Here is a 72,089-nt window from a genome sequence, read left to right as displayed (position 1 = left end):
TCCTTGCAATGGTGACTGTCAGAGAGCATTTTCTAGAATTTATTGACATTAATGATACTACAGGAGCTGGTATGACAAATGTGCTTCTGAAAAAGCTGGAAGATACGGGAATTGCGATAGCTGACACGAGAGGTCAGGGCTACGATAATGGTGCCAACATGAGAGGAAAGAACAGAGGAATGCAGACACAGATCCGAGAGTTAAACCCTCGAGCTTTTTTTGTCCCATGCAGTTCTCTTTCATTGAACTTCAGTGATGCAGCATCAGCTTCTAGTGAGGCTGCTGAATTTTTTAATGTAATTCAAAGCATATATGTATTTTTCTCTGCATCAACTCATTGATGGCAAATTTTGAAGCAACTTCTGGAAACATCCTCTCTGACACTGAAACCACTGAATGCCACATGATGGGAAAGTTGAGTGGAGGCGATGAAGCCTAGCAAACACCAAATTGGGAAGATAGATGACGCCATAGTTGCCATTATGGAGGATAATGCTATGGCAGGGACTGTTCGTGGGAGAACAGTGACAGAGGGAAATGGAATCACCAGAAACATACATAACTTCAAATTTCTGTATGGCTTAGTGTTGTGGCATGACATACTGTTTGAAATAAGCAAGAGACTCTAAGGTGTTGACCTTGATATATCTGGAGCAATGGAACAACTGGACAAAGCAAAGTCATACCTACAGTCTTACCGGTCAGATGAGGGATTTCAAAATGTTCTGAAGAGTGCACAGAAGTTGGCAGAGGAACTTCACACTGAAGCTATTTTCCCAGCCATTCAAGAATACAAGAATCATTGAAGAAGAAGACATTTTGATTACAAGGCACGAGATAATCCCATAAGAGACTCCAAACAACAATTCAAAGTTGAATTCTTTAACCAGGTGCTAGATTGTGCAATACAGTCAGTTGAAGAATGTTTCATGCAGCTCAAGGAACACAGCAATACATTTGGGATGTTGTATGATATTCCAAAACTCCTCACTATACCTGAAGAAGACCTGGACCAGCAATGCAGGGCACTAGAGAAGTGTTGACACATGATGACATGCGTGATATTGATGAGAGTGATTTAGGTGATGAACTGGAAGCCTTTTCAAGATACATTTCAGCAGGATCATCTCCAAAGGCTGTTCTGGAATATATGTGCACAAATAAGATGACCATCCTCTTTCCAAATGCTTTTGTTGCTCTGCACATACTTCTAACACTTCCTGTAATAGTTGCCAGTGGAGAACACAGCTTCTCCAAGCTGAAGTTAGTAAAAACACATCTACGCACCACAATGACACAGGAGAGGCTGGTCGGCCTTGCAACCATCTCAATAGAGCATGAGCTGGCCCAGACTGCGTACCTTCAGCAGGAAACAGTTCAAATCTTTGCAACCAAGAAGGCACAGAAAGCACCACTTTGATTATTCAAACAGATAAAAATGCCAGTGTTTACCATGCAGACAAGAAAAGTTACATTTGCTGTTCAGGCATTTGAAAGTTAAGTGTTACTTAAAATTTTTGAACAAGGCATTTTAAGTTGTTGGTTCTCCTTTATTGGAGTAGGTAGCAGAGCAGAACCATGAGAGGAGTAGAACAGGAAGAAGGCAGAATTGAGACTTTTCAAAGTTTTGGCCCAAGCGAGGGGGCATGAGGGCATCATTTGAGCTCCCTGCCTCAGGTACCAAAATGTTGTGGGCTGGCCCTGACCATGAGAGTTGCTTTGGCTGATGTGAAACTTTCTAGACAATTTTCAAACATCTTTTGTTTCATCCACTAGACAAATGATTACATTTCCCTACAGATGAGGCAACAAAGTTCCTGTCTTGAGACAATGCATACAGTCGCAAGGTAATCATTACTGACAAAATCTAAGAGCAAGGTCTCCACCCAGATTTCTAGGAAGTGGAACATTTTTATGACATTTAAAGAGTTTGATATAATGAAAGTTTGGGTTTATAACAGTGTTACTGGGGTCACCTGATAGTTGTAATACGTTTCTGTGAGTGAAAGAGAGTTAAGAGATAATTATGGAAGAAAGGAATTTGGATGTGTTTTTGTTCAGTTTCGGATCATCACAGCTGCTGTCAGAGGTTTATCTACAAAGAGTCTGACAGTCAGTCATATGCCTTCTCAAAATTAAAGTTTCCCCTCAGGGATGGCTTCCCTTATACTGTAGTTGGAGATCTTGATAGCAGTGGTTTCTGAAGAACCCTGTGGCATATTGCAAGAAGATAATGAGGGAGGGGTGTTTTCCTTTGTAAGCTAGAAAGTTATGGAACAAAAAGAGTCAAATTCATCCTACAGAGACTGAGTTTCCTGATTGTTTTTCATTGATTCATTGCTAATGTTAAGCAGCAAAGAGGGATCCAATATACTCCCTTTTATACCTCTCACTCCCCGTCTCTCCCTCAACTATCAAGTTTTGCTTCTTGAAGAAAATATGCCCTCTAGTCATAATGCTTTGACATTAGACTCATGGTATTGCAGATTCCCTTTGTACACAGTGCTGGAGAACAGCAGGAAAGGAAGCTATTGAGGTTTCAGAGCCCTAGCTGATTTGTTTTTGTGAAGTCACAAATCCTGCCTACTAGTTCTACACTTTTTATTTTTTAATAAAAACAGCAGCTCCCTGACTGTGCACTTCTTTGACTTCAGCTCCCAACTATGTTTTAATGGCAACTCCTCTCAAAATTATTTCCAGTACTGTGAGATCAAAACAGCATTTGGGAACCATTGATCTCACTTGGCCCAGCGAAACGGTCAGTGTGGCAGAGGCAGAGCTGGCCCAGGCTGATGGATGGTGGTGAAAGGTCAGCTGGAGAGAGCAGGCCAAAAGCCTGTGGCAGGAACTGAAGTAGGTTGCGGGCCTGCAGAGGGAACAGGAGCAGGCAAAAAACTCAGGCAATCTGTAACACCATAAGGCAGAGGAATAATTCCCAGTCTAGTGACAATGCACAGACTAGCTTGTTGCTCTTCTTGTGGGATTAAATAGCTCTCCATGGAGGTCATCAGTCCTTTTCGTGGATTGGCTGCTGCAGCACACCTGCAGGATGAGTCATCACAGGCTCTGGGTGAGGGTTTGTCTCACAATAACTGCCCAATTAAAATGAAGAAGACAAACCACACACTGTGCACACTTGACTAAAGAACATTGTGCCAGATTCTCCGGTCATCCTGAGTTCTGGTAAGTGTAGGGATAGTAAGGATGGCAAAAGTAACTTTAACCCTCCTTTGCACCTTCTCATATTCTGGGGCAATCTGGAATCCTACCTGACTACATCTAATTTAAAGCAGTCTCATGGTTGTCAAGAGGCTGCTTCACAGCCAAGAATAGCCAGAACACAGCATGCTGCAGTCTCAATCCTTCCTTCCTACAGCATGGAGGCTGAAAGTAGATACAGAGCCTCTCTCTTATCCTACCAAACCAAATAAAAGAGTGATTCAGATTCTGTCTGTAGGGGACAGTACAGCAGTAAAAACAAGCTAGCAAATCTCTCATGCATTTGTTACCTACAGTCATATCACCTTGTATTATGTTCCCTTCAGATCATACAAGCTAACCAGTGTCAGGTCTTTTTCATGCTTGGTTGGGAGAATGAAGTTAAGTATCACAGGAAATAGTATGGATGACTTAGGGGATACTCTTCCATCTGCATCAGGACTGAATCATTGAATAAGCTGTGTAAAGATGGCTGTGTTTCACATCAGTGGTGGATGCATTACTATGGTAGCTATAGTAATCACTGCACTTAGTATGTAAAGGAAGCTTTGAGATGAGAATTATTTCATATCTATGTCTTATCTGAATATTAATAACAATTCATATTTTAAAAATACATAAGAGGCAGATTCTATCCTGCACTATTGCTCTGCTTGGGGTAGGATTGAGGTGGAAGGCATCAAAGAGCCAACACTGACAATGCTTAGATCTGCTGTTGGACAATTGTAAATGTTGCTACTGGAAGAGATTTCTTAATCCCCTAAAAGATGTAGCAGAATGTAGTCCTGCAATGGCACATCCCTGTTCCTGACACATCTCCTCATGGCGGCTACCCCAGAAGGCATAGCCATAGGCTCTTGATCTGACACAGATGTGCCAGACAGGAATTCACCTCTGACAGGGGAATTCTCTGCTTGCAGTTTGCAGGTAGAATCCCCTCTTTTTGCCACATGAATGGTGCAAAAGGGCCAGTTCTCAGAAGAGAATCTGGCCCAATATACAGTACTTGGAACTGACTTAGTGGATTAGGGTCCTGAGTAGGAAAGAGGATCTTTTTTTGACAGAGATTAAGCTAATGTCACTGCATATTTAGGGAAGGATGGATACTGAGGAAAAAACACATACACAAAATTAAAAATACTAAAGACAAAGGAGTCTAATTTTCAGAAGTGCCTAACACTTGCATGTTCCAATGATTTTAGTTGAAGTTGTGGGTTTTTAGTACCTCTGAAAAATCTGGCCCCTAGTTATTTCCATCTTCATATTTTTTGGCTTAACGAGCTTTCTGAGTGTATCTGAGCTAAATGGCATGTACCCCTGGTGCACAGTAAATAACAGACCATTCAACTGTAAATTCCTCCTTTGAGGTAGAGTATATTTCATTTTGTATATCAGTCATAACTTGTTGCAGTGTTTCCACAAAGTCAGAACATATTTCAACGGGGGGGGGGGGGAGAAGTATGCTTGAAAAATTAGACATAAAGTATCATTATGTACAAATGTTCTTTCATTGTATATTGAACCTATTTCACTTAATTATAAGATTATAAATTCCTCCAACTATAAGGTCACTTCTTTATTCCTGAACATAATGCAAATAAAGCTGACACTCAATGAGAAATGGAATGAGAATTAGAATAGTAGGTGACATTTCTCAACTTTGCACAGATGGAAATGAATCCACCTCTGCCTTGCACTTGGTGTATCAGGCCCTGGGTTTCCTTGGAGTTAAGTCAGGAGAACACTGGTCAAACTATCTGCACTTTTTCCAATATAATCCTAAAAGAGACCAAACCAAACTTCAATTAAATCATAATTCAGGGTAACACGACTTCAGTGAACCATAGTTTATACTATGTACTTGCACGAGAGAAATATTTTGATTACATTAGAAAACTTGCACTAGTGTAACTAATGTCAATCTAGTTGCACCAGTGCAAATCCTTTATAGAGACACAATTAAGCAGGTTAAAATTGTACTTTCACTGATCTACCTTCATGCAGTAATTTACTAGTTTAAAGTTTAAATGCATTTCTATTGCACCAATGTAACTAGCTTTTTTTTACTTATGCCCGTGTACACTTTCTAATATAGACATGGCCAAGGAGACAGAAATGTGATGGATTTGTTATTTAGCAAGTGTAGCAGGTAACATGACAAGTGTATGATCAACCAGAGGAATTCCTTGTCATTGACTCAAATACTTATCTGGATTTTTTTAAAAGGTGGAAAATGTTATGAACATTAGTAAAATTGTAGTTATGCAAACAAAGATAAATGATAATTAAATTTCATGTTTCAAAGCATAAATTGCTCACCTGTAGCGGTTATCAAGAAAATTTTTCCACTCCTCACATACACTGTATAGAACAATTTGTTAGTTTAGTTGCCTAACAAATTGTTTGTTTTTCTAAAACCTGAAACATCAAGCACTCGGTTACTGTAAAAGGCAGGACCCGATAGCTCTTAATGATCTGAATTGGTATGATAAACATATCTTTTTAGGCTCCTTCTCAAAGAAGTCTAAGTGAATTAGGTGCCCAAATGCAATTCAATGGGATTTAGGTATATAACGTCACTAAGCTCCTTTGAAAATCTCAGCCTTCAGGGCAGAAGCTTGTGGACTTCTAAGGTTAAATTTCTTTTGATCTGAAAAAAGTTGCCTAACTCCTTTGCATGACCTACATTTGCTAAATATTAGAAATAGATCTCAAGTAAAACCCTGAACCCAAATACTCCCAAACTTCAACAAAGTTCAGAATTCAAACCTAGCCCAGATCTGATTTCTTTTAGCTTGCTCTAGTTCTATGAATGTGGTGAACCAAAACTTGGATCCTAACATTTTTGAACTTTTGGGGGTTCAAAAATCAGTTCCAAAATTTGTACTTCAAAATTACCCCTCTATATTAAATATATTACTCATGGATTCTATCTGAATGTCAATGCAATATAGTGTACAGTGTACTGGCTGCATAATCTCATGCAGTGCCAATATCTGAAAATTATGGCAGGTCTTGTAAGGACTTGAAAAATCACACATCATATTCGGGTTTGTTCATCTTAAGAAATGATTCCTTGCATCCATTTTCAAAGTTTTATTTTTCATTTTAAAGTCATATTTAAATTTAGGTAATGTTATAATAATGAAAATAACTAAGGGTCCAGCCTTGTGAATTGCTGAGCATACTAAGACGGCTCTCCGCCTCGCACTATCAGTCCCTAGAACTTTATTTCCCTAGAAAGAAACAAAACAACCTGAAAATAAGTTCTCTTGACAGCTCTGAGATGGCTAAGATGGTTCACAAACAGTAATGTATTGTTGCTTTACAGATACAGAATCAGTAACACAAGGGAACACAGACATAAAAACAAAATAGAAGATTAATCATAAGCCCAGCAGACAGGTCAGAATGAAGAAATATACATATATCTACCAAAATGTGATCCTATCAATGACTAAAAGGATCAGAAGCTATAAAAGTAAAACAACAACAACATCATCAACATTTTTATAGTGTTTTGACAGCTGAAAACACAAAATACAAACTGTGAAAACACAAATACAACTGAAAGACAGATGAAAGTTTTGGATCTGAAGTATTAAATACCCAGATGAGAACATAACATTCTGAAGGAAGATGGCATATATAAAAGATGAATAATCCAGTGCAGATAAAAGCCCATTCTATATTGGACATATAATTAAATATTTTTAAAGCAATGTTCTATAAGTGAACATACAGACAATTTGCTTCAGATATCTCTGGTCAATTTCATTGCTGGTGTAACTCTTGATTTCAGTGGACTTCATTATACTGTATACTTAGGTGATGAGCTTGTGATAGAAAAATAGATTGCCAAAGGTATCATGCCAGGTATTATTTTGGCCCCTGTGTTCAAAATGAATTTTTTAAAGTTTCAAAAAGCAGTTATAGCAATATACTGCCCAAAGAAATGACTTCAGAATGGTAGCTGTGTGTACTGTGAGGAGCTTCCCCATGTCCCATTTGGCCTGTCCCAGTGCCCATCAGACCTGAAGAAGGGTTCTGTGTGAGTTCAAAAGCTTGTCTCTCTCACCAATAGAAGTTGGTCCAATAAATAGTATTATCTCACTCACCTTGTCTCTCCATCAAAGTAAATAGCTAACAGTGTATTGTTAAAATAAGGGCCTGGTTCTCTTATAATTACTCCCATTCCTTGAGTACTCCCTTTAAAGTTGAATAACTTACAACTGAATGGCAGAAAGAATAGGAGAATCAAATCTAATGAAGGAATAAATAATCTGCTTTGGATGTTGGTGACAGCACATTCTTTTATTATGTATGGGACACGAAAGAAAATCAAGTTCAATCTTCTCTTCTTACCTATGCCAGCAAGGGCCTGGAGCATTAAGGCAGTGTGATTTATCTCTGGGTGAGAACACATCTTTTCACTGACCTCTGGCTTGAGCTAGTGTTCAGAGCAGCATTTGTGGGCACTGGGTGGAGTTAAGAGCAATGCAGGCAAAGGTACAATGTAGGCCCTGAAGTGGCAGGGAAAGGACAAAAGGAGAAAATCTGCGAGCACCGCCCTCGAAGAAAGGAAGAAATGTTTTGCCAGATGTTTTAAATTCCATGTTCTACCATGGAATAGTAAGTGTGGGGACATATTTCATTTTACTTTATCACTAGAGACTTCAATTACTTTGTCAGTTCCATTTTTCACACGTTTTAATTGTCTTTGTCCTGCAACTTGTCTAGTCTCCTTTCTCCAGTCCCTTGATACAAACCATTGGTCTGCATGTCAGACCTGTCTTAGAAACATTAAAGATAATGAAAAGGAAAATTGCAAAAGAAGAACTAAGGAGACAGCAACTCATATGGAGCCTATTCTCACAGTCTTTGTAGGTTCCTCTGGGTTTTCATCTGAAACACAATTAGAAAGGGCCAATTTTCCAGCACTTCAAATTCATTGATGCTATGGCCAGTATGCAGCAAAATGAACAAAGCACAATGCCAGTGCTGTAATGTGAGAAGAATAGTCACCATTAAATGAATTGGTAAAATATCAGAATTACTGTTGTCCTGCTGACAATGGCTGAGAAACATTGGGCAGGTACTGTGTGTGAAATCAACAGTCCTAATAGCTGGAATTATATTGGCATGATGGTAGTGGTATTGCTCTATTTCCCATTCTTCCTATCATCTTTTTCCTAGTTTATTTAAGAAACATCAATCTTTTCCCTTTCCATTACTTTCTGCATCGCTTTTCGTTACATTTCTTCGTGTTTTTTGTTGTTGACTCCTTTATGTTATGGGCTCTAACAAAAAAAAGATGCGTCTAATAGTGTCTTGACGGTTCCTAACATCTAATCCATATGTTTTAAAGATTCCAGATTGGTGGTGTTTCTTGTGTAATGGTAGGTATTTTGGTGGTTCATCTATACATCCAGGACCAGAATTTTTATACCTAGGTGTCAAAGATTGGCCTCCTCATTCCATATTTTGGCACCTAAATGTCAGTGGCTTGATTTTTAGAGGTGCTGACTATCCCCAGTTCCCACTGAAGTCAACAGAAATGGCAGATGCTTATCATCTCTGAAAAATCAAGCTAAGTATGGGCTTGGCAGCCACTAGGTGCCCAGGTTTGAAAATTCTGGCCTAGATATTTATGGTCTAAAAGTGTGCCATAGTTAATGTTGCCAGAATTCTCTTGTAAACTATCAGTCTATGGGGGTGTCATGAGGGGTATGTGCTAGCTTTGTGGCTGATACATTTCTTTTTTTGTTGTTTGGATTTGATTTGAAAAGAGATTATTATTATTGTGGACTGGGATTTTCAGAAGGGACCAAAAGAGAAAGGCACTCAACTTTCATCAAAAATCAAAGGGATTCAGATGCTGAAAACTCTTAAGGTCTTTTGAAAATCCCAGTCAATAATCATCATCACCACCATCTTCATCTGTGATGTGTTTTCTTTTAGTGACATATAAATACACCCAATCGACAATGAGAGAGAGAGATTAATTTTTATTTTACTTTCTTGGGACCCCCTGAGGATCCATGTTCTAATCTCTACACTGATATTGTTGTAAGAAGCAATATGACAATTATCAAAGGTCAATTGGTCTAGAAAAGGGGTCTGTGAACCTCCCATCTGGATGTTATCGCCATAGCAAAATGGAAAGCAATTTGATAAGTCTATTTTTGTGATCATAATCATTTATACACAGACTCTTTGTTCTGCTTCTTGGAGGAAAACTCCCTGCTGAGTATCAGTGAAAAGCATATGTTCAATAAAAGATGTTGTTACAGTGAATATGTATTTATTGTTCCTTAGAAGTTTTTCCTAGGGGGAAAAATATCTTCCTATTTTCAATTAAAGATGCCTTTTAAGGGTACTTCATGAATATGTATAAACATGAGGTGCTCTTTTTAGGACAGTCTTCAATGTTAAGTATGTTTATCATATATATGTATACACCCAGACACACACACACAAAAACTGTTTGAAAGTTTCTTACATTATTTATTGTTACTTATTCCATAGTTTACTATCTTTTCTCTAATTAAGTGGGCTAGATGGGGACTTGAACTGTGCACCCACACAAGGGCATAAGGGGAAGTAAGAACCTCTCCTTCCCCCTTAAATCTTTGTGCAGGCTGTACTGGACCCTGGGCTTGGGTACACATAAGTGGGCAGGGAACTGGTGAATTAAGATGGTTAGGGAAACGGTGGAATTGGGACTCCACTCCCCCTCCCAAAGTCCTAGCCAGTTCAGTTATGCCAGTGTAGAGGGTGACGTAATCTGCTGTTGGTATAGGCCAATGGAAAATTACTATCTCCTCCCTCCCCACCCCACACACAAAGGAGGAATCAGGTAGGAAACTGAATTTCAGAGGAGTGACCCTGAGGCACAGTTCCGACAAGAGGTACTTCTGGGGTGGTGTTGCCACCCATTGCCCAGGGCTTTCATAAAGACTGTCTAGCTTGATGAATGTAAGGTGATGTAACAGAATATTACCCTTTGTTATTTATAGCTGAATAATTACAGGAGCTTCAAGTAAACAGATCTAGATAACATGTTGAAGGATGATTCTGTCCCAAAGCATTCAGTTTTCTTCTCATTTCAACCTGCATAAACAAGGAGTAGCCCTCTTGAAGTAACAAGTTTACATTGGTGTAAAACCGGTGTGAGACTAGAATCAAGACCCATGGGTAATGCAGAATATGTTAGACTTGGAAAACACCTCTGTTACCAACCAGTCCAATGTTCTCCTTCCAGTAGGAGCTTAGCCTAAACTTAATTCCATTTATATTTTATGTAATTCATTTCTGAATACCTCAAATGAGATCTTCAAAGGAGTAACTAGTAGTTTATTCCCACAGGTAACATTTTATCTATTAACTTTTTTATCTATTATTTCATATGTTAGTTTTTCAATTTTAAGAATCAGCCCCACTACTATGCATTTCACAGTGGCCTCTGCAAATGGCTCTATTGATCTATTGAAATTTAGCACTCTGAATCTTTCCTGAGATATATATCACCTGCTTCTTTAAAATAAATATTTTCCCATATCAGGGATAGTACAATGATTATTATATGATGAATAACAGGTAATAAATACAGGACATAAATCAAATGGACTAAAATAATTAAACACGAGGATCTATGAAGGAAAACTGTTCTACTTTTCAGGCACAAAATCCTTTTCTTTTATCCCCATCCTACCTCCCCATCCTTTAAAGAGATATTAACACTGAGCAGGATAAGAAAAATATATTCTGGTTCCTGATAATCCCATCTGAACTGTTAGTTTGTCTAATTTCTTTGGGTGGTCTGTCTGTGTAAAATCTGGTTAGGCTTAGAGTTTGAAGATAAATACCTGTAGGCCATACATCAGAAATCTTGTGTTGTTCCATTAAGAGTATGCCTCTTTTAGTCAAGTCAAGCTTTACCCTTTTAGAGGGTAGGCAAGGGATGGATTCAGAAACGGGTTCTTTTTTTCTCCCCAACAGAGTTAGTATGTAAAATATTTTCACTAATTGGATGGCTAATATATTGCTTATATCTATCCTCTGCCTGAAAGTATTGAGTTAAGGTTAGTCTTGTGGTCCATTTTCTTATTCATAACATTTTTTAATTGAGGTGCAAAAGATTTTGCAGCTGGTGCATTTTCAAAGGCGGTGAGCAGCACATGCTTTGTTGGCTACACATTTAATATCATTACATACACTTGGATGCCTGACTGAACATTCATAAACTTTGGCTATGTTTTTGGTTTTTAATTTATCTCAGGCAGTATGACATACAATCCTCTGGAAGTTTTTCTTTTTTTTTAAGGTCATGCTGACTGTCCCATCCCTGGTTGGCTCAGGAGGGATCTCCAAGTTAAAAGAATGATTGAATATTATAAGGAGCATAGTGAGAGCTTATGTTTTAAACACTTATAGAAATTGATTCCTGGTCCAAATCACCTTAGAGCCTGGCCATTGTAGAGAGTATCAGTCACCTGTGTGACCTCTTTATCTATGACCTGTTCACTTTTCAGCCTCCCCTGCTATCATTACACATTTGTTCATTAACTGAATCACAAGCAATCTAAAAAAAAATCAGCATCTCTTCATGAATAATTCTATTCCTAGTGAGAGGTTAGAAGTTGCTTGCTGTCTCTGCAAGTTAAGGAAGAAGGAAAGCTTTTCACCTTTAAAGCATAAGGTTTGGGTTTTCATTTCTGCTTTGAAAACAGATTTACAGTCCTTGAAGTTTTGCAGACCAACTGGCTTTAGACTTTTTGAGCAGGGCCCTGAAACTGTTTTTCATCCCTCTCACCAAGCATGACCATCTTCTTATAGAGGTTATGGTGAGTATCCTATGAGCTTTGGGAAAAATCAGTGTCAGACTTTCAACCCTAGTAATCAGGTTTACATTCGTTTGCATTTTCAAGGCTATCTTCCCAAGGGAAAAAAAGCTAAAAATGTACTTAGAAGCAGATTTTTTTCTACATATTAATTCAAAAATCTTTAAGCCCCCTAAATCACAGATGGATTGACTGGGATATCTCTTCTTACTTGCAAGTCACGGTTTTTAAACTGTTTTTTTTTAAGTTGATTTTTGATGATTTTTAGCTAGATGATAGTAGGATCAAGCCTTTGGCTAGAGGCTAGTGTCCACCGGTCCCATGTGCATCTGAAATCACAAAGCCATTTATGTCTTATGGGTTTTTGGAAGTGTTCCACTAGGTACATGTGCTGAAGAGCCCAGAGTGCCTATACATTTCAACCGAGCTGCTGTAATGGGCCTAGCTTGAAGGCTTTTGGATCCTGCCATTGTAGCCAGTTCATGGTTGTCTGATTTCCACATTGACAATATACTCTGTAGCTAGGATTTGTTAGGGTACCACTGAGTTTTCTCCTCTGGCCTTTAAGGAGGATTATTTGTTTTTCCTTCACTTTTAAAATATGACCAGTAAGATGGAGGAGAAATTAAACTTCCCAAAAGTGACATTAAAATAATGTTGTGTGCCTGATTTAAGTTTACAAAGGCAACCCAACTCAAAGTGAAGGCTGAATTTACGGAACTGTCCTGAAGTACTGCAGCCCTTAAGGTACTGCTTGCAACATCACAGATAATTCTAATGTTCCTTTCAGAGTAGATCGTAGACACATGGGAGTTAGTTAGAATAGCTAGTAACATGGGAGTTAGTTAATGATAACATTCCAACCATAAATCACAATTTCCTTTCTCAAGCCCTTTCTTTGAGCAGTGTGTGTCTGTGTATGATTTTGGACTGTGTTTGTGTTATTTCTACGTGTATGAGTGACAGGTTAGTTAGTGAGTCGTTTCTGAAACCGAACAAGCTAATACTTCTTTATTCACTACAGCGAGTACAGTGAATACATTCTTCTCCTCTTTGTTGTATTGATTTCTTCTAAAGGTGCTGACAAGGGCACCATTTTCCTGAGGACAAGCATCACAAAGAAGGAAAACTAATCAAAATCACAAAAAGTTCAAAGAATAGCTGAGCAGAACAGCAGCTATAACCAAAGTACCATAAAAAGCCTTTAGTGAAAAGCATTTTGGAGGTTTGAGATAAAAATCCATAAATAAATATCCCTCTGAGGCTTCTGCAGCTAATCATTCATGTTTTCCTGTAATACCTGTAATACAGTCAAAAAGTTCCACATAGAGAAACTGGGCCTGATTCTCATTTATATTAAGACCTCTTTACACTGTTCTTGCAAGTGGCCTTCATGTGGGTTTAAATTACACTGAGTTTTTCAGCACAGTTTATAGAGAAGATTATTGCTCTGATTCTACACGGCTTGTATGGTATATATATATTGTGACAGACCAGACCAGTGGGGTACAGGAGTCTGGTAGAGGGCAAATATACTGGTCACTGGATGAGTAGTTTTCTGTTCCCTGAGTGACCAGAGCAGGGGCTGTACTAGAGTAATCAGGAACCTGCTAGAACCAGTTAAGGCAGGCAGGCTAATTAGAACACCTGGAGCCAATTAAGAAGAAGCTTCTAGAATCAATTAAGGCAGGCTAATCAGGGCACCTGTAGGGTTACCATACGTCCGGATTTTCCCGGACATGTCCGGCTTTTGGGGGCTCAAATCCCCGTCCGGGGGGAAATCCCCAAAAGCCGGGCATGTCCGGGAAAATCGGGAGGGCTCGGTGGTGCTCGGCCGGGGCCGGCGGTGCGGGGCCGGGGCCGGTGCGGGGCCGGGGGCATGGTGCCGGGCCGGGAACCAGGGGCGCAGTGCCGGGCCAGGGTCACAGTGCTGGGCCGGGCGCGGGGCCAGACGGGGAGCCGGGGGCGCGGTGCCGGGCCGGGGTCCGGGCCGGGAGCTGGGCCCGCGGGGAGCCGAGCCCGCGGGGAGCCGGTCAGCTGGGGAGCCAAGCCCGCGGGGAGCCGATCAGCTGGGCCCGCGGGGCGGGGAGCCGGGGAGCCGGGCCCGCGGGGCGGGGAGCCGGGAGCCGGACCCGCGGGGTGGGGAGCCGAGCCCGTGGGGCGGGGAGCCGGGGAGCCGAGCCGGTGGGGCGGGGAGCCGAGCCCGCGGGGCGCCGGGCAGGGAGCCGGGGAGCCGANATCACTGACTAGCCGGACCGGGAGCCGGGCCCGCGGGGCCGGGAGCGGGGGGTGCGCCGGGCCGCGGGGGGCCGGCAGTGCTGGGCGGGCCGGGGGTGGTCGGCCGGGGCCGGCTGGCACCCCAGGGCCCGAGCCGACCCAGGCTGGAAACGCCGGGGGGCCAGCCTGGGCCGCGCCTCCTCCCCCCACACCTCCCCTTACCTGCTTCAGGCTTCCCGCGAATCAAATATTCGCGGGAAGCAGGGGAGGGGGCGGAGACTTTGGGGAGGGGCGGGTTTGTGGCGGGGCTGGGGGCGGGGCCGGGGGCCGTGGAGTGTCCTCCATTTGGAGGCACAAAATATGGTAACCCTAGGCACCTGGGTTTTAAAAAGGAGCTCACACCAGTTTGTGGTGTGAGTGTGAGGAGCTGGGAGCAAGAGGTGCAAGGAGCTGAGGGTGTGCTGCTGGAGGACTGAGGAGCACAAGTGTTATCAGACACCAGGAGGAAGGTCCTGTGGTGAGACTAAGGAAGGTGTTTGGAGGAGGCCATGGGGAAGTAGCCCAGGGAGTTGTAGCTGTCATGCAGCTGTTACAGGAGGCACTATAGACAGCTGCAGTCCACAGGGCCCTGGGCTGGAACCCGGAGTAGAGGGGGCCTGGGCTGGGCCTGGGTTCCCCCCAAACCTCCCAATTGACCTGGACTGTGGGTTCTTCCAGAGGGGAAGGTCTCTGGGGTGTTCCCCAACCCACATGGTGAATCTCTGAGGCAAGAAAATCCGCCAATAAGTGCAGGACCCACCAAGATAGAGGAGGAACTTTATCACTATATATATATATATATTTACAACTGTGTAAAGTGAGCACAAAGTGGGCTAAAATACTACTGAGTCTGAATCCTCCACTTGCATTGTTGGAAACATTGAGCAGCCAGTTGCAGATGTAAATGACCATAAATCTTGTGAGGCAGTGGAGAATCAGAGCCTTGGAGTTGAATTTGAAGAACAGTTGGGGAATTTCAGCTAAAATAGCTTTTGAAAGAAATGCCCCAAAGTAAATAAGGCATTTTATGCTATCTAATAGTTTGTTAAAATGCAGTTAAGAAAAATTGTATAACATTAAAACAGAAATATGAGCATTCTTGATTTGAGTAATAGACTGGACTTTACAAATTATCAATGTGCAAGATCACCTTTTACATTAATTTCAAATCAAACCAGATTAGCCTCCCTCCTGCTAAAATCTTGTGTTCTGTTTTGAATCTCTCATTTGATGTTGGACTTCTGCTGTCATTCACACATAGGCAACCTGATTGTACTCAATATGGTTACATAGTGTAAGGGCAGAATTTGGCCCAGAATTTCAGCTGATACTAAGCAGAGCTTAAATGTCTGAGGTAAAATTTGTTTCCCCAGCAAGTTATTAACATGTAAAAATGGGTTTATAATTAAAGTACTGACATAGTTTAAGAATAGCTTTCACTATCACAAATCCATAATTAGTTTCAGTGGATCAGAATCAATTTATATAACCTGCTTTTACTTATAGGCCTGGGCAAGACCCACTCATTCTCCTGCCATCATTGCAGGTTCAGAGAGAAGGAAGAAAATTTAGGTGATTTACACTACAGACTTTTGTCAGCATAGCTATGTTGGGTCAGGAGTGTGGGGGAAAAAAACCCACACACCCTAGTCAACATAGCTATGCTGACAAAAACCCTAGAGAGTAGATGCAGCTATGCTGACAAAAGAGGGCTTCTGTCAGCATGGCCGATCTTCTAGTAAGTGGTTTTACTATACCAGCAGAACGCCTTATGTTGGCATTCGCTGTCAGACTATGGGGCTCTGCCTGTATAGCTATAGCAGTGCAGCTGTATCTACAGAGCTTGTGCAGTGTAGACAAGATCTTACTCTGTTACTGTCATTTTCATTCCCAGAGTTCAGAGCTGGCAAAACACTTATCTGATTTCTCAGATATGCAGATTTACTTTAATAGTTTGGGTCCAGATTCTTCTACCCTTGCTCACCCTGGGAGTGGCTTACTCTACGTGTAGTAAGTAGTAATCTCAGAGTAAGATGCTACTTAGTTCAAGTAAGGATGGCAGAATCTGGCCCAATGTAAAACTGATTTTTGTTACTAAAGTGCCATCATTCTTCTACTGCAGACTACTTTATTGCTCTGTTCTGAAACAGCACACTTGACGGAGGTGTTAGAGAGGAAATTATATGATTTAATTAAAATGGTAAGTGCCTGAGTTTGTTTATTATTGTGTTAATCTATCCGGAAAACAGTCTCCCCCAACCTCAGATTCCCAGAGTGCCTCATAAACTAAGAAAAAGTAGTATTGAAGGAAGATACTGGGAGTCTTAGTATGTTTCGTGATCGTAGCTAAAGCTCTAGTAGTCTTTTGCTTATTTTTCCCTAGACATCCCTGGACTACCTTGAGCCAAGAAACAGTTCTCTGAAGCAAGGTAGGCAAAGAAGTATTGTTCTGCTGTTTGTAGACTCCAAACATTATCCAATAGTAATTTCCATAATCTCTTTTTAATGTATTGGATTTGATAGTCAGCACTTAGCTCCCTTATTGTATATCAGTTCTTTCCCCACAGTGTTTAAATTATCTTCAAATCAGTGTATCTCTTTGAAGTAATTTTGCTCGTTAGTCATGTTGTGGGGTGGGATAGGAGGTGGATCAGTAGTGCTCTCCCATCACTCTCTCTTTGTAAGAAAACCAAACTGGATTTGAGTTTGAAAACAAGAGAAGAAAGGATGGATGTGCTACTCATTTAGAAGTTTGCCTGAGTATAGTTTGGTATTCTCCCCAGTCCAACACTGAATTCACACACTGTGCAATCATAATTTTTCAATTTTGAATTTGACAAGACATTGGTGCATTTGCAAAGCCAGAAAAATACTGTCTTTCATTATCCTCACACTCACCAAGGAGCATTAATGTATTGCATTATTAATAATTAGATTTCCTAGCTAATTCTACGGCTATTCAGTGGACAGTCTCTCTAACGGTAAATGCCATACTACTGTTTCTTCCTCTCATCCAAAAAAATTATTAGTCCTAGAACATAAGACATTATGATAAGATATTATCATGATTTCAATTTCACAGAAATACAGTGCTTAAGAACAAACGTGAACCAGGGCAGAGATGTAGGAGATACATATGAATATTTTTTAAAAGTTGTGAACTAAATTTAATTCTCGTTAATTCCTGAATAAAGAGAGAGCCTCTGCTACTATTCCTATTGCCCATGTTGTACTATCCATATGTACAAGTTACCTACTTGTATTTATTGGTATTTTGTGCTCAGCAGTAGCTGTGCAAGCTGTACAATCACTCACTAATATACTTCAGTGTTGACCTGGAGGGACTTGTCCAGGAATCATTTGCCTCAGTGAAACCACCACCGAGGCCTTACATGTTTATGAGAATCTTCTTTTTTATGACATGGACACCTGAACTTGCAGAATTTTTTTTTTTAAATGCCACGTGGAGCAGTTCTCTTAGTGATTAATAGGATCTGCATGTTCCACTTACTTCATGTCTGTCCCAAAACAGAAGTAAGTAGTAACATGTGAAGTAGGGTCTCAGGAATACTTTTCCCTCATCTGCTGTAGCTGTAATTATATCAGAGTATGAAGTTCATAGTGCCTGTGACGGTGTACCAGCCCTGCACTGGGCTGCTGGGGGCAGACCAATCATTGTGGGTGCAGGCGGCCACGCCCCCTTTCCCTTGCTGCGCATGCTCCAGGTGGAGAAGCCAGATAAAAGGAGGCAGCCCATCTCTGTCAGGGCGGACGACAGAGGAGGAAGGATGTACACTGCTGGTTCCTACAGAGGTGCCTGCGACGCTCCTGGCAGTACAGCTCAAAGACCCGGTGACTCTCCAGGTGACTTGTCGACTGTGGAGACTGCCAGGGAAGCCAACCCGCCACCCGCTGAGAAGGCTGCTGCCTATAGACTGTTTGCTTGCTTTGCCCCTCCCAGGGATTGCAGCCTGTTTGCTGCTTTACCCTGCCCAGGGACTAATTCTCCAAGTGCCACTACCACCCAGACTGGTTGGTTGTTTTGCCTGCCCAAAGACCACAAACTATTCGTTTAATGACCCCATCACGGGGCTGGGACCCACTTGGCCAAAATCACCCACTTAAAAGGGAATCCCAGTGACTGGGTGACGGGGTGTACCAACCCAGCACTAGGCCGACAGTGGTGCCCCAGCTCGACCCATAAGGGACCCGTCACACTGCCCTTGAAGCATATTGCATTTACACTATACATGAAACTCCCATTGGTTAGTAAATTATAAAGATTTTGTGAAACCTTTGGTAATGTTTCAAAATGTATAAATACATTTTAAATGCTCACTTTATTAATTCCTGATTATACATTACAGTCTAAGCAAGTGTAAGGGCCAACTTCCCCCCCTTCAATGCATACAGGGAATTTGCCACAAAGTATTGAATAAAAGAGTTGAGATATTCGGCGTTCAAATAAAATTGTACAGCAAATTGTCTATATGTGTACAAAGGAAACCAGAAATTAAAGCAAGAGCTTGGATTATTATTAATATGCTTAAGAATGGCCTACATTTGTAAAACAAGGAAAAGGTCAAAAGGATTGTTCTTCATTATGGTTAGCAGAGAGCTCTAAAATACAATTTTTATTATGTTAAGTAATTAACTCGTTTTATACTGTAGTTCTCTTCCCATTTCTAGAAACATCAACATTTAGGACCTGATCCTACTCTCTGACCTGGGGCACTGCACCTGTGCAGAGCATTTCATGTGAAGAGCTCAGAATCCATAAATATTAAATAGTTAAGCCTTGTAAAACCCTGACAGGCAGGCAAATCAGACACTTTTTACCATTGAATAAACTGAGACCTTAACTGGTTAAGTTATTTGTCTAAGAAAGAAGACATTGTAATATAGGAAAGACATGGAAGTCTGATTGCATTCTGTGTCCACATATTGATATTATTAGTAGAGCATAATGTGTTTAGATAGCTTTCTCTCGAGTGTTTTCAGCTACCAGAAGTCAGGGGAAGTAAAGAGCATGCCAGTAAGTACGTCTTAGAAGATGCTCAGCAGCATACATGATTAGAAACATGATTAGTCTCATGTGGTTTATCTACAAGTTACTAGATACATTTTTCTTTCTGCCCTTTCACCATTTCTGGTTTGTTTTTTCTCTGCTTTTAACTGGCTGGAGACAGAAGTGGAAATGCCCAAACATTTGAAAGCAGATGTGTTTTTACAGAATTTTGGATCAAGTCAGAACAGTCAGAAATATCATGACAGAGCATGTCCTTGAGAGATTTCCTGTCCAGTTACACAGACACTGAGACATGCAGATGGTATGGATGAAATCTGAATATGTATTCAAATTACTGGGTGATTATAGAAACCAAAGTGAAATTTTCACAATATTATGGTTAGCTTAAATATTTTGTACCTTCTATTGTTACAAGTAACCCCTAAAATGACTAGAACAACAAGAGATTAGAGATTTTTTTTCTATTTTCTCAATTCATGTATGCATTAGATAGCAGTTAACACTTTGTGTATAATTGTTTTCACCATTTTGTTGCATTATTCTCAAACTTTTCTGGGGACTCTGACACCCCTGGATCTGCAAAAGGGTGTTACTATTTAATGTGTGATTTATCAGGGGATTTTTTTAGAAATAGTACTGTTTCTTTAAATAGACTGTAGCTCAGACTAAAAATGAATGGTGCATGAACCTCTAATGGTTGTTTTGAGATGGGAAAGCACTATGTGAAGTCATTTTGACCCCACCGAATATTCTCTTAAATTCCTTTAGGAAGAGACTGAGGCGTTTGAAAACATCGACAAAGAAGTGGGAGTTTGCAGCATCACACCCTATGTTGTACACTACTGTAGGGGTAATAAGCTGTTACTTTAAGAAACTAAATTATAGGATAGGATCAGGAATGGTTACATGATTTAACTTTTCCCCCTACATAGGTTACTTTGTGTGTTGAAATTTTGAGAAATAAACCAGTTCAGTGTATCTTCATAAGTTTATTAAAAGATTAAGATAGCAGTTATAAGACAAATACAAGTTTAAGCAAATATGTCACTAGCTAAGCTAATTTGTTGGTTTCCAAACCTAATTTACAATGGTCAAATGCAATACAATGCAGTGGTCAAATTCAGGTTATAGTTGAAATATAATCAGTAAATCAAAAGTTCGATTAATCTAGCTCATCCATTACTACAATTAGTCATTAAATCAATTGATAATGAGCAAGTTACAGAAAATAATTCTTTTAAGGCTTTACGGGAAGGTTAAGGAGAGAATCTGTTCCCTTTAATTTGATCTATTTAGCTAAGAGCTTGCTGAAGGTAGAAGCTATGACTTGCCTTGGTTTTAAGGAAACACAGCTCTTAAAATAATTTCCTGCAAACTTCCTTTTTGTCTGCTTTTTCTCAATCAAACTTTTATTTACCCGATATTTATTTTCCTTCCCTCCTTAACACAATGCCTGCATCTTTCTGGGAACCTGGCACAGACACAATGATTTCTATAATCTCACACTTATAAGCAGCTTTAGAATGATGTTGGTTTAACCCAGAGATCTCTTACTGTTTAAATAACAGATTTAGGGCTTATCTTTGTGACTCTTTCATTTGCAGCAAGTTGGGGTGTGAATCTACCCCCATGCTGGCAATCTACCCTGTTTCAAAGCAGGGTAAATCAAAGTGAACTAATGAACAGTTAGTGTGTGTCAGCAAGGTCCATATGGACTGTTAGCTCATGGCAGGCTAGTGTGGGGTAGATTCACACCCCCTGCTTGCTGTGAACTAAAAGGTCATGTAGACAAGCCTTTAAGGGTTTAGTGTCCTTTGGGGAACAATTACTAACCCACTCACCCAGGCAATGGAGTGATTCAAGTGTCCTTGAATTGCTTTACAGAAGAATTTTTACATTCTCTTCTTCTCAAAGTCCTTAGCTCATATGACTGGTCTGAGCTTAGAACTAAATTGATATTTACTGGTATCTTTATTGAGAATGTGTAATTTGAGCTCTTTTGCAAGCAGGAGGTAGTCACTCTTTTCTCGCTCTCTAGTTGCAGCTTAGCTAATGGTCAGAGGTGGGGTTTTTTGTTTTTTGTTTTTTTCCTATTTCTCCTTCTCTGGATGGCCTGTCCAGGGAAGAGAACAGAATACTCTTCAGGTGTTGTTGTTGGGCTGAGAATATCCCCTCTCTCGCTGCATGGCTGGCTTCTGTAGGGATCAGTGACTCCTCTGCTCCACCTCAGGGGAAAACTCTTTTTCAATTAGGGATTTCAGCTTGCTGCCTATAGCTCAGTGGCCAGTGGCCTGGCACCTTGAACTTGGAGTCATATCAAAGACTCCTGTCTAATGTATGCATGTCATAAACCAGTTCATTGCTAACTGCAAACAGGAAGTGCCACATGATAAGAAACGTGTAGGCCAACTTCTGCTGAGGCCCCAGACACAAGTGTCTTAATTGTTTAAATATAACTAATGGATAGTCACCATTACACATGAGCTCACTCCCACACATTCTCAAGATAGTGAGTTAATTATGACACTGGGAAAGTACTCCCAGGCTACATCTTCAGTGGCACACCTACTTGAGTACTGGGCCATTTATATGCTCACACATGGATCCCATACTGCATTGAATGTTCACATGCTGTTCTGTACACTGGTGTATGCTCTGGACCTGGGTATATATGCATCCAGGTTGCCTTTTTGGGGGTATGTTTAATTAGCACTAGCATTTCATAGGCAGTATCCCAGGATTCTTTGCATCACAGAAGACACTTTAGGATCCACCTTACTCTATGTTGGTGGTCATCTTGAAAGGAGGAGAAAACAGCTGAACTTTGGAGAACCGTTAGTCTTGTACAAATGCCCTGTCCCCAAACTGCACCTTTCCAAGCCCTTTCTCACTGTCATCCCATTGGCCAACAAGCACACAGACTCAGGGGCAATAGTTTACTGATAATTTTTTCTATAGCTTCTGTCAAAAGCTTCATAGTGGTTCACGGTAATTCAATACAATGTTGTATTTACAGCTTTGTCTTGGTTGGGGACCACGGGGGAGAAGGGAAGATGGTGGATTTCAAGTCCTGCAAGTAGCCCTGGAGAGAAAGGGAGGGGATATTGGCAGGGAAGGTGGAGATTTACCTTAACAGCCGCGGGTTCTGGTTCCTGCTGTGGCTTGCAGAGCCAGCTTTTCTGGGTAGAGCTGTAAGATAAAATGCTCCTCTTTCTCTGGGTCTTCTGTGCCTCATCCTTCTCTGCAGTCCCCACTGCCTGTCTGCCCCAGCCTTCATTTGCATCCAATTAGACAATGAGGCCACTGGGGTTGAGGTGGTGGTCATGAGTCACCTCAGGCTCTATACTAGGAACCCTGGAAAGTGCCTAGCTGAGCTCCTTAAAGATTGGACATGTTGGAGGACCCCTCCTGGTGTGACTGCAGGAGTCTTTTGCCCACAAGTACCAGATCTTCAGGTGCTTTATCTGTTCCTGCACTGGGCTGGATGATACTTCCCAGTATGGGTGTAAGTTCCTGGTGCTCCAGGAGCAGTTGTGAAGGATAGTGAACTCCCACCACCCATTTATAAGGACCTGGGTGTGCTCAGCTGACCTGGCAGCTGCTCTTAGAGGATAGTCTATGGTCACCTGTGCTGGTCAAAAAAGTACAGAGGAAAGCTGTTCTGAATTGATCAATGCAGCTCACTACTCCTGGTGACAACAGGTGGACAGGACCTTTACAGATTTGGGTGGGGGTCAGGCAGGAAAGAGTTCACTGCATTGTAGGAACATGGGCTGGAGGACTATTGAACTTGGGACTGGGTACAGTCACCTTGCCCCCATTCACATCACACACTGGTACGGGAATGGGGCCATGTCACTGCCTGAATCATGTTCACACCCACACTCCTCAAGTGGGCTAGCTTGCCCTGTATACACCTTTAAATCTGTGCCTCTGGGGTTTACACATGGAAGGTGCAGGATGGGTTGGCACAACCATGCGCATGGATCCATGTCCAATCACCAGTGTAGATGTAGCCTAAGAGATGGGAGCAGCATCTAGGAGCAGTGAATAACCTTCTCCTAATAACCTTTTGCCTACAACCAGAAAGCTACTTCAAACATTTCCTAGTCGTGGCAGCTTTTATTAAATATTTAGCTAACTAAAGTCACTCAGGCCTAAATCCTGAGCCTTTGGCCTATGTTTTATATATCAGCTTTCTGAAAATAAACAAAGGACTTCAAGTCCTAGGACTTTTAATTCAGCACATTTAACAAAGAACCAAATTTGCTTTAAAGATAAGTTTTGGGGCGGGCGGGGGAAGAATATATATTTAGAATCATCAGTGGCAGAATTTTGCCAAGCTTGACTGATGCTAGTTTTGTATAATATTTTGATTTAAGGCTTCTAGGGTATACATTAAATTAGAATTTGGATTTGGGTGGGTGTTTCTGACTTCAGTGGTTTATGAGATGCTGGCAAGTGGGGCAGGAGTACTGTCTATCCAATCAACTGCCAACTGGTGGGTGTCACCTTGGATGTCATCCCAAAGCAGTACTTTTAGTAAACAGCATCACAGCACTACAAAATGCAAATAACCACATACTGTGTCATCATTACAGCAAGTACCGAGGTGGTAATTTTGGGAAGTATATAAAATAAACATGGTTGCTTTGTGTATATAAACATGGTTGCTTTGTGTATCCAAATGCCTGCTGATAGGTGGCATGCCTGCTGATACTTTTCTTTTAACATCATTTTATTGTGTTCTGTCTCTCTTTACAAAAGTATGCACACATTGCTGTCTGCTGCATTGGGGGGAGGGGGGCGGAAGGACGTTAACAATTAAAGTGTTAGTTGCCAATGCCATACAAGTGCTTAGATAGAATTCTGTAGTGCTAATGACTCATTCATTCATACAGTAACCTCCGCACCCTGAGACTATAACAGGAATGAATTTGGTAGAAGCTGGGCACCCTTATTACATAAAAAGGCCCAGATCCTGCAATTAACACCACACAGATCAACTTCTGCACTTTCACAGAGCCCCTTGACTTCATTGTGTCCCGACATTATCAATGGTGGGATCAGCGTCTTGGAGATTGTTGTTAGTTTCCCTTTTGCAGCAGATCTTTAAGATGGAAGACATTAAATCAAAATCAGACTAAGATCAACTCAGTGCACACTAACAACAAGGAGTCTGGTGGTACCTTAAAGACTAACAGATTTATTTGGGCATAAGCTTTCGTGAGTAAAAACCTCACTTGCATCCGAAGAAGTGAGGTTTTTACTCACGAAAGCTTATGCCCAAATAAATCTGTTAGTCTTTAAGGTACCACCAGACTCCTTGTTGTTTTTGTAGATACAGACTAACACGGCTACCCCCTGATACTTGACTCAGTGCACACTTACATTGCTAATCAAATAATAGTTACAGCTGAACAAATAGTTCATTTAATGAAGGTAGTTACCTTCTCTGCTTGTGGGGTATCCAGAAGCACATATAAATTTCTCCTCAAATGTGTTCATTACTGGAATTTATTTGATGGCTGTCTTTGCAAGTGCTAACTCTATCGACTGACTGCAAATACTCTGAATTTCAGCTGTGCTGCAGAGTTGTGACTGATCAGAGAAGTCACATATTGGTCTTGTTCCCTGATTGGATCAGTCTACAAGCATTTGTGGTGTAAAGTTTGAAATCAGCTGCTGACTGGACGTCTTGCTAGTTCATGCAAAGCTAACAGAAAAGGGATGCTATGAAAATGTGCTACCTCCTTAGGAGCAGAAAAATGAAAACCAGGGAGAAACATAAACGGAGTTAAAAATGCATGCTAGCTGGGTAAGAGAAAGTTAAAAGTAGCAGCCATTATGAAATCTTCACTTTAGGGCTGCAGTTGCCATTCCCTACCAAATGTAAAGAGCCAGTCCCCAGAAAGGTATGCTTAGAAAAGTTCTTATAAATGGTCAACATTAGAGTCGGGGAAGAGATAGAACAGTGACCAAGTAAGTTGTCCCTGTGGAAGGAAGTGATTTTGTATCTTACATTCCTACCCCCTAGCAACCAAGTAAACATATCTGGATCAAATTGATTTAAAATTTGGTTGAATGTTAGCAGACAATATTTCAGTCAGCTCTAGTAAAAATCAAGAGGAACAAATGAGAAAGGCTGGAATCTCACCAGAAAGAAAAGAGGCAAACAGTAAGAATAGGTGCAATGTCCAGTGGAACGTAGGTAATGAACATCAAGAACTTGGAGGATCTTAACCCTGCCCTCAGATCTTGACAAATTTTCATCTTCTAGAAAGTCTGCTGCATTTAACAGCATGGTAACTTCCTGCACAGTGGGGGACAACTCAATGAAATCTGAAGCTGATGCACCATTCCTGCTGAGTTTTTACATCTCCAGGAGTGAGGCAGCAGGCAGGCCCAGCAGAGTGTCTTTATATGTGTACTTGCTTCATGCCAAAATAGGGAATAAACTGTTGAAGTAGAGCAGAAATCAAGAGGAAGCTTGAGGTCTACTGAAGGAAGTTCACCAGCTGCACACATAAAAGTGTTCTGCTGGGAAAAAACAGCTAACATTCCAAGGACATTCATGGGGAAATACTAACAATGCATTGAGCAAGGAACAGTCAGCTAGTAGATAATGAGCTGGTACAACCAGAGCCATTATAGGAGATTCCAGACACTGGACAAAATGGGGAGAAGATGAGTAAGGGCATGCCAGTAGGGAGAAACTGGAGGCTTAATGGGCTATAAGATGTAAAGAAAGTGACTAGTCAAAGTGTATATTGAGCAATTAGAGAGAGAAAGGAAAGGAAAGTAAGAGGAAAAGGAAAAGAAGAAGGCAGCATAAACTAGTAAGGGGTCAACCATTTGAGATAAAATTAAAATGGACTCAATCTTTTACCTAATATTTGAACCAAGACTTTTGAGTTTTGAAAATATTTGAATAATTTTCTTTTTTCTTCAGTTTCATGAACTTCTGCACTTCCTGATTCTAATTGTGACTGGAAGCCTAGTAATTTCCAGCTCAATTACAAACTCTCTTCAAGTCAGTTCAACTTTAAACTGCATTCTCTCTTTGTGATGCATCGATTTATGGGAGAGGTAGTTCGGAGCCTGATGCACCCATTCTCTCCTATGTAGTCTTCCAGGGAGCCTGGCCTACAGGAGGCAATGGGGGCCCAAATTGCAACACCCATAAGGGAAACACTGTTTAAATGTTTTGTTGAACTAATTGAAAACAAAATATTTTGGGTCAGTTTAATGGTGAAATAGTCCAGATAACCCAAAACTACATATTTAATTTCAATTCTCCTAATGAAAAAGTTGAATTATTTTAGCAAAATCAAAATTTTCCCAAAGAAAATTTCAATTTTATAGAAAATGAATTTTCCATTAAAAAAAAATCTTTCCAATGGCAATTTCCCAACCAGCTCACATATATAAATGTCTGTTGACTCACTTCTTATGGCCATTTCTGAAGAAGTGAGTCTGAAGGAAGGATTTCTATAAAGCTAGTGGCATGGGAGCTCACAGTGACGAGCACATTTCATGTTTCAGGAGATTCATGGAAAATGCATTCAAATGATTGAGAGAGGTGGGCAAGCAAGGCATCAAGGCGGGTGTCACTGGTGGAATTGAGAAGGTGACACAGTAAGAGATTAGGGCAGATCAGAAGCCAGGATGGAATTATATAGGTCTCCAAGGGGACAAAACTTTTAAATATAATCTGGCTGAGAAAATGAAACCAGTGAAGGAATTCAAAAAAGGGGTATGACTTGGCCAGATCAACATATGAGGAGTACAGTTTTCATAGCCACATACTGAATAAACAGGAGGGGCATGATGTGGGTACCATGGAGTGCCAACAGGAGGAGGATGCAGTAGTTAAGAAGAGAGATTATCAGAACATGAACAGTGGATGAAAAAATAAATTGAAGGGCCAAAGTCCATTTGCCGTGGATATAAAATCTTAACCACAGATTCTGTTCAGAACTTTTCATATAGGCCCAGAGTCCACAGCTTGGCCTGGGGCTTGAGGGCTAACTAACAAATAACAATACATGGCTAAGAGAAAGCTGGGGTAGACAGACAGCTTGTGTGTTTCAAGTCAATGAGCGGAGTCAGCATGACTCCAGATGGTGAGTTGTAATTGGGTGTCCTTATCCTGAGTTATAGACACATGAAGCGCTGAGAAGGGCCTCAAAGTTAACTCTCTGCTACAGATGTTCCACAGAGTTCAGGGAGTGGCATAACATGATTGACGTGAGTAATGACACCTTCCCCTCACAGATTTATGCCCATTCTAGTCCATAGAAATGCAAGGGTAAAACTATAAACAATTATTATTGTTGAATACTAATTACTGCTTCTTTGCTCTAAATCTTCAGGAATGTATTTGTTGGTCAACCGGAAGAGCTGCTACCTCATTCCCCTGGACCCAAAATTAGGATTTAACCTATATACTTTAATAGGAATAGTTTGATGGTAATTATCTGAGTGTTAGCAATATGTTAATCTAAGACATGGGTGGAGCCATTATGTAATCTTTTAGACCATTGGCTTATTGTGCTTATCTTGTTTTGCTTCTAGAACCTATCCAGGGGCTTGGGAAATCCCATCCCTGTCGCGTCTCTCCACCCAATGAGCGCCCTATATAATCTATTGTAATCAATTGTTTTGCAGTGCCTCTGAGCCTAATAAGCAAAGTGACACTCCGCTAGCGCTGTGCATAATAAACTCCTGTGCTTGACTCTACAAGGTGTCCATTTCTGTTCCTTCATAAATAATAACCTTTATAGTTTGAAGTCATAAGGGAGTCTGATGTTGACCAGCTAGAGGCATTGTAACATTCATATTTTAGCCGATTTCTTCCATTTTTCATACTACTTTTCCTAGTTTATAATGGCTTCACAAATCAAAATAAATAATTTTAGTTCCTTTGAACTTCTTACAAATTTTTAATTGTATGGAAAATGAAATATCTTGTTAACATTTTAATTATTTTAATGAGCTGCAAAGATAAATATATCTTATGTAATAAATATAAGTGGTGCAAATTTGGATATACTGCACTTCATTTTTATTTTATTGTTATTAACAATAGATTTCATAATTCCTAATTTTCTTCTTTGTTTAGAAAAAAAGAAATTGCTTCTCACTTATCATTTGCCTTGTGAAACACCAAATATTACCATATCTGATATGTCTCGAGTTTTAGACAGTACAGTCATAAATATATTTCAAGATATTACTTGCTTGAGTTGTATCCCTTCTCAAATCCTTGAGTAGCTTTTTAAATCTTGGAATTATACAAACTGAAACATTGATAGTGGAATGCAGAAATCAATAGTAAACTGGCCCAAATTAAAACAAAGTTCATTTTGAATTTACAACATTTGCAAACCTGGAAGAAATAGTCAATGAATCTTAACAGAGTACCCAACTTAACATGAATTTGCCCTACATGAGACTTTTGCTATGAAAGCTTTTCAGAACTCCAATTACAGAGTTTACACATTATAAATCATACTTATATTAGAAATACTGCCCCATACAGCCCAAGTGGAACTATGCTAATATCACAGTTTGTCAAACTCTATTATCTCATTATGGCCATGATTCATGAAAGTATCCCTATTCAGGACAACACTTAAGCACATGTTTAAAGTTAAGCTCATCCTTACATCAAATTGAAGTCAGTGGAGGCTTAAACTAGTGCATATGTATTTTCATCAATTGGGGGCTATATATGTATAGCCCCCAATTGATGAAAATATATATATATATATATATATACACACACCTCTACCTCAGTATAATGCGACCCAATATAACATGAATGCAGATATAACATGGTAAAGCAGTGCTCCGGGTGGGCAGGGCTGTGCACTCTGGCGGATCAAAGCAAGTTCAATATAACGCAGTTTCACCTATAACGCGGTAAGATTTTTTGGTTCCCGAGGACAGCGTTATATCGAGGTAGAGGTGTATATTAATCGGGACCCATCACCACAGTACCTGAGTGCTTCACAATCTTTAATAGATTTTTACCCCCTCACCATATTCCTTTTTGACAGAGAAGTATTATAGGATCATAAAATTGGAAGGGACCTTGAGAGGTCATCTAGTCCAGTCCCCTGCACTCAAGACAGAACTAAGTATTATCTAGACCATCCCTGCCAGGTGTTTGTCCAACCTGCTCTTAAAAATCCCCAGTGATGGAGATTCCACAACCTCCCTAGCAGGGCTGGCTCTGGTTTTTTGGTTGCCCCAAGCAAAAACAAACAAACAAACAAACAAAAATGGGGTGGCCAGAACAGCAAAGCCAAAGCACAGGTGCAGGGGGACCGGCTGGGGAGGCGGGAGGGGGAGGGAGCGGGCAGGAGAGAGAGAGAAGGGGGCAGCCAGAGCTACAGCAGGGGCGCTGCCACGCGGCCCCTCCTGCTGCACCACCTCCTGCCGCAAGGGATCCGCTACGGTCGGCGGGGAGGGAAGGAAGAGGACTGCCCTGCAGGGCGCTCTGGTTCTCCATGCTGCCGCCCCCTACAGGCGGCCGGAGCAGAACAACAAAAAAAAAAGCGTCTGTGCCGCCCTAGGATTGGGCAGAATGCCGCCTCGAACAATCTGCCGCCCCAAGCACCAGCTTGCTCAGCTGGTGCCTGGAGCCGGCCCTGCTCCCTAGGCAATTTATTCCAGTGCTTAACTGCTCTGACAGTTAAGAAGTTTTTCCTAATGTCCAACCTAAACTGCCCTTGCGCGTTACTTAGGTCCTGAGAGGTTAAGAAGAACAATTTTTCTCCCTCCTCCTTGTAATAACCTTGTATGTACTTGAAAACTGTTATCATGTCCTCTCTCAGTCTTCTCTTCTCCCGACTAAACAAACCCATTTTTTTTTCTATCTTCCCTCATAGGTCATGTTTTCTAGATCTTTAATCATTATCCTCATTTTATAGATAGGGAACTGAGGTAAAGGGCAGGTTAAGTGACTTGCCCAGAATCACCCAGGAAATCTCTGTCTAAACCAGAGAGTTTAAATAAGTTATTGAGTCCTAGTCCAGTACCTTCTCTACTAGGTCTCCCTTTCTGCAGAAAGACATGCTCAGAGCTAAGTCTTCTCACTGCAGCAGCTTTGAACTGTGAGGGTTTTTGTTTGTTTGTTTGTTTGTTTGTTTTTCTCTAATTGACAATTTTCCTTGTTTTGACTGATAAAACATGTTTGCTTCATCACTGATAAATGCAGTTTTGCTGAAAGGCAAAGTTTTATGACAGATTCTAAGACACGCAGGAGGTGATGACAGTGACATGAACTGAATCAAAAAAGTCTGTACAAAACCCTGGCAAGATGAAACCACTGATGTTAGCCAATGCTCTTGGACAATTTCTTCCAAATTATCACATATCACAAACTGATCAACTATGAGACTCCTCTGCAGGAGATTCTCTCAGTGCAAGCTTACTGTAAGCAACAGTTTACATTCCAAAATGCAACATTGTGTGATATCCACGTCTTTGATATAAAAGCATGGCATGTGTTTGCTTCTTAGCTATGGCATGCCACCTAGCTTTTGACAAGCTACTGCCTGAAGCAGACATGTGGCATAATTTTCAGTTCAACTTCATGCTTGCAATAAAATGTTTCATTCCCCTCCTCATTTTGGATAACAATTTATTTTATTTTGTTATGTCACACATGTTCATAAACTATATAAAGAAAACAGATGACAATTTGCTCAGCTCTAAAAACTTTAAATTCCAATGATATGGCACATTGTGTTTTATATGTTGTGCATGCATACCCTTGGTGAGTGGTGCTTCTGGTCTATGGAGATGTCAGAACTCTTTTGAGTCAAATGGGGTAACATATTACTTTGAAACAGCATAAAATATACGGGAGCAGGTTTATGTTTGACAGATTTTACATTTCTTTTGTTTTTAGGGAATCAACTCCTGTCCCCCACAAAATCCACATGAGGTTATTAGATGCAGGAGGTTGTATTGGTATATTTTCCTACTTGTGCAAACTCATATTAGCAATTAGCTCCCTATTAGCTCCCCATGAAAAATGAGTGAATTATTCTACCTGAAGTGCACTTGAAATAATGTATCTGTTAAATACGTCTTGCATTGCACAATTTGCATGAATGCTTTGTTTACTTTACAACTTCTTTCTGTCATGTGGAAGATGTAATAAAAATACAGGTTGATATGAAGCATACTTTGACATGTGAAAAAATAATAAAAAATGAATAAAAATTCAATCCATCGACACGTGAATCACTTTTCAAAAATAAGCATTATAGATTGAATAGCAGAATTTCACCCTAGAATCCTTTATTGTCCTGTATTCTTCTGAGTAGGGTCTCCCCGCCCTTTTTTTTTTTTTTTTTTTTGGTAAGCAGTCATGTCTCAGCTATATGCTGAGAACTATAGAACTATAATAGAGCTATATTGTGCTTCCTTTCATTTACATCTGTACAAGAATTACAATAAAGAGAACATATATTCTTGAATAATTATTTTAATTCCAAAATGCTAAATTACAATAAATTCTACAAGCAATGTATTCTTCTACTATTTCATATTGAAAGAACATTATCCTTATTGTCTGGGATTCTCTCTCAAAGCCATCCTGAGCTTTATCCACTGCCCATTGAAGTAAATGAGAAAACTGTCATTAACATCAGTGGAAACTGGATTAGGCGCCAGGTGAAAAAGCATTTGTGTAGTACTTTATTAAGCTCTCTAACATTAGATGTCTGTGTTGTATTGGTTAGAGTAGGGATCTGGGAATCAGAAGTCCTGGGGTTTTATGCCTAGCTCTGTTATTGTCTCACTGTGACACCTTGAACAAATCAGTGAAAATTTTGATGCCTCAGTTTGCCCCTCTATAAATAGGATTTCATAATACTTGCCTACCTGAGGGAGTTGTGAGGCTTCATTAATTAATGTTTGCACAATACTTTTACAGTCTATGATAAAAGATATTGACATAAGTAAAACTATTATTGCTTTTACTATCTCTTCTCTTCATAAGGCCTGTCAGAGGAGTCTTAAATTTTCTCTTCCTCCCTTCCCCTGCCCTTCCAACCAGTCAGTCAGACAGAAGAGGATTAGCAATGAATTGAACAAGATGCATCTCCAGCGGCTTTCTGCAGAATTCTACAGCTGCTGCTAAGACTGTTCCATCAGTGTGCCATAGGCAAACATCTGTTGCTACCTGTCTTCCCCCACTATCCAGTGTCTTCTGATCTTCTTCTGGCTCCTGTATTCCCCAATGATATTTTTGATTTTCTTCATGATTTAGTTTCTAATATCTTGCATGAATTTCCTTTAGTCACTTGCTCATTTTTATTAGGTTTCCATTTTGTTATTTTGTCACTATCTCACCACCATCTGGCCTGCTAATATTTCTCTGGCTTTTAGTACTTTACTCATCGTTGCCTTGTATACATCGGAAAGAAGTGAGTATGTTTCTGCTGTCAGGCTTGGAACCCACCTTCCTCCCGCTCCCCCAAGACTACATTTCTCTTCGTCTGATTGTGCTTTGCTTTATAAATTTGCAGTTATTAGGAAACAGACAGTTATGTTGCTATTCACTTTATTTTTATAATTAACCTAGAGGAAATATGGGTAGTGATTAGGGCAGGCCCCAGGGAACACTTGGATTCTACACATGGCTCCAAGCACTAATTTGTTGAGTCACAGTACTCAAGTCTCAGACTGACACCTTCAGAAATGGTCACTGCTTTGGATGGCTCAGTTTTTGGTTGCTCGGCCTGAGACACATGGGGCCTGATTTTAAGATGTGCTAAGTATACACAGCTCTAAATGAAGTTAATGGGACAAGCAGGGTCTTAACACCACTAAAATATCAGGCCAAAGTGTCTCAGTTTGGGTCTTCAAAACATTGAAGAACCCAAGGCCTTAGTTTACCCATTTTCCATAGGTATTATGACAATTCCATACTTCAAAGGGGTTATATAAAGTTTACTAATCACTATTTTAAAGTACTATGAGATTCTGAGATTAAAGCTGACATTTACTATATATAATTATCTCAAAGACTTGGGCTCACTTCTTTCTACATCTCTCCTGTCTCTAGTATTCACTACTAAATGAGGATATGCACTTTCAAGAGTCCTTTCATTGTTAACTGTCTACAATTTATAACTACTACTTGCTGTTAATATTTCAGACTTACAGGGTTGCCTTGCGCCAGGGCCAGCTCCAGGGTTTTGGCCGCCCCAAGCAGCCAAAACCAAAAAAAAAAAAAAAAAAAAAGCCGCGGCTGCGATCGCGATCTGCGGCGGCAATTCGGCGGGAGGTCCTTCACTCCGAGCCGGAGTGAGGGACCGTCCGCCGAATTGCCGCCGAATACCTGGACTTGCCGCCCCTCTGCCGAGCGGCCGCCCCAAGCACCTGCTTGAGAAGATGGTGCCTGGAGCTGGCCCTGCCTTGTGCTAATATCTGAGTCATTGAACAACCTATCTGCCTTCTCTTGCTTCACTTATGGCTCAGTACGCCAAGGTTCTGAGCACTTCCTGAGAGCATTTGAGACCTTCAACTCCCCTTGAAACTGTTGAGCCAAAGCTTGGGGCCACCTGCAATCCTCAGTTGCATGGAGTGGAATTGTGTGCTGGCCTGATGCAATTCAAGATTGTTAGGCTATTGCAGGGTGGCTGCTCAGCTCTTCACTAGCAAATAAAGCCATGTTAGAATACACCTTTGAAGGGGTGAGGTGGTTGAAGCTATGAGGGTCACCTTAACTGAACTAAATCTGAACCTTTATCTTGGTATTGGATTTGATTCAGGGAAAGGATGCAGTTTGAGCTAGTGCTGATATGAGCCAGTACACCCACCCATAATAGATTTTTCATTAAGGAAGCAGCTTAATGAAATATGGCAGGCAACTAGCTTGGCTTAACAGTGAAATCTTCAGTGAGCTTAAACACAAAAAGGAAGTTTACAAGAAGTGGGAACTTGGACAGATGATTAAGGAGGGGTATAAAAATATTGCTCAAGCATTCAAGGGTGCAATCAGGAAGGTCAAAACACAACTGGAGTTGCAGCTAGCAAGACATATGAAGGGTAACAAGAAGGGTTTCTACAAGTATATTTGCAACAAGAAAAAGGTCAGGGAAAGTGTGGGACCCTTAATGAATGGGGGAGGCAACCTAGTGACAGGTGATGTGGAAAAAGCTGAAGTACTCAATGCTTTTTTCCCCTCGGTCTTCACAAACAAGGTCAGCACCCACAATGCTGTCCTGGGCAACACAGTATGGGGAGGAGGTGAGCAGCCCTCAGTAGTGAAAGAACAGGTTTAGGACTATTTAGAAAAGCTGGACATGCACAAGTCCATGGGTCCAGATCTAAAGCATCCGAGGGTGCTAAGGGAATTGGCTGATGTGATTGCAGAGCCATTGGCCATTATCTTTGAAAACTCATGGCGATTGGAGGAGGTCCTGGACGATTGGAAAATGGCAAATATAGTGCCCATCTTTAAAAAGGGGAAGAAGGAGAACAAGGGGGAACTACAGACCGGTCAGCCTCACCTCAGGCCCTGGAAAAATCATAGAGCAGAAGCTCCATCCTGTCATGGAGCAGGATGACACTAAGTTGGGAGGATAGGTAGATATGTTGGACAGTGGGGATAGGGTCCAGAGTGACCTAGACAAATTGGAGGACTGGGCCAAAAGAAATCTGATGAGGTTCAACAAGGACAAGTGCTCTGTGAGGCCACATCTGGAGTATTGCATCCAGTTTTGGGCCTCCCACTACAGAAAGGATGTGGACAAATTGGAGAGAGTCCAGCGGAGGGTAATGAAAATGATCAAGGGGTTGGGGCACATGACTTACGAGGAGAGGCTGAGGGAAGTGGGCTTGTTTAGTCTACAGAAGAGAAGAGTGAGGGGGGATTTGATAGCAGCCTTCAACTACCTGAAGGGGGGGTTCCAAAGAGGATGGAGCTTAGCTGTTCTCAGTGGTAGCAGATAACAGAACAAGGAGCAATGGTCTCAAGTTGCACTGGGGGAGGTATAAATTGGATATTAGGAAACACTATTTCACTAGGAGGGTGGTGAAGCACTGGAATGGGTTATCTAGGGAGGTGATGGAATCTCGATCCTTAGAGGTTTTTAAAGTCCGGCTTGACAAAGCCCTGGCTGGGATGATTTAGTTGGTGTTGGTTCTGTTTTGAGCAGGGGGTTGGATTAGACGACTTCCTGAGATCTCTTCCAACCCTAATCTTCTATGATTCTATAATTCTCTAAACATCTATTCTTCTTTTGCAATGAGTATGCTGCTCCTGACATGGTACAGAACACAATGCCGTTCTGGCTCAACTTTAATATCATTGTCTATTAAATCAGCTGCTACCATTACAAACATTTCTACAGTTCTGTATGTGAACCTATCATATGAGCCAGAAGCTGTTTGACTGCTTTCAGATTATGTGATGATTGTCATTGTTTGATGGAACAGTTCTTTACTATCAAGGTCTTTGAAGTTGGAATTGTTTTCATCTTGGGAATCTCTCATGACCAACACAGCTCTTCTCTTGAGAGTAGTTTCTCCCTGGCAGTTTTACTAGCTACAAACTTCTTTTAAAGAAGTAGTATTTGTAGTATTTGCTTTTGTGAAATGTCTCAATATCTAATTCAATTGTTCTGCTTAAATAGCATAGCAGAATGTAAATACATCAAATGCAAATGTAGCCCCAGGAGGCAAGAATGCTTTTTTCTCCCCTTCCCATTGTCTGAAGAAAAATGGCTTTGACACAGCAGGTACATCTTCATAGCAGAGATTACAATATATATTTTGCAACTACAATATATAAAATGTTTCCTCTAATGTACATATTGCACCTAGAAATATTTGTGCAAGTTTGAGGAATAAACAAAGGTCAGCAAGTAGATACTTTTGGTAATTTGGGAATTACCTAGCATACTGCACTTGGTTCTGAAATCCGAATAATGAAAATTATAATATAACACTGCTTCTTTATATGCTAGCTGTGAACTGTACAGTCCTTGATGGGTAAATATTTTTAACTCATTTTTGCCTCAAAGGTTGGATTAAGGTCTTAAATTGTTAAATATTCTACTTTTACAATCAATACTTAAAAAGTGTATATTACATGCTGCTAACTGTACCTGGTGCCATTAATGCACTTTACTCCAGCAAATGTATATTGTCATCTTAATTCACTTCATCAGCAACATTAGAGAACCTCTTAATTAGCTTGCTGCCTTTTAACTTACAGTATGATATTATTTCGGATAATGGCCATTTCATTCCTGGTAGGGAGCTTTCCCGGGAAGGTGTGAACTCTCTCAGAGAAAGAGAAATCAACACAAACCTTCTGTGACAGGGTGCACTTGCCCCACACTCGTCAAGGAGGGATTAACCCCACAGTGTGGGCAGAGGAAGCCACTCCCCCTCGCCCCTGCTCCAACTGGAGTACCAGTATAATAGGGAGCAGCCCAGCTCAATCAGGGCTGACCGCTGAGGAGGGAGGACACATGCTGCAGGCTCCCACCCGGGAGCTACTGGAGCCCAAGACCATGGAGGCCAAGCCTGCCAGGATCCAGACAGATATTTGGCTACCTGTGGACATCCAGGAGATGACAGAAACCACTGGGAGCTTCACAGGCCAGAGACCCCAGAAACACAGGAGACCCAGAGACTGCGCCACTGGAAGACATGGTAGGAAATAGCCATGGGGAACTAGACATTGATCCAGTTGTAGGATTGAGCACTAAGTCAGCGTGTTGCAGTTGGATCCCTCGGAGCCAGTGGTGAGTACCCTCCTGCTGACAGGGCCCTGGGCTAGGACCTTGGACCCTGCCCCCTCTTTGGTGGTGGCACATCCCCCTCTGACCATTAGGCCGCATGGCTCTGCAAGAGAGGGCAACCATAATGACTCTGGCCATCAGGCCACACAGCCCTGTAAAAGAGGGCAGCCGTACTGACTCTGGCCATTAGGCCGCACAAACTTGAGGCTAAGGGTGGTCAGGTGGACTTAGCCACAGGGCTATGATGTCCTTTCCCTATCCCTAAAGGGGGCTGGGAGCATTTGCCCCGCAACACATTCCTTAACTTTGGTTGCAGAATTTCAATAGGAGCCTTTGATAAAGACAAGGTGGTTGAAACATGCAAATAGGATTCAGGAGACATGGGCTCAATTCCTAGCTCTATCACAGAATTTCTGTATGTACAAATTACTTAATCTCTCTGGGTCTGAGTGTGCCACCTGTGAAATGGGGATAATACTTTCTTTCTCCCAGCATTTGCCTCTTGTCCATTTATTAGTGCCGAGTGGCAATTGGATTTTCCATTCCATACAAAACACTGAGATTTTGAAATGTTTTGTTCTGTAGCACATGGCGGGGGGAGAGAGAAATCTCAAAATGGCACAGTGGCAAGCCAGCTGGGTGGCTGAGGAGCTGGGTAGTCCACCCGTCTGCTTCCCAGGTGGGCAGCACAAGGGAGATGTCTAGGTAGGGAAACTGCCACCCAGTTCCTGGGGGAAGCCAGTTTTCCTGGGAGCCAGTGGTCCCTGAAGCCCTGGTTCCATGGTAGCCCACCAGATAGACTGCCAAGGAGCTGGACAGCCAAGCAGTTATATAAAGTTTTCCCATGAGAAAATGATGTTTTGAAGATTGTATTTTCTGTTAAAATCCCCAACCAGCTCAGCTCCTTATGCCATGAGAGCTCTAGGCAGGCATTGTCTCTTACTATGCAGCGTACAGTATACTTAGCACAATGGGGCCCAATTTGAGTGGGACCTGTAGGTGGAACAGCTATATAAACAAATGAATCGGGAATCCCCCAAGGCTTCTTTCTATCACATCACTGATAACAAGGGAATGAAATTTTTACCAGTATAATTAATAGCTAAAGTCTCCATCTTTCTTTTAGTCCACTAACAAGGATGGAGGCTGAATGTTAGCTCTCCCCTTAAAGATGTCCTCTGAAGACAAAAATTACTATAGCACAGAGCTGGGGAGACTGGTGCAGAGATTCAGTATTGACATCTGTCTGATATCATTTAGCAAAACAAACTACTTAAAAATTTTAAATGCTCTCTTGCCACTGGGTGAGAGACCTGTTTGTGGATAGGGCTAGAGGAGGAGTAGATCAGAGTGACTGTAAAGTCAGGCTGAGAACACACCATTGGCACTGACTGAAGAATAACTAAGAATAGCTTTAGTAAGGTTAAGCGCTTACTGTGCTTACAGTGGGCTATATTCCTCCCCTGAGCTTGGGGAAAAGGATAAATTATGGAAGACTTCACAGTAGTCTGGGTTTGTGTTGCTGAATGCTTTACTAGGGATATTTCAGAACTAACTACAGACATTTTTAGAGACCAGTCAAAGTTCAACTCTGTCGTTGCAAAATAGCTGAGGGTAACACAGCCTTTGAGACTGACACCCATAGAAACTAAATGTGAGACGACACAGCCTTATAATAGAAATTTAGTCACTTTATAATATAGTTTTCCACTTGATCTGTAGCTGAACTGAACTCAATGTGTCTGGATTTTCCATCTGGGTTTTATGCAATGAATTCAGGTTAGACAGCATGATACATGGAGATCAAAAAGAGGTGAAATATTACAGCAAGGACTTATAACTAACTGCGGATTGGTATGGACGATCTAACAAAACTGGTGGCAAGTGTGCAGAGGGACCAATAAAAATTGGATAGCTGCTTCCATTAGACAGGTGGCTGCTGAATTCCTACGCTATAAATTAAGAGAACAGTTGGAACACACCTTTAAAAGTCTGTTATCTTGTCTGAGTAATAACAAGGTGATCTGTGCAGTTGCCTCATTTACAATGAGATCTCAAAGACCCGTTCTTAGAATGAAATCCTTAGATTTAAATAAAACATGGCTCTGTTGGTACTAAGCTGTATTCCCTAGAATATTTCCTTTTTAAAAAGTAGAGGGTCTTTAGTGGGGAGGGATAGCTCAGTGGTTTGAGCATTGGCCTGCTAAACCCAGTGTGTGAGCTCAATCCTTGAGGGGACCACTTAGGAATCTGGAGCAAAATCAGTACTTGGTCCTGCTAGTGAAGGCAGGGGGCTGGACTCAATGTCCCTTCCAGTTCTATGAGATGGGTATATCTCCATATATTTATTTTTTATTTTAACAGATGATTGATGGTGTCTATCCATAAAGAAAATCCATTTTTTCTAGATTAGTGTCCTGCTTGAGCTCTGGGATCAGATAAATCAAAGGAATAATAGAAACATGGTAAATGCTGTTTACATTTTTTATATGAATGGTGAAGTTTGGTAATTATGAGTAGAACAATGAGTAGGAAGTGCATAAAAATGAGCTAATTCCTATCTTCCTTTAATTCATTTGAGGTATCTATTTATCTAGGTTCCTATTCTACTGTGCATCGTTGTTGTATCTAACCCCGACACCAAGCTACCACAAAAGTACAACATAATTTTGGATCATTACCCCTATACATTAGGAAACCAATTCTGCAAGCAATAAGAACACAAATACATTTACTTATATAAGCATCCCATTGAGTTTCATAATCCCATTTAAGATTTTATAGCATTTTACTCAAGTTCCTATCTGTTGGCTGGAATAGGCCCTCCGTTGGCAAGTTGCTGTTTGTTGCAGATTGTGCAGTGCATTTTTTTTTTAAAGAATAAAAAAAAAAGCCACTTTGTGAATACACCCAAGGACACCATAAACCTCCTATTTTGTCCAAAGGATTATAGGGATCTTCGCATATTAATGTAATTATCCATTTTTGCTAGAGGTTTCATCTTTCTCAGACTAGCAACAAGAAACTTCTGCCACTTGTCAAGGTAAAAATCTTTTTTCAATCCCAATTAAGAACAGAAAGGTTGTTTAAAAAAAAAAAAATTGGGTGAGCTACTAAGTGGATTGTACTTTGAAGCTCCAGAGATCACATTGTTTTAAACAAACAAAAGTCCTCTAATTAAATGGACAAGTTAATTTTTTTTTAAATGTCTTGAAAATGATATTTGTATTCTGCTTTACAAGGTTCATTTCAGGCTCAATTTGGCCAACTTTTTTCACCTACCTTACCTGAGATTAATGAGACTAGTTAAATAATAAGATGCTATTCAGTATTAATAGGGCTGGTAGAATTTGGCCATGAAGGATTAACTCTGAATGTATGTCCGTGTGATAGGTCCATCTATGCCTACATGCATTATAGATGGTGCAGATAGTGATACCTATAAATAAGGTTGCCGAACACTATCCATTATGAGATCCTCTTTTCAGTTCCTTATAACTTCACCAAACAAACTGTTCAGGCTGAAATTTTCCATGCTAGGTGTCCATGGGAAATTATGATATGTGATCATGTAATTAAAGACTATCATAATGCATAGTCACAATGCGTCTGAATTAAGGTTGCAAAGACATTGCCTAAGTGTTGAGTGCTTGACTTTGCAACCTTAATGCTCTTTTAATGTAGTTTTATTTGTATGGGATATATACTGAGACTATGAAATGCATTTGCTTCCACCTTTTACTTCAATAAAAGCTTTATTCACAAACTCCAATATTTCTTTTTTTTTTCTTTATTTGAGTATGTAAAATTTACAATAGTGTTAACTTATAGCCTATCTATGCAGTGAGCACCCCCACATTATGGCTTGTCGGCAGGGATAGAATCCTGGACCTTCAACACAAACCTTTGCAAATACTACCACTAGCTTACAGAACTAGTTTACTTGAATTGGTAGACTCTAGCAGTATGTGAGCCAATCATTAAAGTCACATACACACACAGGAAGTTTGTCCCAAATGCCTCATCTCTATTGTAGTTCAAGGTATAATTTTGGTGGCTGGGTGCCCAACTTGAGACAACTTAAAGGGACCTGGGTTTTAGGAAGAGCTGAGCAATCCCACTATGAAAATCAGGCCCCTTCAAGATGTCTCAAGATGAGCTTCCAAAAATTGAAGCAACCAAAATTACTAATCATTTTTGAAAATGTATGCCCCAATCCCACCCGGGCCACCATGATGTCATGATTCTCTACTCAAGTTGTAAGATTGGCCAGAATCCTGGACCTTCAACCAAAGCACTGACCTCTAGCCCTGGAGTTAGAGTAACTCCTTAAGTTCCAGTGGTAAAAGTGACCCTTTCACGTGTCTAAGTTTAACCCTGCTCATCATTTATGGTGGGGTTGGTTACACTTACACATTAATGCTTCCACATATTCGCATTACAACCCTTCATATTTGATTTGCAACAAGACATCTTTGTTGAGTTATTTGTAGGAACCATTATATGCCCCAGTCCTGGAAGAAGATAGGACGTCTCTGGTATTTCAGACACTCTTCAGTGATTGCTTTTTTGGCTCCCTTTTGCATAGGAAGGACTTAGACATCCTTTCACTAGCCTTCAAGAGCTTTGCTGTAACCTAATCTCCTACAAAGAAGAGAAAGGTATAACACAATACAATGGTTGAAAGTTGAAGCTGCTGGACAAATTCAGATTAGAAATAAGGTGTAAATTTTTAACTGTGAGAATAATTAACCATTGGAACAATTTACCCAGGTTGGTGGTGGATTCTCCATCACTGATACTTAAAAAAATAAAATCAAGATTGGGTATTTTTCTAAAAGATATGTTCTAGGACAGTGGTCTACAACCTTTTTATGCACAAGATCACTTTTTGAATTTCAGTGCAAACCAGGATCTACCCCGCCCCTTCCCCAAAGCCCTGCCCTGCTCATTCTGTCCCCCCTCCCTTTGTCGCTCACTCTCCCCCACCCTCACTCACTTTCACTGGGCTGGGCAGAGGGTTGGGGTGCAGGCTCTGGATTGGGGCCAAGGAATTTGGAGTGTGGGAGAGGACTCCAGGCTGAGCCTGATGCAGAGGGCTGGGCTGCAGGAGGAGGTGAGGGGTGCCAGGTCTGTGAGGGAGTTTGGGTACAGGAGGGGGCTGTGGGATGGGGAAGGAGTTGGGGTGCAGGAGGGGCACGGGCTCCTGCTGGGCGGTACTTACCTTGAGTGGCTCCTGGGCAGTGGCACAGCAGGGCTAACTCAGGCTCCCTGCCTGCCCCGGCCCCATGATGCTCCCGAAATCACCAGCACGCCCCTGCAGCCCCTTGTGGGGCACATGGCTCTGCACGCTGCCCCTCCCTGCAGGCACTGCCCCACAGCTCCCATTGGCCACCATTCCCCGTTCCTGGCCAATGGGAGCTTCAGGGGCAGCGTTTGCAGGCAGAAACAGTGGGTGGAGACCCCTTCCGTTCACACAGGGGCATGCTGGCTGCTTCAGGGAGCAGCATGGGGCCAGAGCAGGCAGGGAGCCTGCCTTAGGCTCGCTGCACTGCCAGACTTTTAACTGCCAGAGATCGTGGTTGTCAGAAGCTCCAGGATAAACCAGGCAATTGTGATCTATCGGTTGGTGACCACTGTTCTAGGAATTATTTTGGGGACATTCTATAGCCTGTGTTATACAGGAGATCAGACTAGATCAGGGTGGGCAAACTACGGCCGTGGGCTGGATCCAGCCAGTGAGCCATTTTAAGCCAGCCAGCGAGTTCCTGCTGGCGTGCCGGGTCGGGGGCCACTTCACGCGGCTCCCGGAAGCAGCTGTATGCCTCCACTCCGGTGCTAGCAGGGTTGGGGGTCACTCCACGCATAGGAGCCGGAGAAGGGACATGCCACTGCTTCCAGGAGCTGCTTGAGGTAAGCACCGCTCAGACCCTATACCCCTGAGCCTCTCCCCACACTCCAACTGCCTGCCTCAGCACTGATCAGCCTCCCGCTCTCCAAACCCCTCGATCCCAGCACGAAGCACAGTCCTGCACCTTAAACCTCTCATCCCCAGCCCCACCCCAGCCCTCACACCTCTAACCAGAGCCCTCACCCCATCCTGCACCCCAACCCTAATTTTGTGAGCATTCATGGCCCGCCATACAATTTCTATTCCCTGATGTGGCCCTCGGGCCAAAAAGTTTGCCCACCCCTGGACTAGATGATCACAACAAAATCTAGGAATCTTTATCTTTACCCTGTGCCCATTGCTCATTTCTGTTTTTGAAGCTGGATAAATCAGATTTAGAAAGCTTCACTGCCTTCTTTTTCTCCTTGATGCCATGTTAAATGTAGTGACTCAGCTCCTTTATCTCTTCTGTTAGGCAACTTCACAATAACCTAATGGACTCAGTAATGCCTGGCAGGTCCAGCCCTGCTGTGGAGATGATCCCAGGCATAGCTCTGGAAGGCATTGTACCATCAGGAGCACAGGCCCTCCCATAGCTCTGAGGCATACCTCCTGCACAATCTCTTAGGATGATGCAATGTGCTTCTTTCTGCATGCCCAGTCAGATCTGCTGGACAGTGCCAAGTAGGTTGAGTTCATAACTGTAGGCCTGGCTTGACATAAGTAACTTGCCTTATTTCTTAGTGGGCATAATTGGGAAGGTGAATGGAAGGTTAAGATGTAAAAATAGGGGCTTGACAAACAGTATGCTGGAGTCTGATTATCTATGCTAAGATAAACAGTAACACCCTGACACTAGGGATAATGGACAAGATAAACCTGGAATGTAAAGAGCAGGTTCTATGTAAACAGAACATGGATAGAGCAAGCTGTAGAGGGATTGATTCCTGCAAAATAACCAAGTTAATTCAAAAATGTGTGATTTAATGCAGTGGTTCCCAAAGCCAGTCCGCCGCTTGTGCAGGGAAAGCCCCTGGCGGGCTGAGCCAGTTTGTTTACCAGCTGCATCCACAGGTTCGGCTGATCGCAGCTCCCACTGGCCACGGTTTGCTGCTCCAGGCCAATGGGGGCTTCGAGAAGCCACGGCCAGCACATCCCTCAGCCTGCAGCACTTCCCGCAGCCCCCATTGGCCTGGAGCGGCGAACCACGGCCAGTGGGAGCCGCAGTTGGCCAAACCTGTGGACACGACAGGTAAACAAACCAGCCTGGCTCGGCAGGGGCTTTCCCTGAACAAGCGTCAGACTTGCTTTGAGAACCACTGATTTAATGTGCAGCAAATGCAATGTGATGTGTAAATGTATAAAATGGAAGAGGTGGTCTGTGTAACTTTGGATGTGTAGTATGTCCCCTATGCTTGAATCTGATCAATTCAGCGTAGTTTTGCTGCATGCCAAATAAAGGAATTTGAGTGTTGAAATCCGGAGTCAAACTGCATGTTTTGGATCCCAGAGAACTGGATGAAATGTTCTCCCAGAACTGGGCAATGTCTTCTATATAAGCCGAGTGGAAAAGGTATTGGAGGGAATCCCACAAATAACTCACTCCTCTGTACAGCTTCCTGCTCCCCGTAGTTGCTAGGAGCAGTCCCTGAGCACAGGACAGTCCCACAATACAGCTATACCTAGCCTTTGCATGCACTACCTTGGCCACTGTTAATATACCTTATGCCTAAAGCTACCCTAATTCTAACTCAGTTCTTTGAATCAGAAATTGCCTTCACTTTTCCAGAGTACATTGTTATAGATGTAGGAAGAATGTATTCCTTTTCTTTCAGATACTACCAGAATGCTAGCTACTGTATAACAAGAACCACTGCTACAAAATGCACAGAGAGTGAATCACTGCATCCCTTCTAACAGGTGTTTTAAATTAGTGATGAACCTTTAAAATGGTGTTAGGATTGCTTTAGATAAGACTCTTAAAATGTGGATCTTTGGTCAAACATATTAATAGTTTTAACTAAACTCATACGGTGTTAGACATTTATTGCTACCGCCACAACAGAGATTGTGGATAGAATCCTGCAGCCATGTTAGCCAAGACTCGGATTTGCATTTGGTTTCTTAATCTTCTGTCAGTTCAGGGCTATTCAGGATTTTCTTACTCATCTCAACAATGATAAATGTTCTGTTTGTGAAAAAGCAGTAAATGTCTTTTTTTTTATTAATGCTGGGAGATCAATCCTTCATGACAGCAGCAATCATGCTCTGAACAGCATTAATAACAAGAAAGTTTAACTCATTTTAGTTAGTTATTATTTGAGCAGTGCTTTGAAAATGTAGAGTGCTATCTGCACACTAAGTTTTTATTACCATTTTACACAAGTTTTTTATTGGGTCTATTGAGGGAAATTTGAATTTCTCACAGGAAATTGGACCAAAAAATTGCCGTCAACCAGTAATCCTGGGAATTGAGCAACTAAAAGGATTAAACAAGCTGTAAATCTGACAACTTTTACCATGGAATTATGGATTTAGTTTTTAATAGAGATTGGCTCTAAATTCATTTAAAATGTTAATACAGGAAACAATTAAGAGCAGCAGAAGGATTTGGGCAAACAAAGAGATTAATCAAGGTTTCTTCAAAATGAAAAATCTCTTTAGAAATTATGTGAAATACCATGTGGTAGCAGAATAAAATCCCAATTTGTTCTAAAACATACTGCAGAACAACAAAAGTCCAGATGGAAGAAGACTTGAAGTAGTGCATTCATTAAGGCTGATAAAGCATATTATTTTAAGATGTACCAAATTATGTTGGATCACATTGTACATTATACTATAACCCCCAAAATACACTCTAATAATCACGATCATGGGCGTGGCTATGCAGAGACTTGAAAACTCAGAACCCAGCATCATAATTTTATTCCTGAAATGCCACGTGTGAGCCTATTTATTCGTAAAAGTTTTTAAAAACTTGATCCTCCCCTCCCTTAATTCTTTCCCCCTCCTGACACAGCTTTTGGTATAAACCATTCATGATATTTCCCACAGGGACAGAGGATGAGGAACTTTCATAACATTGTGACGGTGCATTTCCTTTCTCTAGTCAGCTTGGAAAAGTGAAACAGAATGAAGTGGTTGACTAGGGATTCCCCTTTGTGCCATAGATATTAAACAGCTCACTTCTGCTCAACAACTCAGTTTGCATACTTTGACCTAGGAAAATAAATGTGTTCTAAACTTCCTGTTTGGCTTTACAAAACTATGTCCATCTTCCATAATCGAGACAACTTAGCAAACTTTCCTCGTAGAATATGTAATGGGTTATGCATATGAAATTTGACTTCCATATTGCAACATAGACTTACATTGCTGTAACAGATCATACAATATTCTTGCACCCCTTCCTTATGCCTTGATCAATTCGAGTATTTATTGCAATTCCCTCTTTTTATGATGCTGAACCATTCTCATCTTCAGGAGGTCTGGAATAGTATAGCAAAACTGCTCCCTTGCCTGAGAAGCAGGGCCATACCATCCATCTCATTGCTCAACTGTGTGCGCTACCTCTTCATCTCCAAAGATAAATAAAAAATATCCTTCTTGTTTTCAAATCTCTCAGTACACTTGCATGTCCCGATACCCTGAACATCAAAGAAAGGATGGCGAGGAGACCAAAATTAAATGGTTAATAGAATCATAGAAGCCAAAGATGGAATAGGCCTATTATATAATTTATGAAAACATCTGCAAAAGTACTCTAATGGTTTGGAAGTCTAAGGCTTATTTTCAAACTTGACTTTGGCACTTAGGAGCTAAAGTCTCATTGATTTTTCCATGAGACTTAGAGAGCAAGTCCCATTTTCAAATGTGATGTGGGCATGTAGGAGCCTAAGTCACATAAATGTTTTTTTAAAATTTTACGCTTAGGTCTATTTCCTGATCAGTGCAGGACTGTAACTTGTGCATGTGTTAGTTTTTTGTCCAGTTACATTCTGAAGGTCCTAGCAATGGACTTCCCCTACATCTCTTGAGATACCTTACGGGTCTTACTGTTGAGAAGTGATCCGTGATATTCAGTTACATTTTCCTTTTCTTAATTTCTTCCCATTATTTCTGTTATTGTAATATACTTTTTATCCCAGCAGAAACATACAACAGACTACAGGAAAACTCAATAAGGTAAGATTTCAGGCCACAATTAGAAAATGTAATAGGATATTTGGGACTCTCTCTTTGACTTCTTTCAAAAGAGTTGTAGAAGAAGGATGACAGACAAAGCCCCTTCAGGAAGTGATACAAAATAGAGATAGGTCTGAGAAACCAAGAAGAGGTAAGGGGAATAGTGTAGAAAAACGATTAGCTAAATATGCCCAGAGCCATGGAGATGTAATAAAAAAAATAATTGAAGAGAAGAGTCATCCTTTGCAGTAAATATATACTGTGTTTCAGTTAAATCCTGGCCACTATGGACGTAGAAGCCCTCTACACCAATATTCCACACAAAGATGGACTACAAGCTATCAGGAACAGTATCCCTGATAATGTCACAGCTAACCTGGTGGCTGAACTTTGTGATTTTGTCCTCACCCACAACTATTTCACATTTGGGGACAATATATACCTTCAAGTCAGCGGCACTGCTATGGGTACCCGCATGGCCCCACAATATGCCAACATTTTTATGGCTGACTTAGAACAACGCTTCCTTAGCTCTCGTCCCCTAACGCCCCTACTCTACTTGCGCTACATTGATGACATCTTCATCATCTGGACCCATGGAAAAGAAGCCCTTGAGGAATTTCACCATGATTTCAATAATTTCCATCCCACCATCAACCTCAGCCTAGATCAATCCACACAAGCGGTCCATTTCCTGGACACTACTGTGCTAATAAGCGATGGTCACATCAATACCACCCTATACCGGAAACCTACTGACCGCTACACTTACCTACATGCCTCCAGCTTCCATCCAGGACACACCACACGATCCATTGTCTACAGCCAAGCTCTAAGATATAACCGCATTTGCTCCAATCCCTCGGATAGAGACAAGCACCTACAAGATCTCTATCAAGCATTCTTAAAACTACAATACCCACCTGCTGAAGTGAAAAAACAGATTGACAGAGCCAAACGAGTACCCAGAAGTCACCTCCTACAAGACAGGCCCAACAAAGAAAATAACAGAACACCACTAGCTGTCACCTTCAGCCCCCAACTAAAACCTCTCCAGCGCATCATCAGAGATCTACAACCTATCCTGAAAGATGATCCTTTACTCTCACAGATCTTGGGAGACAGACCTGTCCTCGCTTACAGACAACCCCCCAACCTAAAGCAAATACTCACCAGCAACCACACATCACTGAACAAAACCACTAACCCAGGAACCTATCCTTGTAACAAACCCCGATGCCAACTCTGTCCACATATCTATTCAAGTGACATCATCATAGGACCTAATCACATCAGCCATACCATCAGGGGCTCGTTCACCTGCACATCTACCAATGTGATATATGCCATCATGTGCCAGCAATGCCCCTCTGCCATGTACATTGGCCAAACCGGACAGTCTCTACGCAAAAGAATTAATGGACACAAATCTGACATCAGGAATCAAAATACTCAAAAACCAGTGGGAGAACACTTTAACCTGTCTGGTCATTCAGTGACAGACCTGCGGGTGGCTATATTACAACAGAAAAACTTCAAAAACAGACTCCAAAGAGAGACTGCAGAGCTAGAATTGATATGCAAACTAGACACAATCAACTCCGGTTTGAATAAGGACTGGGAATGGCTGAGCCATTACAAACATTGACTCTATCTCCCCTTGTAAGTACTCTCACACCTATTATCAAACTGTCTGTACTGGCCTAGCTTGATTATCACTTCAAAAGTTTTTTTTTTTTTTCTCTTAATTGGCCTCTCAGAGTTGGTAAGACAACTCCCACCTGTTTATGCTCTCTGTATGTGTGTATATATATCTCCTCAATATATGTTCCATTCTATATGCATCCGAAGAAGTGGGCTGTAGTCCACGAAAGCTTATGCTCTAATAAATTTGTTAGTCTCTAAGGTGCCACAAGTACTCCTGTTCTTCTTTTTTCAGTTAAATCTGTATCAAGAGATATATTTACATGTGTAATACAAGATGTTGCTATTGCTTTAAGCAATTAAGATCAGATGGGTCACTTGTGCTATCATTTTGAAGAATGATGGTCAAGTATTCTTGGCTGAGAGCTGTCATTTGGAAATTCACTTTATTATGTATTAGTGTGCAAAGCCTGAGTTCTATTAAATTTTAGGGCCCAATGTAAAGCTAATCACCTCTTCAGGCTTTTGCTTGAGAAGGATGATGGATGGAAATAAAGTAACATTTGTGGAGGCGCCATTGAAATTGACATTGGTCAAAATGTTTATCTTTATATTATTACACAAGAGCCCTAAGACTTATTGCTGGGCACATTTTTTCTAAATCTTAAAATAAGTGAGTCTTGCAACTGTGTTTTAGGCCAGTGGTTCTCAAATCCAGTCTGCCACTTGTTCAGGGTAAGCCCCTGGTGGGCCGGGCCGGTTTGTTTACCTTCCGTGTCCACAGGTTCGGCCAATCGCGGCTCCCACTGGCTGCCGTTCGCTGCTCCAGGCCAATGGGGGCTGCAGGAAGCGGCACAGGCTGAGGTATGTGCTGGCCACCCTTCCTGCAGCCCTCATTGGCCTGAAGCAGCAAACCGCGGCCAGTGGGAGCCGTGATCGGCCGAACCTGTGGACGCGGCAGGTAAACAAACCGGCCCGGCCCACCAGGGGCTTTCCCTGAACAAGAGGTGGACCGACTTTGAGAACCACTGGTTTAGGCAACCTGAAGACAACTAATGAAGAAAGTAGGAAAGCTCATAAATAATTCATACATTTATTGACTGATAATTGTAATGGATGCATTGATCAAAGTCTGGGTATCTCCTATACTGGGTATGGAGCATAATTGGGCTAGAATTACTAATACTGGTGGAATCCAAGCACAAATTTCTTCAAGGACAGTGTTAGTGTTGAAAATGGTGGGCAGGGAGTCTAACTGAAAGACTCCTTTTGGATCTTATATTCATTCAAGATAATAGCCAAAAGAAAACAGTAAAAATAGAGAGACAGGAACAGATAAACATGCATAAGCCATAGACAGTGGTTCAAGACCAGACTCTCAAGGTTGCTTGTAAGTTTAATCAACGGAGAAAAAGTGACACTTGATAGTGTTACAGATTTGGCTTTCAGAGTCTAATAATGACTACCTGGGAAAGAGGTGCAGGAGACGAGAAAGGTGAAAGACGTGGCTAATAGATTTTGTTACAGCTGTGAGCTGAAGGGAAAAAAAACCAGCATAAGCATTCTCTGACAGGACTTCTGACCTGTGTGTCTGTTGATGCATTGTATATTTGTTCTGGATGAGATTAAAGCTAGGACTACACTTCGCACCTTACAACGACGTGGCTATGCCGCTGTAGCCATGCTGTTGTAAGGTGTGCTGTGTGGCCGCGCTTTATCGCCTGGAGAGAGCTCTCCCGGTGATAAAATAAAACCACTTCCAACGAGGGGTGATAGCTTCATCACTGGGAACACAGCTCCTGTCGACAAAGCACTGTCCACACAGGTGCTTTTCATGGCTAAAACTTTTGTTGTTCAGGGGTGCGAGCGACAAAAGTTCCAGTGACGGAAGTGCCAGTGTAGACAAAGCCCCAGTTAACCTTAAACACATTTTACTGACTCTGTTCAGCTTCTTGTTTATAATTGCCGAATCCTTAGTCCAGTTATAAATATTGATGTCTGTCTTTATCTTGAAAAGATCTTTGGGGCACATATACATACTATCACTGAAGTTTTTCCTTTCTATTTCAGGAATTCAACTTGCCTTATTTTGACAACTAATCTATTGTGAATGCTTGATTATTGTCTGTCATCTAGATTCTGTAATTATAATGTTATTACCATACTAATTGACTTTTCAAAGAAAATTCTAGAAAGACAGGAAGAATACAGAAAAGATTAGCATGGTGCTGGTGCAAACATTTAATGCAAATTCTTGAAGTGCATTTTTTTGGTATTTTGAGTGAAATTTGAAGACATGGTCCTGATTACCTGTGGTCATTAAAGCTCCTCCAGTACTTTCAGAAAAGTAAATGTATTGCCTGCAGTTTCCAGAGAAAATTCCCAATTGAAAAATCACTTAGGGCTTGTCTATACTACCCGCCGGATCGGCGGGCAGCGATCAGTCCAGCAGGGGTCAATTTATTGCATCTAGTCTAGACGCGATAAATCGACCGCTGAGCACTCTCCCATTGACTCCAGTACTCCAACGGAGTGAGAGGCGCAGGTAGAGTCATGGGGGGAACGGCAGCAGTCGACTCACCCCAGTGAAGACACCGCGGTAAGTAGATCTAAGTACGTCAACTTCAACTACGTTATTCACGTAGCTGAGTTTGCATAACTTAAATAGATTCCCACCCCCCAACACACACACACAGTGTAGACCAGGCCTTAGTGTCTGTTCCAAATCATGCTGAAGTCAATGAGAGAGTCTTCCTACTGGCTTCAATGATTATTGCCCATAATGGCTACCTAATTAAATCTTCCTGCATTTTCAATTGGCTAGAGCTCCATTTCCTTTCCGGAACTCTCATTCAATGTTGTTCTATGCAATTATGATCGAGGTAGATACATGTTAATGGTTGGTAACATGATCCTTATATATCCTTTACCTACATCACAAGGTTTTGTGATATCAGCTGCTTAAAGTTTGTAAACAATACTGATATCCACAAATGAAAGGTGACATAGAAAAGTGTAAATTATTATTACAGCTTGAACAAGCCTTTGCAGTCTGACTTTATTTGATTGAGGAAACAAACATCAATCAACTAATTTCTTAATTATTTTCTTTCCTGTTACCCAGCAGATCAACCAAAATAGCTTTAGTTTTTACCACTTCTGAACCCAATTATTTAATTGGACCTTTTCAATGATATATACTATCCAAAATCTCCACTCTACCAGTCACATACAGTGGTCATTAGACAGCATGCCTATCTTTATATCTACAAACCTATAGATTCTCTCATACTATTAGAAAGACATTTTGCTTTTCTGTTTTCCTCCCAGGTATTATGGGTGTTAGGGATTACTTTCTTTCATTGTGTAAAGTCTTCCACAATAGTTATACTAGTAACATAATCCCTATAAACAATTACAATGTCTGTTGTATTTCTTCTCTTCTTATTGGTTCAATTACAGGGCAGATTCAAAAGTTAAATTCACATGTACAATGAACTTCTCTTTTTTAATAATTGGGTTCTTTTGTTTTAAATGCAAGCTCATTGATTTTTCCTCATTTTGCCTACATTTCTGATGGACAACAAGGCCAACTTTCATAACGTTTTACACGGTTAAGTGAATGCTTACCTTTGACACATCTTTATCTTTTAAGAGGCAAATCCTATCCTTATTGGAGGCAGGTGATTCAGAGGATGGTATCAATGTTTTGCTAGTTGTGCATGCTGCAGAGGAAGCAGGATTGTTTGGGTCAGGTGGGTACTATAATTATTTACTGGACATATTTCTCTTTTTCTAGGTAGGAGCAGTTTGTTAAATGATATTTTCTTAGCTAGAGAATGCAACTGATGGCAGCATATATGCTGTCTTGGCTACTAGCTATGCTCTGATCAGCTGGATGGTACTCACCCTAGTGTATTACAAGACAATTACTACTTGTTTACTTATGTATGGCCTGTCAGCTTCCTTCTGCAACCCAACTGTATCATACATTATGCTTGTTATCTTTTTTCCCCCCTCCAAGCAAGCACAATAAAGAGCAATATTCAGCCGTACATGTCCAGGGCTGTCGATGGATTGAGAGTATTCAGTAAAGATAACAGTTTGGATTTCCTTTGCTTTTAGAGAAGGGTCCATTTCATCTCTTTATGTCTTGTTTACACTCAGTGCTGCCACCTGAGGACAAACATCAGGGTTATTTTTCCCAATAACTCACATCTAATGTTTTGGCTACCTTCCTACGGACTGCATGAGAGTCCCTTCGTCAAGCATCAGTATTCCTAACTGAGTCAGAGGGGTCTATTTGAGGAAACCATGTGTTGGTGAGCTGTAAAATTCCATAATAATTTTCCAAAAATATTCAAGATTTGGAACTATCAGCACTGTGATTTATACTGGCATCTGACCGCACTGCCAAGTTCTCATGCAAATACCACATGTTCATAGTCCTAATAACACTTGAATCTATTGGCAAAACACTGTGCCAGTGATTACTGGATCTAATGATAAAAAATGAGTTTTGTCAGCAAAAGGAGTTTTGCTATGCTTGGCCTCTATAGTTTGCAATTGTTTATTAGCTTGTCTTCATGCTTATTATAATGTTTTGTTTATATAAGAGCGTTGTTTAGTTTATATAAGAGCATAAGAGGATTAATGTTCTCTGTGTGCAAACAAGCACATAATAATGTTAGCTTTAAAGCACAGTGCACTGTATGAATTCAACACAAAGTCACTTAACATGTGATATATTAAAATGATCTATTGGCTATTTACTGTGCATCTATGGGCTACAGCTTCATTTTAGAGGTTTAATTTCACCTTGATATATGTACTTAATTCACACTAGCTGTAGTTCAAGATACATATGTGTTTTGAGCAGAGCTCCCAAGCAAAATTCAGCCCAAGTATAAGTGGATGCAACTCCACTGAACCTTATGGACTACTGTACTAGGTTGAACTTGGCCATTGATTCCTTAAAATGTACAAGATTCTAACTATCCCAACACCTACATTTGAGACAATTATTTTAATTGTTTATTTTAACTGTTTGTAATTTGGACACATATGAAACCCAAGGAGCCCCAATTGTTTATCAAGAGTTAAAATATCAAAGGCAGAAGATTATGTCCTTAAAGTTTCAAGTGGTTTTTTTTTTAATGAAAATGTAAACCTCATGATTGAGAGTACAACCCACAGTAAAGATTGTACTTCTTGCAAGCTATATGTTTAATAGCAAAGACATCAATAAAGACAGTAGCAGAGTTCATCTTTCCATCTGTATTCTTGTATTAAATTCTTGTATTTCATTTAGTGGACATTGCGATGTGAGTAATTACAAGTTAAATCTATAAATAAAAGGGAAAGAGGCAACCTCAATACAAGGCATAATAAATGCACTATACAAAGGCTCCATGGCACATTAAGACACCAAACTTGTGCCACCAATGCTTCTTTGTCACTGTTTTTTTTAAAGTTACATGTAGAAATGGGCCACAATAAAATATTTGAAAGTAAAAGATTTGCTATTTGTGTTCTAGTCACCCCACAAGTCCCAGTTTTTATTTGTGAAAGGTTAGCCTTGCCTTGTTTATGCAATCTCAAGCACCTTGATTGCCAGTTAATTTAGTAAACACTTTAGAATCAATTTGGTACAGCAGAGCCTCTTTGACAGTTTGATCCAAAACTCAGCCAAGCAAACCTAGCCTTCCTCAGAGGCACCCCCTTGAAATCCTGTACATCACGTCTTAATGATGCTTCCAAAGAAGTGTCTAGTGCCAGAGTTCTTCCCAAGAGATACTATGGAAACTGATGCAGAGAGAGCACCTGTCACCAGGGAAAAAACTGCAATTGAGGGAAATCATTTCAGCAGAAAAAAAAATGAATGGGAACAGCATTGTGGAACACCACATAACATCTGTGTATTGCAACTAGAGCTCTGTTAAACCCTCTGGGGGGTTCAGGTGAACATATACTATGGCCAGCCCTTGGATCAGGACCATGTCCCTTTTTGAGATAAGCTGTTCTGCCATGGCTAAAATCTCATTCCCTATATTCAATGAGTATAAGAAAGCTTTGCTGCTGAAGCACTGGACTGGGAATCCAGGACTTCAATGTAGTTGAGCTTAGTAGGTTTAAATTCGTCCTTTGGAGTTTGGGTTCAATTTGTCTAATTCCCCGAAATCCTGACTATTTTATTTAAGGGTGATCCAAACAATCCAGAAATCCTGAGTCTGACAAATATGACTGGGATTCTTGCCAGTATACCAGTCAGGATTTCTCCTGAGATCCTGTGCATTTCCAAGGTTGCTAGCTCTCAGGATTTCATCGCAAGTCTCACTAGCTTAGCTTTTTAGTTCCTTGGTACAACTGATTTCATGGGAATCTCAGCTTTCATTTTAAAAAAGAAAGGAATTTTTTAGCTATGAGAGTGTGGTCAAGTGTGGCCCAAAAGGCTTAAAAATGAAAGGCAAAGAACCCAAAGTGTATTACTTTGGCTAAAAATTATCAGATTTTTAGCCAGTCTCATGACTTTTTGCAGCCTTACTCAGTACTGTATTTCCTCCTTTCTATCAGGCTATATTGTGAAAATAGCCTTTCTTGGGGTATTTGTCTCTTTGGTAGATTGGGATATGCAGGTTGCGTATCACTGCTATTTGCAGAAGAGTCTGTTCATCACAGGTATGCTCCCTCTTGGCTCACCTTTTGTCCATCCCCTTCCAGAGAAATCCCAGGTCCAATATTCCAATGGTCTAGTAGTGTTATACCAGATACTCAGCCCATCTTCAGGCTTTTGGGGCCTGTCAGCCCTTGGCTCTGGAATCTTCGTGCCATGCCCTTGGTGGACGAATAAGGGATTATTTTGGTAATATTTTTTATGAATAGTGTGCATGGCAGTGACTTACTTGACTAGGGATTGCTTCCAGTGGGTGCAAAATGGTTGGGGTGTCCTTGGTGTGGAGTAGGAGACATGAGTTGTTTGTGTCTCATAACTGTCCGGGATGGTATGAATGGATAATTAAGGACTGGCTGAAACAAACCCATGTCAAGGGAAGATCTGAAAAGACAACGGGAACTCCAGGGATTGAACAAATTGACACATAACACTTGGACAGGCAGAGCATGTGAACTCCACAGGGGTCTGCAGGAGGAAGACAAGGAACTGAGAGATGACAAATGGCTAGGAAGAGAGCTGGTCTCTGGAGACACAGGGCTATCACCTGGGGCTGACAGAGAGACAGAGAAACAGAGCCAGAAATGGATTCCATGGTACAGTTTGGCTGGCTGATTGCTCTGGCTTGGCCAGTATGAACTGTGTCTTAACCTTTGTTTCTCTATGCTAACCTAAGGACTTTCTGAGGTTGTGTTCCAATTGACTAATAAACCGTACTGTGTTTTTGAAAAGGTGGCCTGGTGTCACTGCAAATACTTACTGAGTAGGGTAAAAGTCTCTGACTCAGAATCTCTCTCTGAAGGACTCTCTAGACAGAGTTCATGGTGTGAAACAGGAATGCTAGAACGCAAAGGCTCCGTTTCAGAGGTATTGAGGCTACCCTTAAGAAAGAGTGGGAATGCTGCAGAGTCTGGCCCACTGAAGGGGTTCCTCCAAGTCTCCTCCAAGAGACTTGTAGCAAGGTCAAGACTCACCATTGCAGTGCCTCCTGCTGGTTTTCCTGGGAATTAGCTCTTTTCCAGCCTTGGTCCTCTGCCAGCCGGTTGGCTCACCTGCTTCAGGCCTCCCATGTCCCTCCCGGTGCCCCTTTCTCGGGGTTCTGCCCACCACAGTGCCCCCACACTCTGGATCTCTCCTCCCAGGGGAACCACCAAGCTCTTATACCAACCTTGCCTCAGTGGCTACTGCCAGTCATCATCTGGCCCCCATTCTCTGGGGCATACTGCAGACTATAATGGCCACTTATAATTGGCAAGGGGGTATGACCAGCTGCCTCTTCCTGTCCCCGAGCTACACCTCTGCAGCCCCGGTACCTCTGTAGGCCTTCACCAAAGCCTGCAGCCTGGGCATTTACCAGGCTGGAGCTCCCCATCTCCTCTTGCCCTTCCCCCAGCACTGCTCTACTTCTGGTACCTTGCTCTTAGGCAGCTAGCCCTTCCCGCTCCAGGGCTAGAGTGAGACTCCTTTCACTCCTGGCCCTCCAGCTCTCTTATCATGGCCAGGAGTGAAAGGAGTCTCACTCTAGCCCTGGAGCGGGAAGGGCTAGCTGCCTAAGAGCAAGGTACCAGAAGTAGAGCAGTGCTGGGGNACCCTGGCGCCGCTCCTGCATTTATCTATTAGACACTAGCTCAAATTTAGCCTAGGTTGGAGAGACCACTTTTTGCTCTAGTGGACATGTGTCAATTTCACTATTAGGCATGCACAGAGGCCAAAGGTCTGCATAGAGATGAAAAATGAGCTACTGTCACCTTCGAAGAAATTCCTTCAGATTAGGGATGAGGTGTTTGTTTGAATGCAGTTGTGGGAAGCTTGCTATACCTGATAAGAGGAATGAGGATTCCCTGGGGTGTGGCCAGCTCAATCAGGACCCAGGCTGGAGCTCCCCATCTCCTCTTGCCCTTCCCCCAGCACTGCTCTACTTCTGGTACCTTGCTCTTAGGCAGCTAGCCCTTCCCGCTCCAGGGCTAGAGTGAGACTCCTTTCACTCCTGGCCCTCCAGCTCTCTTATCATGGCCAGGAGTGAAAGGAGTCTCACTCTAGCCCTGGAGCGGGAAGGGCTAGCTGCCTAAGAGCAAGGTACCAGAAGTAGAGCAGTGCTGGGGGAAGGGCAAGAGGAGATGGGGAGCTCCAGCCTGGGTCCTGATTGAGCTGGCCACACCCCAGGGAATCCTCATTCCTCTTATCAGGTATAGCAAGCTTCCCACAACTGCATTCAAACAAACACCTCATCCCTAATCTGAAGGAATTTCTTCGAAGGTGACAGTAGCTCATTTTTCATCTCTATGCAGACCTTTGGCCTCTGTGCATGCCTAATAGTGAAATTGACACATGTCCACTAGAGCAAAAAGTGGTCTCTCCAACCTAGGCTAAATTTGAGCTAGTGTCTAATAGATAAATGCAGGAGCGGCGCCAGGGTTTTTGGCGCCCTAGGCAGGGGTCCTTCCACGCTCCCGGTTGTCATCGGCAATTCTGCGGTGGGGGGGGTTCTACCGCGCTCCCGGTCTTCCGGGCACTTTGGTGGCGGGTCCCGGAGTGAGTGAAGAACCCGCCGCAGAATTGTCGCCGAAGTCCCAGAGCGTGGAAGGACCCCCGCCGCCGAATTGCCGCCTAGGTCACCTAAATGGAAGCGCTGGCCCTGGATAAATGCTCTGTATGCTATTTCCCAATCCCTAAGCCACCCAGCCTAGCTCTGTCTAACTGCGCTTTCCTTTTGATACTGGATCATCTATTTGAAGCATTTTATTAGGAAAATCTTATTGAGAAGAGCAGATTGTACTGAAACAGTTTGTAAGAGATAAAGGAGATTGTCAGTAAGATATTTATTAGGCCAAAGAGGAACATCAGGATAATGTTAGTGAGTGTGAGTCAACATATGCAGGATTTGAAAGGAAAAAAAATACTTGCACTACATCTTGCATGCTTTTATCCCAGGATTCCTTGGCAGGCCACGATAATGACTGTGCATGAATATGATCTACTGGGGACTCAGTCATATCGTACATTTAAAGGGACAGTTGAAATGGTTAGGAATAAAGAGACTTAGATGTTGCAGTCGCACAGCTGGAGATGTAAGTATAGAGGATTTCTTTAAACATATTAAAAACTGGGATGAAATGTTTGGAAACAAGAATAGAATTCAGAAGGAAGAGCGATGCAGAAGCACATTGAATTAAAACAAGTTTCTCCCTCAAAAAGCAGCATTAAAATAGGTAAATCTGCAGCGAGAGGGCACACTGGATAGAGGACAGAAACTTGAAGACTTACTCATGAAAAACTTCCATTGAATTCAATGTGAGTTTGGTCTAAGTATGAATTTTGGGACCAGCCTTGAGATAGTTTTTTTTGTAGGTTTCTGGTCAGTTTGCATTCACCTGAGACACCCTGGTGCCTCTCGAGGTTATACTTCCATGTCCTTCCACTCTCCCACATAGGCCTGGCTCCCAAGCCAGACTCCATCTCCCATGACTCACTGGAGTCTCTTGCTGATGTTGCAGTCCTGCATGTATCATCGGACTTTGTTTCAGGTTGATAAAATAAATTTAATTGTTTCAATTCAGGAATATCAGAACATTATTTTTTATTTAAAATGTAACAAAATATTTCTGAATTATTTTTTTCTGAAATTTCATTATGTGAATAGTTTTGATACTTTGACTTTCCATCCTAATTCAGAATGAAGACAAAAGTCAGAATGTCAGAATTTCTCCCAGGAAAGGAATTTCATTTTTGATCAGGTCTAGAAAGGGATTTAACAGTATGTGTGCAGGCACAAGAGCAGGATTTTATTTAGATAACCCAGGCTCAGTCAGATTTATTAGTCAAAGATCAATAGCGGTCCTCGGGACCCAAAAAATCTTACCGCGTTATAGGTGAAACCGCATTACATTGAACTTGTTTTGATCTGCCGGAGCACACAGCCCCTCCTCCCTCCCCCCCTCTCCGGAGCGCCGCTTTACCACGTTATATCCGAATTCATGTTATATCGGGTTGTGTTATATCGGGGTACAGGTGTACTTTACCAATCCAACCTGGAAAACAAAGTCTCACAGCATTCAATCTGTTCTGAAATTATGAGCTCACTTCTGCTCATTATATACTACCTTTGTTTACAATGAAATGGAAGATTCACATATCCCACACTATTGCCTAGGATTCATGCCCCAGATCTGACCATTGTCTTGTTTTGAACATAGTTTTCTAGAAGTCAGCAAAATTAGAGACATCTGCAACTTGGTATAGTCTGCATGTTGGGTAAGCATCAACAAGACTATTCATCTTTATCTTGTATCAGGGGGTAGCCGTGTTAGTCTGTATCTACAAAAACAACAAGGAGTCTGGTGGCACCTTAAAGACTAACAGATTTATTTGTGCATAAGCTTTCGTGAGTAAAAACCTCACTTCTTCGGATGCATCTTTATCTTGTCTTTCTGGTATATCTCTGTGCCTAGCACTGATATTACACCACTTCATACTAGCCCTTGGTTAAACAACCTAACAAAGTAAAAAGTGTCCTGGGCACAACTTAATATGAATATAATTGACAATTATTCAAAAACACACTTGATTTATTGACAATATTTATTGACTATTGTATTGTCCAGCAGAAAGGTTCCTATGCTGCAGTGCTACTACCTCAAACCTAACACATTTTTCTTATCTATTTTTTTGAGATTTTTGCAAAGCATAAAAATGCCTTGCAAAGATACCATCTGGATATTCATCTTTTGCGAGCCTCAACATATATCTTAATTTCTGACAGATTCCCCTTGGCTTTCTGCACATACAGAGATTGCAACCATCTAATGTCTGTGTAGTTCAAAGTTATAAAGTTTAGCATGAATATAAAAGCAATCTAAATATAATATGCTCTACTTATTTACTACTAGCTATTTTCTTATGTTAATTACACAAACACCTTATTCAATCATACTTACAGTTAAAGCAAGGAAGTAATTTACATTTTTCTTAGTACATCTGCTTTTGCGAGCTGTTTTTACAGTCTTTTAGTACCACTCCAGTCCTTATATGGAAACTGCCATTGCAACATCAGCCCAATAGCTTTTAAGACAGTATTTTCCCATTTGATCTAGCCACAAAGCATTATAACACTCTGGTTCAGTTTGCAATGAAGTGGGAGGAATGATAAGGATTCATTATGGTCTAGATTTTGGGAGGCCACGACTATCATTTGCTATATGTTTGTACAAATCCTAACACAATAAGGTCCCGATCCTTACTGGGGCTTCTGGACACACCAAGAAAGTCATGGTAGAGCAAAGAATTATGAGGAAGCAATATGTGATATCCCACATATCATGATAGTATACCATAATACCATCCCATTTTTTTACATAATATAACTGTGTCCTCTTACTGAATTATTTGTTGCCTACTCTAATGCCCATAGTCTAGAATTCAGTAATCAACCAGTCAATGAGAGTCCATTTTTAGAATCTGTTTCCTAAATCTGGTTACAGTACATACACGGAGATGCAGTAATCAGATGAAGGTGTACATTTGTACACAGAATAGAGCCCATGATAAATTTATGAATGGGATCATATGATGGGATTGTCTGTGATCGCGGGGGACTGGACTTGATGACCCTTCTAGTCCTATGTCCCTAAGAGATGTTATATAGAAAATGGTGTACCACAGCCAGGATCATATTTGAAACTGTGGTGTTGCAGCTCTGAATTCTAATCCCTTTCAATGCCCTGATTCAGCACAGCACTTAAGTATGTGCCTCAATTTATGTACTTAAATACCTGTGTGAATTGAGGCTCTACTACCTGATGTAGTCCTGCACATTTTCCACAATAAGAGGCAGAGTATTGCAACATCTGACAGCTTGTGTCAGAAGACAATAGCAAACTCACTAGGAACACACTTTGTGGAGTGGATAGCAGCTACAATGGAATTGCTGAACTTAATTACTTTTTTTACATTTTATTTTACCAAGCAAAATCCATTGGCTTCCTGGCTGGGACAGCAGTGTTCATTTACCAACCCTCAGGTTATTATTAGATGTTCTTATCGCTACATACATTCATTGCAGAAACTTCCAAATAAATCAACATTTTCAAGTGTTACAGATGAAAGTGCTTACAGCAATTTGGAAAATTAGGTTCAACTTGATCTGGAAATCTAGATTTTGACATGAAAAATTGTAAAAATTGTGTTGCTTCATTTAGTGAATAATTAAACCAAAGTTAGGATAAAGTAATAACAAAACCACACAAACCCAGACTGTAATAGAAAAGATCCACCACCCTTTCACAGTGATGTTGGAAGTTTGCTTTTCAAATTAGTCTGATGCTGCAATGAAAGACAAAGTATGCATTTAAATGAAGATGTTTTGATAGGGTGAGATCCAAGACACTTAAATTAGGTTTCAGCAACAGATTTGCTTTCAACTGAATGACATTTCATTGCTAAATTAGTTCTTTTTCTGTCATAGTGGAACTGAAAAGGTTAACGAGAAACTACAATTTACAGTAGAAAGTTACTTGAAAAAATTGATTTATCTTTGTTTAAGAAGCCTTGTACTGCCTAGCAGGGGTTGTGTTTCTAAAGCACATTTGTTGGAGCTGTATACTTAAAGAGCATGTTTACCCAGGCCAAGTCAGCATCAATCATAATTACATGTCAAGAACTCTTACCCTCCGTGTATGTACTGTAACAGCATGTCCTCCCGATTGCTGTGTGCCCCCCCCCCCTCAGTCTGCCACTCTGATTTGTCTCTGAGGGAGTGTGTTGGTAATTCTCTTGATATGAGGTCCACAGGAAAAGTACCATCAAAGGATGCCAGCCTGGACTTCCTCATTGACAAATGCTGACTTGGTGACTAGGAACTAGGAATGATGTATTCAGTAGAAGTGGCAAAGACAGGGGAAAACTCATACAAGAAACATTCAAAACCAGAAAGAAATGGTTGGGCCTTCTTAGTTCCAGTTTGGATTACGACCCAAGCTCGTTTTAGCGTGTAACATACACTATTCCTTTCTTACAAGCCTAATTCAAGATAAGAAGAAAAAGGAAGTTCCACACTGGGGGCATCTGACCAGCTTCTCTTCTGCAGAAAGACATGACTGAGCAATTTAATAATAAATTATTGGATATTTTTAACACCAGGCTTACAGAGAATTAGGAGGTCAAGTAAATGTTTGGGGATTTGCTAAATGCGTTAATTTAGGGCCTGATTCTGCCATCCTTACTCACATTTAGCCGGGCAATCAATGGCACTTCTAGTGGAGTGAGATAGTACTGAATGTGAGTAAGGGTAGCAGAATGCAGCCCTTATGTTTTAACAATTTACTCATATCCTAACAAATCTTCCCCATTGCTTTTTTGAATTTTAATAAATCATGTAAGTACAGCTGTTTTTATACAGGAGGATCTGAGGAGGAGCAGCACATACAAAGATTCTATGTTAATGATCTTATTCAGGAAAGCACTTAAGCATGTGTTTAAATCTCAACAACTGTAATGGAACTTAAGTGGCCTGTATGAATAAGGATGTCTTCCTAAATAGAGTACTTACAGCTCCCGAGTCTTACTGACCAGAACTGAGCAGTTGGTGGAAAAAATGTAATTGTGATCATGTTTGCTAAATCCAGCTCATAACCTGATCTGAAAATATTTGTTCCTTTTTTATTTGATTTGTGATGAGAATTGGGGCCTTGAGTTTTTGTCTGCACAAGTGTTTAGTGAAGAGCTTTTTTATTTGTGTAAATACAGTTATATGTGTAAAATCAAAGGTATTTGTGCCAGAAGCAGGGGTAAGAAAAGGTTGTGAGAAATTAGGAAAATATTTTAAAATAGAGCTACAATCCTGCAAACTTTAAATTATGCCCATGCTTAACTTTAAGCATGTGTGTAGTTCCACTGATTTCACTGTGAGTAATCAAAAAACTACTCATAAGATTGAAGTTAAGCATGTCTGCAAATATTTGCAGGAGCAGAGCCTAAATAAACACATCACCATGAACAGCAGTGAGGGGGAGACGGCAGACAAGAGGCCCCAATTTTGTCAAGTAGTGGGATGCCTGGATATAGCACTTTAGATATAAAGAGTAAATTTCCATTTCATGTACACCTGTGCAATCCCTTTGAGGCCTTTTGAGGAGATAATGAAAGCAGAATGTAGCCCATAAAATAGGGTTAAAGGCTGGAAAAATATGTTAAAAAATCACTGAAATGTCAACAACATTTATTTTAATGTTATAATTTTGCCCTAAAATTTTAGGACTTGCTGCCCTTTTCTCACTAAAACTCCAGCTGTGCTGATTATAATGAATCTTTATAACACACTAAATCATAGCTTTACTACTCACCAAGGAACAAATATGTGACACTATCCATTAACACGGGTGAAAGAGACCCAAAATGAGTGAAGAGGAAGAAGTCTAGTTCCACTGATTATGCTACAGATACGGCTTTTTTATTGTGCTTCAATAATAAAGTAAAATATTGTCAGGTTAAAAACAAAAGAAAAAATGAACTGTTAATGGTTAACCATTTATTATTTGTGTTTTAGTGACTCCTTGGCACTGTCCATATACACGGGCAGCCAGTCTCTGCCCTCAAGACCTTACAGTCAAAGAGAGGCACCACTAGCAGTCAGGAACACCTGTCGTGTACTTATAGGGTGCTAGCAATGCTAGCAATGCTCAGCAGCCTGAGGAAGGCAGAAGCATCTCTTAAGGCATTCCTGGGATACTTTCCAACATGTTGTGTATAGAATCAGCCTGCTCTTACTCTGCCTCCAGATCAATATATATACTTCAGAGGGATTTTTCAAGCCTTGGATATACACCACAGTAAAATGGGGAGGAGAGAGTGGAGAGAGAAAAAACATGATGGCTCTTTGTTCATAAAGTACTGTGCTTATTTCACTTACAAGAATGTGTACATCTATGGTCAGTTATTTCTTACCTAGCATTTCAAAGCTAATTTAAATAGATGAGCAAGTTCTGCTAGAAAATTGAGGCACAACAGTGCAACCTTGGCACCAGGGTGACATGCTGAGCATTTTAGGAACGGTTTTAAAAATGTGAAGGATCCTTGTCAATGGAGGGTTATTATTGCCAGAAAAGTGACACAGTAAATAATAACACCTTAGTTCCATATTTATTTTCTATTTATGACCCCCATATCAAATGTATTAAGTTTAAAAATTTTGATCAAGGGTCCCCTAACCAAGTTCAAAACCTACCTGTTTTTTTTTTTTTTTCTGTTTCATACATCATTAGTAACCACTATAAGTTAGGTATCAGAGGAGTAGCCGTGTTAGTCTGAATCTGTAAAAAGCAACAAAGGGTCCTGTGGCACCTTTAAGACTAACAGAAGTATTGGAGCATAAGCTTTCGTGGGTGAATGCCCACTTCATCAGACGCAAGACCCTCTTTTGCTTTTCACTATAGGTTAGCACTCTTCTCTCTGGAATCGGAGTTTATCTGTTGATGCCTGAGACTGAATTTGACACAGCTTGCTCGTCTGTTGCTATTGTATATTAACTTTGCTGGGCAAACAGTAGTAAAGTGGCCCCCATTGAAAAAGGCTGAGGAGGTCAGTACTAAAGGCCATATGCACAGAGTTACTTTTCTGATTATAACTGAACTTGAAAAATTACTTAAGAAAATTCTGCTTTGCTCAATTCACAGCTTTCTTTGTGATGGTTTTTATTCTTTTGTAACTGTTTTCCACCTTATTGCCTATAAAGTTGCACAGAATTTGTTCACAAAGTGAACGCTTGTGTTACAAGCTGAAGACCAGGGAAGAAAGATTTTTGTTCCAAGAAGGTTATGGTTGAAGGTTTTCCATGCACTTATGTTACCTGCACAACCTAGGGCACCCCGCCTATATCCTACTGAGGGCTCAAGACATGACCCGGTCAATTTAGACACCCCTACCCTTTCCCTTCTGAGAGCTCGGGAAGTAAAGCACCTACTCATACCCATAGAGCTCAGGGAGAAACCTGATCTATTTAAGTACCTGCCCTTTCCCACAGGGCTCAGGACTCTAAGGGTCTGCAGAACCTTTTCCCAGTGAAAGAGCCTTACACAGCTGTGCTCTAGACATCTATTTATTAGCAACACATACAGAATAAATATACCAAGCAAATCTCTTATGCGCACCACTCCCAATATACAAATTTCACAAGATGGCCAGTCAGGATCCACTAATCTAGGGGTTCCCAGCCATGCCTCTGCACATCACGGTTGTGCAGAGGGGTCAGAGTTCCAGCAGCTTGATGCTGAAGTGCAGTCCGGAAATGGTTTCCAAAGAGCATTGTTTTTCATTTACATGATATGGGTAAAACTAGCTTTCTCCTTCCAATTCACTATCACATTATCCCCTAAGTCAGTGGTTCTCAAAGCCAGTCCGCCGCTTGTTCAGGGTAAGCACCCTGGAGGGCCGGGCCAGTTTGTTTACCTGCCGCGTCCGCAGGTTTGGCCGATCGTGGTTCCCACTGGCCACGGTTCGCCGCTCCAGGCCAATGGGGGCGATGGGAAGAAGCACGGGCTGAGGGATGTGCTGGCCGCCCTTCCCACAGCCCCCATTGGCCTTGAGTGGTGAACGGCAGCCAGTGGAAGCCACGATCAGCCAAACCTGCGGACGCTGCAGGTAAGCAAATCAGCCCGGCCCGCCAGGGGCTTTCCCTGAACAAGCGGCGGACCAACTTTGAGAACCACTGCCCTAAGTAAAAAACATTTTACCCAGATAAACACTGGCACCTATGTGTCCTTCCTGCCAAAGTTTCTTACATTTAATCTTTCGTGCCTAAATTGTAAGTTACTTGTGACCTTCTCCATTTCTGCAGATGGTCAGCATAAATTCACTGGTTAGAGCTTATCTTACCATTTGTTGAGTCTCTGTATGCTCCCTAAAATTTCCCAGGGCCTCGATGTCTCTATTTTACAACCTTGGTGGTTATAACTCTTGTTAGGGACATTCCTGAGGACGGGGTGCTTTAACAGAACATTCTATTTTCTTCCATTTTAGTGGGGAACTCCCTGAGTTTCACCCTAGGCTGATTTAATATGGGGGGCGGGGGTGCTGATTAGGTTCCAGGCCTACACTTACATTTTCATATAAAGCCCACAAACACCAGTACCTCAGATTGAAGCCTGATTCAGGCTAGGTTGTGCCTTTAAGCAAAGACTTGAGCAATGGAAGGGGAGTAAGCAGAGTACTCCCAGAGAGGATTGCTGATTGCTGCAGAGGGTGGACACAACCATTCCTTCACTGTTTCCTGACTAATTGCTTCCACGTGGGAGAACCCCGCATGCAGCCCCATCCGTAATACCTAGAACTATGCACTAGGCAGGTCTTACCCAGCTGCACAGAGGCAGTAGGGTGGGGTGTTATTTCTCTTTATTCTTCTGCACAACCACGTTAAACTGGAACATGATCCAGACCTCAGTTTGTCACATAACAAAACTTTCCACAAAACAAAAATCAAGGCTTAAATGTTGTCCATTTAAAAATATACCAAACCACCCCATCCCCATTAGCAACCCCCCTTGGTGAACTGAAGTTGCATTCTGAAATGAGGAAAAGAACATACTGATTGTATGATAAGGTTTTACATCTGGGATGATGCCTGTGTCCAGTTCAGAAGCTTCTGTGTTGCATTATAGGGATAGCAGAGAATGGTGCACATTTTGTGATATCCCTTATATCTCTAATGCTTTGGAGGGCTTGAAGTCTAAAGATTTTCCTATCATGCCTGAACTTTTGTCCCCTTTTCAACCCACATGCTTGCTAGCCAGCCAGACAAGGTGCTTCTATTCAAAAGTACATCAAAATGCATCACCACAGCTGTTGTTACAGTAAACAGGAATGCAGTAGTGCCAGGATATTAAAGGGTTTTGGTTGTAGTTCCCCCTCCCCCTTAAATCAGTCAGTTCAAATTCCCTTGAGTGTGTCAGGAGGAAGCCCAGGCCTCTCAGTCAATCACAGCAGGACATTATCCTTGGAACTGTCAGATCTGGGATTATTTATTTTAAAAGATCTGCTACAGTATTAACTACACTGAAGGAAAAAAAGTGCCCCTGCTATTAAAAACTACAGCATCGTCCTGATGTATTGTACTATTCTTACAGTTATTTTCCCCAAAGAAGTCCAACAGCTTAATATACACTCTCTTTCCATTTTCCATCTGCACTGATTCTTTCTCAGTTCAGTTCTTCATTTATCCCCTCCGCACCTGGAACTGGTAATTTGGAATTCCCATACACACGCCCTCAAAAAAAAAATCAACCTAATTTAATTACTATGTTGGGTTTTTTTTAAAGGTTTCAAATTAAAGAATGAAATCTTTACATCAACATATTGCTGTGCATGACTGATACTCCTTCATCTCTCGTCCTTTTTGCCCTGGAGAAGTCCCATTAGGAAAAAGAATGTGTTGGACAATCTAACATTCTTTTATATGAGTCTTTTTTAGTGTTATTATTTATACCAGCTAAGCGGCCATGGCAGATCTGTGTTTGTCTGGATAAAGTATTCATTGAGTGTCTCATACCCTTTTCCTGGAAGAACTGACTTCACAGAAAACCTAAGCTTTGCAATGTCAGAGTGTTGTTAATATCTCTTCAGTAAACTCTTAAGTGAATCTGACAGTTGATAGTGATTATTAACCTTGCACTGAACCAGTAATTAATCCATTCAGGCTGTAAAGGAGGAAAAAAAAAAAAAAGCTAAAGTAAACTTGAGTGCTCTGGCTCAGTGATTCTGCTGAATCCAAGTACCTTAATCTGATATTGTTTTAACTCATTAGCATTCACTATGTAATCTGGAGATTTAATTCATTACATATATCATTTCCCTATAGCCCAGACACCCATTTGCAATTCCCAAAACACATTTTTTCCTCCACACTTTTCAGTCCTGGCAGAAGAAAATGAGGTTAAGGAAATAAATATCTGACGGGGATGCTGTTTAGAGGGTGCTAGGGAAATCCTACACCTTTGGCGGAACTATTAAATTCAATAGGCTTGCCCTGGGTGCAAGTAAGGGCAATATTTGGCCCCATATATGTTTAAGACAATGATTTATATTCCTTATAGAACTGTAAGGCTGATGTTGTTGTGTTTTTACTATAGTGCCAGATATTTTTGTTCACAAATCATTCCTAAGCAGGGTATTTGGGAGAGGGGGAAAGCATTAGTCTTAAGAGAGCAAAGTTTGATCTATTGAAATCACCTTTGAATTATTTGGCTTCAGACCCACTCCATTTGAGATGGTTATCCAGCCACAGGATGGGACATAAAGATCTCAACTCCCTGTAGCCAGAGTGAAAGCAAGTTCATATAAAGAAAACCTGATATGTACTATGGTCCTTGATAGACTTAATTCCACGTTTACTCACAAGTTACCCAATAATATCCAAATGACACCACACAACTCGCCTTGCAGCAAAAAACTTATTTTACAACCCTGCAAACCCCTTTTGGACCCTTCCCTCTCCTGATGAAGTTATGGTTGTAAAGCCTTATGAAAATCCTCCATTCTTTCAGGCTAACTTGCATTTGCCTCACGCTAGCAGCTGTGATGTTTTTGTTTCTGGCTGCACAGATGACTGACACACCTAGCAGAATTTTCTCTGTCTGTATGAAGAAGAGGCTGGTATCTTTGACCATCTCATTGCTTCTGATGTTCCCCCTGCCTTTTGGTATATGTTATCATAGTGTAAATGTCTGATTTTTCCCTGGTTGGTCTGATCCTGGATTAGAAAGGCAGAAGCATCAAATGAGTCATTGTTGCTTCTAGTCTGTTGATTGTCTATTATTTTTCTTCTTTGACAAGCTATTGTCTCAAGCTTTTGTGAGAAACAACACCATGTTGTCCAAGTGAGTTTCCAAACTTTGGAGACCTCGACCTATGGTTAGGCTCTTCCACTCTGCAAGTTCAAGAGAACAACAATTTCAGAGATTCTGCTTGATTAGTCATTACCTGAAAGATTTTCTAATAATCATTTATTTTATTAAAATTTTGTCCAAATTATTTTGAAAACACAGATAACTGGGGGAGTGTAAAAGTAGAATATCAGGGACCTCATCTAATCTAAACCCCTGCTCAAAGCAAGACCAATCCCTAGACAGATTTTTACCCCAGCTCCCTAAATGGCCCTTTCAAGGATTGAACTCACAATCCTGGGTTTAGTAGGCCAATGCTCAAACTACTGAACTATCCCTCCCTCTCAGTAACCTGAGTCCAACAAAAATTTTAGAGATGATTTCGGAATGACTTCTTATAGGTCTATCAGGCATATGGGGTCTGAGCTGCGGTCAATAAAAAGACTCCCGTTGACTTCAATGGGCTTTGGCTCAGGCGCGTGGCACCTACAGATATGATGTAGACTATACAGCACAAAGATACCAGTTTAGTACACTGGTGCTGAATTCTTTTTTAAAAAACATTGTAAAGAAATGAAATAAAATAGCCTCCTTCAGGGACTGAAACACTGTTGGATAATATGAACTGGCAAATGGCAACACTGAAGTCATTTGGGCTGAATGTATTAGATGTCAAAAAGCTATAATTAATTTTAGTGGTTGTTTAACAAAATGTGCTCTCTGCATGCTGCACTCATTTCTCTTTTCCTTTGTTCCTTTCTGTAATTGCTTGCATATTTATCTGTAGTCTTTTTGATCTCATAGGTATGGTCTTCTTTGCTAAGAATTTTTTGCAATATATATATTTTTTAATTTTTCTGTATTACTTTCGGTTAAAAAAAATAATTATCAAAATCCATGCTGTTGTGATGTTCCGCTGCTGCATTTTAATGTTTTTTGCTTCACCTTGAAGTTCTTTTCACTCTTAATTTTTCATGTCTCTGAACTCTGGGACTGTGTTTAAGGGCCAGCAATTTCAAAGGAGTCACACTTCCTATTGGTTCACCAGATTTGAGCTTCTCTCATCCTCTGGATAGAGGAGATAGATGCTATTTCAGAGACTGAGGAGGATCAAATTAATCTCTGATAAGGTCAGTGCATCCAGGTTGAATTTTCCACCTCCCTCCTTACTTTGTATTTGCGTTTGTGTCATTGCAGGCAGGTCCCGGGTGCATTAAAGTGGTGAGGCTACAAAATAATCCCACATATCCCTTCAGAAGGCCTGCTTCTCTACTGTCTTGCCCCTTGTATATTACATTGCACCTGTGCAAGGTGTAAATGCTACCAATTCTGCCCCAGGCTTTGTATCTGTATTCCACTGAAGGTGATGGGATTACACACATGCATTCAGGACAATAATTTGGTATTAAAGTGTTATGGGTCTGTTCCTGCAAAGTGTTAAGCACCTCTTGCAGGTCAGAGAAGCCTTGACTCACACCAAATACAAAGTTCCCTGTATTATGAATCAGAAACTGATAGCAAATGTTCTGCATGTGAACAGTGGATAAGCCTTTTCATTTTATGTACTAGTTGCTGACACTCATGGCAACACAACTCATAAATTTTAATGAGCCACAGCTTATATGTGTAATTAAATGGCATGTTTATTGTCCACCTTTGGAATATTATTAAATAGCACATCATCCAAAGCCTATTTTTAGGACCAGATTGTGCCTAACCACTATATATCAGTAATTTTAGTAACCAATGCTATTACTAAGCTGTCACAATGCCTACAAGAGTAGTTCCTAGATGAAGAGCAAGTGACTTATGCTCAGTCTGAGCAAGACTGAAGCAATGCTAGCTGGAAGGGAGCAATGCTTTGAAGAACTCTCCAGGACACTGTTCTACCCTTTCACTGAAGTCATTCAGCCCATTTGTCAAAGTGGTGCAGTGCATCAGAGTGCCCTTTGACTCATCTCTGAGCTTAGATGATCAGGTAGCATCAGTGATGACAAAAAAACCTTCCACCTCCAGATTGCAAGAAAACTTCATGCTTCCTCCCAAATGAGAACCTAGCCACAGTGATCTATGACTTAGGCATATCCATGCCTTAGTCATACCCAACATAGATAAATGTAATTCACTGTATCTGAAGTGGAAAGTAAGAACAATGCAAAGGCTTCATTTTGTGCCAAGTGCAGCTACCCATCTCCTCCACGGATTAGGCTGCCTGTGAGCTCTAGTCTCTCTACTAGCTTCCAGTTAGCTTCCGCTGCCATTTCAATGCCTTAGGTACAGCTTCCCACTTACATTAGGGAGTGAATCTCAGGTTATAAATTGTTGAGACAGCTACACTCTGGGACAATGAAGATCACAAAGTCAAGAGCGAAACATTTGAGATCAGTAGATAAGACATTTTTTGGTCATTGGGTGATTGGGTGGGGAATGAACGAAGTCTGACTGCATCTGGCTCACACTGCGAAACCTTCCTCTCTGATAAATCTTTCCCCCCATAATTAGAATGACATTCACAACATCCACCCTCTTATTTCCCCAGAAGCAAACAAACAAAACCTACTCCAGAGGTTTTCACAACTAGAGATCCACTAGGAGCATTCCTATGCTAATTAACCTAGAAGGAATTCAGATATTATAAATGCCTAAAACAGTAAGATTTACATTTCAGCCACTTACAGTCTGTTTCCAAACACTTGACTCTTCCT

This window comes from Trachemys scripta, chromosome 2 (genome assembly GCF_013100865.1).
Source record: "Trachemys scripta elegans isolate TJP31775 chromosome 2, CAS_Tse_1.0, whole genome shotgun sequence".
In the NCBI taxonomy this organism is placed as follows: Eukaryota; Metazoa; Chordata; order Testudines; family Emydidae; genus Trachemys; species Trachemys scripta.
This window is presented reverse-complemented; position numbering follows the sequence as displayed.